The sequence below is a fragment of the Cygnus olor genome, chromosome 10 (genome assembly GCF_009769625.2).
Source record: "Cygnus olor isolate bCygOlo1 chromosome 10, bCygOlo1.pri.v2, whole genome shotgun sequence".
NCBI lineage: Eukaryota > Metazoa > Chordata > Aves > Anseriformes > Anatidae > Cygnus > Cygnus olor.
The window spans coordinates 17,586,224-17,656,351 of record NC_049178.1 but is presented as its reverse complement, the minus strand read 5'-3'; the positions used below and the strand labels follow the sequence as shown (position 1 = coordinate 17,656,351).

At 40.8% G+C, this 70,128-nt stretch overlaps 2 long non-coding RNA genes across 3 annotated transcripts in view; both read right to left on the bottom strand.

The window, feature by feature from the left end:
• The window catches only part of LOC121075361, a 31,662-nt gene extending 25,765 nt beyond the window's left edge, over positions 1 to 5,897 (bottom strand). Inside the window, exon 1 of one of the 2 annotated variants that reach the window (XR_005822926.1) lies at positions 5,698 to 5,897. This is a non-coding gene — a long non-coding RNA (uncharacterized LOC121075361). The remainder of the gene's footprint in view (positions 1 to 5,697) is intronic. The other variant, XR_005822925.1, reaches the window with a different exon arrangement.
• Positions 5,898 to 14,105: 8,208 nt separating this feature from the next.
• On the bottom strand, positions 14,106 to 49,083 carry LOC121075360. Its single transcript, XR_005822924.1, has 3 exons — positions 48,904 to 49,083; positions 15,500 to 15,589; positions 14,106 to 14,301 (listed from the first exon to the last, which is right to left on the bottom strand). It is a non-coding gene; the product is annotated as an uncharacterized LOC121075360 (long non-coding RNA).
• Between the last annotated feature and the right edge of the window lie 21,045 nt (positions 49,084 to 70,128).

The window sequence follows — 70,128 nt, the reverse complement described above, 5'->3', positions numbered from 1 at the left end:
TGGGCTGATCCATCCCTTCCCCTTGTTAAGGGATTTCACTCACTTCAGTTTATCCATCCCATTTCTGCCAAAAACCTAACCACATCCCTTCACTCCAGTTCCCCTGAATTCTGGCCTTGCAGTGGGCTGCCAGTCTCACCTTGCACATCTGATGGCATATCGATATCAGACCCAACGCCTAACTCTTTCCTCTCAAACCATCAGCACTCAGCCCTGGAGCAAGAACACAAGCACAATGCCCTCTGAACCAGGTCTCCACTTCACCCCTCTTCCTCTTTCACTACCTCACCTTGTCAAACGCACAAGTTTTTAAAATCCTGCTCCAATCCCAATGTCTAACACTTCACACTCCTGGGACCACAAATCCCCAAACAAAAATAGCCTTCCCTCACAAGCTCCAAATAAAGATGCAGGTGAGGGAGCAAACACCATGAAGCAGGGCAATGTGAAGATTTCATAGCAAGACTTCAGGCAAGTGAACATGAGTTGTATTCAGCTGAAATGTCAGATCTAAAAACCATCCCAGCGTGCTGCAAATGGCCTGGTTTTTCTTTTTGATTCTTATTGCTTTAGTTTTGTTTATTCTTATGTAACCTGTCAGCAAAACTTACTCTGCCCCTGAACCGTTTGTGGTACCCTGATATCGAGAAGGACAGCTTTGCTTCTGCTCCTGCCTGGCACAGTTATTGTATCAGCCTTCATTTGCCAGCCTATAATCCTGTGGCTGTCTGTGTGAGTGGCACTAGTCACATTCAATAACACTTTGCTTTTGCAGTTAGCCCTCGGTTCTGCACAGCCTTTACATACATGTTTACACATCTCTGACTGGAGGGATTTAGGCGGGTGTCATTAAATCTGCACCTAACGTGTTCGTGCAGCAGATAAGGAAGAGTTACAGTGGTGAGGGATCTGCGAATGGCTGTGGCTGTAACCCACACCAAAGGCTACAAATCTTTGGAGAACATTAATTAAGAAGTTACATCAAATGTGTAGCAGGTGGCTGCGACCACAGAGGTAAAAAAAATCATCTCAGTCAGGGGCTAGTGAACTAACTGCACAGCTGCCACTTTGGAAATGGGGGTCACCGCAGGGTGGTTACAGAGTCACTGGATTAGGGTCTTGTAAGGCTGTGGGTGGGAGATGGGGACTGGGTGGTTGTCCTGACAGAACTGTGCTTGGAGGCAACTCGCTACCTCTGCCTTTTCATCATCTAATCTTTGTTTGTCAAGATAAAAGGGCTGTGGAGGGAATGGAAGGGTGGCCACACATACCAAGGGGTTTGACATGATTCAGTGCTGTGGTTGACCTCAGGGTGTGTTCCTCCTACAATCAAAATTGCAAAGTAGCCTCCTTGCAGAAAGCAATCTCAGAGTCCCTCCCCATTGCACATCAGCTAGATCTACTGCCACTGCTCCATTTTTCTTCCTGTAGCTTTCCTTCCTCCATTCATAAGATATTTATTTACTTTTTAAATAAAAATAAGCCTTGTAAGCATACATTGAGCACATCAGAAATAAGACCTTTCCTATGCTTTTATGCACATATACACACACTTTCCTTTACAGTGTCTCATTAGTTGGGCACAATTTGATCTTGTGGCTTTTACCTTTCTCTCCTCTATGTTCCCCTATTTCTCAACACAAAGATACCAGTTTTCGCAAGGACAGTGCAAATTTATGGAATTCAAGTACTGTGAGATTCTCTGAAACTGAAACCACCTCAATATGGAATAGAGGAAATTAGTCAGAAACATGCCATGGCCTTTTTCCTCCCTTTCCGTGCAGCTTTCCTAATAAGGCAGATGAGACAGGTTTTGCTTATAGCATTCATAGACAGCACTGTACTCCTCACCCTCTCCCTATCCAGGTGCTCTAAGCAAGAGCATACAAGCCACACTTCACAGGCCAACAACATTTTACCCGATATTGCACTTCCAGCTCTTTCTGTGCCTTCCTAAAGCGTTACTTTCCTGCTAGAAGTATCTGTAAACAAAGCTGAAGGAAACACCTAGCTTTGCCTCGAGTCCTGCACTGTGGATATTGCAGTCATGAACTGAACGTCCCTAGGAGGAACACCAATGTGGTGGGTAACCTACCCCATGGCACTGAGCTGCACAGAGCAGGGGGAGCAGCTGCTCCATGTGTGCACACACTGTGCTTTACTTTCTCTTTATCTGTGTCTCATTAAATTTCCATCAACCTGAACAAGAAGGTCTTTACCTCTTGTAGGTAGTAAATAAGGGTGTGTTGTAAAATGGGTATGTGAGTTTTAGTCCTAAGTTGATGAATACATGCAGAGTAACTGAGTTATCAGAAAACTTAAGTGCCATATGATGGCAAACCTTTTAAATAACAATGCTTAAAATTAAAGACCATAGAGGTGACATCAAGATGTCATTTTCCAACACAAAGTTAGTCCAATAGCAGCGTTAAACTTTCAAAAAAGCATGGATGACTTTAGAAGTGTTCTTTTCTAGCCTGCAAATTCTCCAGAAATATATACATATGGGAAGGTATCCATTCTTGATAAGAAACCAATTCAACTTTGATTGGAAATACATGTAGGAAAGCAATACTCACTTCATAAACATGATCATTATATCAAATAACTGTGCCTCTTGCATCCACTACTCCAGTACATTTCTGTCTTTGCAATATTGGGCTAGCTACACTGCACTTTTAATCAGCTTGATTATAACTAGGCATGTAACTTAAATACAAAACAGAAAAGGTTTTCATCACTGTCTTGATGTTCTCAGTATTATCCTGCTCAGGATGAATAACTTCTAATTTTGGGGAATGCAAAGTTACATTACTCAGTAGAGCATAATGGGGTGCCTGAAGCTACAGATAACAGGATTTTCCAAGTACTTTATGGGCTCTACCATCCTTTTAGAGCTACTTCCCTACAACAGCATGAGCCTATCTCACCTCCTTGTTGTCCCTAGGAGGAAGGGCGCTGAGCTCCCAGGTTCGCAGCAAGGGGTCGAGGGTGGACACAGCTCCCTTGCATGTGCTCCCTGTGGCCACCCACTGGGTAATGGCCTTGGCTGGGCAATTCAGAACACGGCCCCAGGACCTCGCACACTTATCCCTGCCACCAGAAGTGCCCGTAGAGAGTAGTAAGTGTTATAGTGCAGCACATTCCATCTTCACCTCAGCAAGCATGGCAGGATCAGACTGCCACTTTCAGATAATAACCATTTCACATACGCAGTTACAAGACCTATTTATAGGGATTATTTTAGCTGCCATCTTTACACTTAAGTGGAAAGGACTGGTGCTCTGGACAGGTGGCAATTTTACACTACTCACCCACATCCGTATCTTCCTATTTGGATGCGCACTATGTGGTTACATTTCCATTTGGATGACTTTAATGTTCTTTAGACAGTGAAAGTTCTTGAAAAAACGATGAAGCAAAAGAAAAAGTTCAGGTAGGCACTGAAGTAAAGCCAAGTTGGGAACATTTGACTAATGACCCACCCAAGCCTTCTTTGCCTGGAAGTTTGGAAGAGGTGTTTACGATTAGCCGTTTGTGTAACCAAGCTATGCAAACTAGTAAAAACAAGTCACATGAGAGGGAGAGAAGGAACATTGACTGCTTTGACAACTGCTTTGCCATTGCTAAGGAAACTGCTCCCTTGGTAACCATGGTCAGTACATCTGTCTTATTTTATCTCCAATCCTCACATAGACACCATCATGGAAAGAATATTAACACATCAAAAAAAACACCAAACATTTCAGAAAAGGAAAAGCTAACAAAAGCACAAGGTTTCTATTAATTTGTTTACTAAAAAGTTTAGGGAGATTCTGCTTTGGTGTCAGTTATGGCTTTGCCTTGCCTACCTGAGATGTGCTCCTTAAATATTAGTTTACGCACAGAAGCGATTTATGGTTTTGTTCTGCTTTGTACTTTAAAATATGCGATACTTATTTTCTGTTAACAATCCTAATTTACCTAATGCAATTGGACTTGACAACAGGAAAGCCTGAAGGCTGAGAAAGCTTTTACTGCTGCCAGAATGAAAGTTTATGTTCTTTTTGTCAGGAACAAGCTCTCACAGATTTGAGCAGCGTAGTAAAAAATGGAAGTCCTAATCTGAAGGACAACAACTAACTTCTGAGATTTCTCTGAACCTTTTGGGTCAGGGACATGCAGCATCAGAAAGAGCTTTCTTGACAGTCCTGCTCAAACTCATTAGCAAGTAAGAGAATCAAAAAAGTACAGAGGGAAATCCACAGGGAAATCCTAGATGCAGTTTTTACCCCTCTTGAGTGGGATCAGGATATCTACCCACATCTACCAATAAACCAGATATTACAAGACCATTTTCCTATTCCCGTAAAGTGATGGGGGAGAACTTGAGTAATGGTGAAAGATGAAAAAGACATCATAGGTAGATCTGAGAGCATCTGTTCTCAAGGTGGGCCACAGTAATAGCATGATGCAGGGGCTTCAGGTCATACAACCACATGAAAACACATTCCTCCAAAAATGACAAATCTGACATTATAACCGCCAGGGCTCTGTTTTGTGGATTTACAGTGACTGCACATGTAACAACAACACACACCTGTTTGATATGAAAAAACACTGTATCAGCTCAGACCAAGCCTTATGTCCCTTCTCTGATAGCAGATGCCAGCATATGCCTAGAGAAGAGCTCAGTAACAGGGCAATCATGGTGGTACCTCTCTGTGAAGCTATCCCTTGTCCTGCTAACAGGGAAGGAAGGGATGTCTCTAGCAGAGACCATTAGGGATTATAGGAATGCTCAGGCATTTCAGCAAGTGACTGACAGACAATTTTAGACTGATGGGCTGGCATCAAGTCAAGTGCAGAGGCAGTAAAGTGTGGCTTTTCGGGGTGGTGTGAGAAGGTGTGCATCCCACTGGGAGCATGCTGCATGATTCGTGGTGGGAATGAACTGAGAGCGAGGAGTTGCTCATGGAAGCTACTCATAGCTCCTTCCTCTTGAGTTCTCATATTGACAGAAACATCACATAGCAATGACTCATCTTCAACTGACACAAGCAACCCTGCATCCATTTCTATAGCATAAATGCTGCAGTTGCATCAGCAGCAAACCTTACCTTCCCACCAGGATGCATCAAGCATCCTTCCTTCATACCTAGCCTGTTAAGGAAACATAATGCAACGAGAGCTATTCTCACTGGTACTTGCATTCCCACTGCAAAAGTTTTGAGACACTACCAACATAAACACCCTTTTACTGCTCTATCATGGAGCCTGGCCCTTCATTTTTATGGGTAGTCTTTGTAATTAGCACTCACTGGACATTCATTTAAACTTTATCCAGAAGTCAGAAATGACCACACCAATGCCACTGGTGTAAGAAATTAATTATTCCTTCTAATCCTTTCCCTCTCACTTGTGTAGATCCAGTGGCATACCTGTATCATTAGCCCACACTGCCTGTACCACAGGCCAACAGCTCAATTATATTGATAAGCAGGAGTAGCACCTGGCTCCAGTTGCCCTGCAGGGCTCAGTAAGAAGCTGTACTTCACTTTCCCTTAATGCCAAACAAGGATGACAGCAATCTCATCCTTCCCAGGAGACAAGTGTGACTACAGAGACTACCAAATCCTCAGATATTGTCATGGAGCAGCAGGGCCTGGCTGCTCCCTGAGGGACATGAGAGACATGGACATCCCCATCCCACAGTACCTGAGCATAGTAGGCAGTCCTGGAGATGGTGGCTAGGTCCAGCCAGGAACCCAGGTCATAAAGCCATGGTGATGTCAAGTTGAGAAATCAGTCCGTGGGCTGGGATCAACAGGGTCTATAGCCAAGCTGTGAGCTGGTAGGCCCCCAACACAGCTCAGGAGAGGGAATAATACCCACCAGGAAGGCTTAAATGGGCTCCTGGGCCCATTGGTGTGGGGTAGAGGCACCAGGTGAGGTTGGTCAAGGCTATTAAGGTTAATTACTGCTCGCTATCTGGACAAATACCACATTAGCAGGAGACAGGCTAAATAATAGGTATTTACTAAGCTACTAAAATCTTGACATCCAGCCTAAATATTAAGGAAACTCTGCTAACAACTTTTTTTTCAAGTATATCAAAAAGTAGGGGTAAGGTACTACTATGAGGAAAGGAAGGGTTTTTTGTTTGTTTGTTTTTGTTTTCCCCTCATATTATGTTTAAAATAATACACTTCAGAGAAAAATAGAGAAGTAATTACCACTGAAAACTAGAGTGTCCAGGTACATAAATATATTAAAGATTTTGCAGAAGACCACCCGTGCTCTCAGACTGTCTTTATAGCCTGGCATGTGCATGAACCATTTCAAGTTTTGATCCAAGTAGTGTAAAACAGACAAGCAAAACACTTAGTTTAGCAGCATGTGCTTTGAAGTGTACTACCTATGGCCGCTGCATGATGTTGAATCTTCTCGCCAGTCACTAGCTGTGGAATAACAGCTAAGATTAGGAATGGAATAACTGCCTAAGATTAGGCAGGCTAAGGCCAACACGTGAAATCTGTGCCACTTACTTAACCACTCTGTCAAAATGAATTGGGCTGCTCTTGTTGCACTAGCCTTGAGAAAAAAGCATTGGGCCTCGGCTGGCATACGCCAGTGGAGCAATGAGTGAGGCTGTCCCTCCACGTGGCAGGATGACAAAGCTGCCTGGGGGAGGCAGGGGGCTCTGCTGTGGTCTTTGTGTCAGTCAAGGACCTTCTCAATCTGGCCTCTGCAGGATGATGCTTCCACTTGTGTGCAGGAGCCCTTGGGTAGTGTAGCATCAAGGCTGCTTTGAAGCCAGCTGGCCTGGTTTTGAGGTTGCCTGAAAGATGACTGAGAGGACAAGTTGGCTGGACAAGGGCTAGCAAGAAAGTAGGCCACCAAAAGTTTCCGATTAAGATAAAAATGTCTTTGTAGTCTTTGTAGTGATTGAGAGCACTGGTACTCAAAATCTGAATAGCTCTGTTCAAAGAATTTGCAAGAAAGAGCTTTCCTAAATCCTTTACTTTTGCTTAAAAATGACAAGAGATCATCTGACAGCGGGTTCATTAGGGTCACCTTCCAATAATGAGGCTGTCCTAGGAGCTGCCTGGACTCTCACAGCTGAGCCTGTTGCCTGCAGAGCCTGCAGCAGGATGCCAACGAGCCCCTGCACACCTAAAACCACTGCACGCCCCTGGAGGCCAAGCACCTTCCTGAGCTGGCTGGGAAAGGAGAGGTTAAGCATGGTGGAGAGTAGGTGTGGTCTGATCAACTTCTAAAGATGTACAAAAAAGAGCACACAACAAATTTGGAAGGGCCATGAAGATCATGCTTAATTTGGAGGGGCTTGCCCTTGAGACCCAGGGAGAGCACATCAGCTGGCTCCAGCTAATGTGTTTTCTCCAGCACTCTAGAAAAAAAAGAGCCGAAGTACAGTATGTACTCATCTGCTGAGACATTTAGATTGGCTACTGATACTCCGCAAATGTTTATAAAGAAAACAAAATGTGGATGATAGCCATTTTAATTAAAATGTGCGGATTCGGTTCACCCCGAGTCACATGGCCCCCGAGCCACGTTCTCGCCCCTTTGGAGACATCTGCTCCACAGCAGCACCAAGGCTCTGTGTCTTTTGCTCTCTTGCTGCTGTTTCCTTGCTTGACAGGTCTGGTACAAGCAGCTATGGGTGGAGGCATTGCCAGGGCCGGGTGTCTGAGCAGCATCTACAAGGTGAAGGTTAATATCCCTTGGCCCTGCCACCTCAGTTTGATTTTAATCAAGTCAAAGCCAAGAGGAGGAAAAAGACAGAATTAAAACTTCAAGACTTACCTGCCCAGGGCAGAGTTCCCTCCTGTGTACCATGTAAACTGTCAACAAATTTGGTGGCTGGTTCTTCAGGTGAGAGATGCTCGTGAGCTTCCTCTGGGCCATGCAGCACATCCTCTCCCAAAATCAGGAGCGCAGATATTTTTGTGATGTTCTGGGGATGTTTCCTAGACACTGTCACTTGCTGCACAACATCACCCAGATACATATATGCCTGTAAAGCATGAGACTCCCATACTGAGTTATATATACCATGCCCACACCGAGCCTTCAAAAACATGGGAACTACAGTTCTTGAACCATTGTTCTCTGTCACTGTCCCCCACCTCCAGCACGGGTGACTTTGCTAACCTTGCAGTGAAGGAACTGACAACCCTGATGAGAGCAGAGACATAATTTCATGTCCAGCCCAGTGAATTTATTTACTCAACCACTGTAACCCCAGGGACTAATGTGGCTCATTGTGGGAGGGTGCTGTCTAAGTCTTCCCACTCAGCTCTCGCTGAGGCTGAGAACCACTAGCCTGCAAAGCCTGATGCACTCTGGCACCTGGGTCATAATGTTCTAGCGAACTGTGAGACAGAAGCAGGTGCCCATTGGAGTGGCTGGAGCAGTGGCCATATCAGGGCACCTTTAGGAGACCTTCAGCCATCAACAGCATCCTTTCTCTGGGGTCCAGAAATCATGCTGGGCCTTGGTTTTAGCCACAAAGGGCTCGATTCTCCCATGCCACCTTCGTGCTTTGGTGACACTGTTGCCCAAAATGTCCATTGAGGTGTCAAGAAATCCCAACTCAGCCTCCATGGCATGAAATTTTATATCTATTGTGTGCTGATGAGACAAATCAGGTACCTCCTCTTCCCACCAGACTTTCACAGGCTTCTGACAGCTAATCCCATTTTCCTTCTGCATCCTTGCCATTTCCTTATCTTCATCCATTTATGTGATGTGTGTGTGTATGTTCTGCATGCTGAAAGCCTAACACAGAGCCCAAACGGGTGCTGCCTACATCTCATGGTGCCCAGAGCTGTTGCATGCCCCGGCTTCTTTGCAGAAGGCCAGCCAAAAAAGTTTGCTTCCCTTTCCCTGCCTCAGTGCTTTTGGATGTCAGGACCAGCGTCAGCTCTCTTCAGAGACTGGAGCAACTGCTGTGAATTTAAAACAAATATTTTTCATCTCAAATGCCACGGCAGGTCAGCTAAACAGAAAAGAATAGCTGGTAACAGGCTAGAAACGATGGCGGGGTGGAGTGTTTACAGCTCCATCAACAGCTCGGTGTTAATGAGCTGAGTCCGAAAATTACCTCTCTATTGATGAAGGCTTGGATGGAGCGCACAGATGAGAAAGATAGTGATTGCCTCTGGCTGCAGGCAGAACTTGAAGAGCCTTTATTTTTCACTTTCAATTTAACTATTTTTTTGGAGAGGGCAGTAAATTTCTGCAAACTGCACTCCTGCATTTGCCTGCAGCCTGGCACGTGAGCAGGGGTGCAGGATTCATCCTGTCCTGGAGCACGTCTGTCTGTGCACAGAAAAGAAAAATACCTCAGCTGTAGAGTCGGTCCTTTGGTGTGTTTTTGTGTACTTGTGTGTTTTTAACAAAAAATGCCAGGCAGCAAAAATGTACCTGCTATATTAGTGGATGTATAAGGGCTGCAAATATATCAGACAAAAAAAAATTCTCATGTGTTGCAACTGCTGTAATTAATGGGAATGTTCTCATAGAAGTAGTTACTTCTGTCCCCGAGTTTTCCCTTTTCTTTGTTTTCTGTATGAGGTATTGGTATTGCTATGGCTGAGCAAAACAGGAAAGGGTAGAGCGATGTCCCTGGAGGATGTTCCATTTGAACTTCCAATTTATCAGTGATGGAGACAGGTTTTTCAGGATACCTTTCTTTTTGTGAATTCCATTTTTTGGGGAATTTTTCTAGGAAAGCTTCTCCTGTTCAGGGCAGCCACTATTTCTGAGCGACTTTTAGCACAGCATGTCTCTATACAAGAGTTTTAATTGTGTTGAACTGTGCTGCAAGTAAGGGCTGATGTGTTCAAGTTGAATGGCACAGTGCCACACGAACAGTTCAAGCACATCAGCACTCAGCACTGCCCTTTAGGTCCCTGCTTATGATTTCTGAGGGTAATTTTCTGTGGTGGAGGCATTTCCATAGGTCAAGAGAGGGGACACCTCAAGAAATACCACTCTTCAGCTATTAGTGAAATTCATTTATAATTTCAGCCATAAATTTGGATTAGTAAATGAATGATTTTGTTAGTGTTTGTGTATCTGAGGGAGAAGAGCTCCAGCAACCACGAGTATTTTTCCCTGAAGGAAAAGTATTTATTATTTTAAATGGCACTTTCTGCTTATATGAGAAAATTTAAAGTTTTTTTTTTTTTAATACAAACAACAGAAATGGTCCTAAATGTCCAAAACAGATGCTTTTAAACAATTTAGCAATACAGAGAAAGTATACCCTGTTGAAGGCAGGCTACAGGAATGTTAACATCCTCTCAAGGTAAATCAAGTAATGGACTGTTGGCCTATTTTTCAAACCGCTTCTCCTCAGTAACTTGACATTTGATAGGATTATCTATTACTGTTGGATTTTGGTTGACTCTCTGGTATGCCTGAGAAGATTGTCATCTTGTGATTTAAAGATAATAGAGCCAAGCATGTGAAACTGCACACAGAGAATAAACCTTTGACTCAGAACTGACTATTTTGTTAAAAAAAAGACGGCGACTTTGACTTGAGCTCCGTTTGATACACTCACGGTTAATGAAATTATCCAGCGACAACTTTCCATTCTAAATATTGCTGGGCTATTTTTGAAAGGTTCCTATGGCATTCTGCACAGAGCGGCCCGAGTGCTGCAAACGCAGTAACAATACGAAAAATCTGAAGAGGGTGAGCTTGATTAAAGACTTGTGACAATAGCTAATGTAAGCTTTAACTAAAAATGTCAACTCCGTTTGTTTTCAGCTTGAAGAGTTTCTAGATCAGAACGTGCAGGTAGGAGTTACAACAATTTCAAGATTACACTTGACCTACTAGAAAAGATGATTGTGTAAAAAGTGACATAAACTGGGGACTTGGTGCGTGTGTGTGCATGTCCACTTCCCTGTGTATAAATACGTAAACACTGACAAAGGACTGCACTATCACAGTTTTCCAAGATATGCAATATCTATTTTTACTTCTAAGCCTCACAATCGGCAATTTGAAAAAAAAAAAAAAAAGAAAGAAAAGAAAGAAAGAAAAAAGAAACGAGTTAGAGTGGGCTTTTTATTATGCATGGTTTTATTTCTTTGAATTTCAAAATTACCTAGCATGCATTTTAAACTTTGGTACAATTTGCAGGCTGTTTTCATTTCTATTTAAAAAGGCTAAACACTAAGAATGTGCCTCTTCTTTGCATTCTAATTGCATGTAACTGATTTGCACAGCAGAACAAAAACCTAATTTTCAGATTATGAATCATGCGCTAAGAAATAATTATTGTTTTACGAGGTAAAAAATGTTTTCCACATTTTCCCCCCTTGCCCAATTTATGAGAATTGTTTGCCAGTTTGCAGGTTGCCAGCCTTCCCAGAACAGCATCTATTACTCTTTAGGGACTCGAAAAAAGGTAGACAGAAAAACGAGGCATGCAACTGTTTTGACTCCATTCTTTTGCTTGCAACGTAACACTTGCCTTTTATTATTTTATCTTCAACAATCAAGGGGTGACTAAATGGTTGCAGGTGGTGATGAAAATAAAAGCCATCCATCATTATTTATTAGGCATGAAAAAGATACACAATAATGTAATTTAATCCCGGAGCAGACAATTATTTCCACATATTGATAATACAATGTGAAAACTGTCATGAATCCTAATGTGATGTTCGCCTTTATTGGTGAACCACTAGTAGCAATGCAAATAATGAAATTGTATCAAAAAAGAAAAAAAAGTAATTATTTGCATATACCAATAGTGTTGTAGAAAAACACATCATTACTAACTTCGGAAAATATAATAATCATGGTTCGTGTGTTATTTTGGTTTTGAAGTTTGCAAATGCAGAGGCAAAGTGTTCCTCTAAGTAAGTATTTTATTGATTTCTGTATCACCAAAATAATTCCACAAGTTTTGATAAGGGAACTTTAAAGCCAAGAGCGTACAGCTGTATAATCAGCACCAGTTTATAGAGGTTCGCAGCTCTCTCTGCTAATCTATTCACGTATTTGTGCACAACACTTCCTTCATTAAAAATAATTTAAGAAATGTCTTTGCTCCATCTGGGCCTGATTCGAAGCCCATTTAACTCATCAGAAAGACTTGCATTGATTTTGGTGGGCGTTAGACAGAAACCCTTTGTTGCAGCTTTCTATAAATAAAGTTGAGCTCCAGTTTGGGCAGAGCAGTTCACAAATCTGTATTCATACAGATGACATTCACCCCTGGGCAGATGCAAGCATGTGCCACTTAAGGTCCACTTATGTCTCATTTTGAGGGGGGTAAAAGGGCCTTTCGGCTGGACAAAAATATACATTTTTATAAATAGGCAACTGTACATGCAAAGTATATCTGCAACTGCACAGCTAATTTACATTTGAATTACCATGTCTGGGCATGCAAATCAGGTAATTACTTGCTCACATATAACCGGCCATTTGCATGCACAAATACCTATTATATGCATTCAGTCACAGTGATGTGTCTGCAGCATTTAGCTGTATCTCAAGAGGAACTACAGCAAGGAAGAGGTTTACATTATCTCTTATGGACTTGCTGTCTTCTACAGTAATGGAAGTGATACTGAACTCATTAGGAGATCTGTAAAGTTGCTGTGTATGTTGTCCCCTAAGCTGAAGTCCCTTAGACTCAGGTCTATAAGGGGTCATTCCTGGAGCACTTGTGTCAGCAAAACATTGAAAATCAGTTACAAACGGGGAGTCCCTTTCCCACTGTAAGGGCATGGACCATGAAATGGTAAAATGCATCCTGAAAATGTTTCTGAACATATGATGCCATTCCCAGTGACGTCTCTGGGGAAGCTGCTGAGCATTTTGGGCAAGTCTCAAGGGCTGGGGCTGGACACAGAGGTACTGTGCTCATGGGGGCATCCCTGCTCAGCTTCTCCTAGCCTTGGCAGCAGCTGTTTTATATCACCACCATACTTCCCAGCCATCTCAGCTCCTAACGCTTTATTTTCAGGGAGGAGCAGAGATGTCAAGTGAGGTTTGCCAAAAAGCCAGACATTATCCATCTCTCTGTGAGCATGTGGTGGGCACAAGGTGGTCTGAGCATCACCTGAGATGCAACAGCAGCAGCTGCTGTGCTGGAAAGCACATGAACCGGAGGCAGTGGTGACAGCCAGGCTGGAGGCACAGCCACATCAGAGCAGAAAGGACCCAAATGTGGCTCCACCACCCTGGGGGGCAGGCAGGGTGCTGCCAGGAGGGAAGGAGCAGAGGAGTGGTTGCACTTTCACTTTTGCCTTGTGTTTAGGCTGTTGGTAGAAGGACAAGTGGGCCTGAAAAAAAAAAACCACATGATTTAAGTTGTTTTTCTCCATTAATCAGTGCATTTTTTTTTCAGCTGCCTGGCTTCATTACATTTGTTTGTCTTTCCCTCTCCAACTGAGCAGGGGAATCTGATTTTTTTCTGAATTTGGCTTAAGAGACAAATTAAAGTTTTCTTTGTTTATAATCAAAGCAGGAATGATTATTTGAACATTTTGAAGGAATCATATAGTATTTTAAGAGTCTGTAAAAAGACAAGAAAGGTGATGGGAAGTCATTAGATGCTATTTTCTTTAAAACTGTACAGGGATGCTTTTCACAAAGTGACTCCATGACGTCTGTAGAGTTTCACCAAATGGCCTGGGAACTGATGGCAAATTTGTGAAAACATGCTGGAAATGTTTTGTTGATATTCCTGCTGACATTAGGGGCAGATCCTGCATGTCACCACAAATATTTGGCAGTGGAGAAAACCAGAGATTTTGTTCAGCTCTGTTTGGAATCAGATAGCAAATTGATCTTGGAGGCTCTCCCTGGAACTCTTCATATTTTTGGAAAACAAAAGATTTTCAGAGGAAGCCCTGTTTTTATTATTCATGAGATTGTTATGGGAGGAGAAAGGGGAGTCTGTGACTTACACAAAAGAAGAGGGGAATTGGAGCTTTTGCTGGAATTGAACAGATTATTTCTGGCCTTCGTTTTGTGTACTTTCCCCGGGAACATGGATTTTTATGTGAGAAAAGATTATTTCTGAATTATTTATTATTTATTTATTTATTATTCCATCTCCAGGCCTCATACAATGGGAGATCAGTTACCTGTGGGGTCAGTCAACGATCCCAGTGTGAGTTGAGGGAAGGGAGGATGCCCGGAGCACGCCGCAGTGCTGGGCAGAACTGCTGCTGTGGCATGGGGCTCACGGTCAGCTAGGGCAGCACACACGGTCCTTCCTGGCAGTGCTCAGCCACCCTCGTCTCCCTCACGCTGCTCCTGCTCCAAGTGGATGATTAGGCACAGAGAGTCCTGACTGCTCCTTTTCATCTACCATCTACAAGGCCTGGATGGAATCCCAGACCTGAGAGTTTTTCCCTTAACTCCAGCCAATGTTTCACCTCATCTTCCAGTAAGTGACAGGGTTTCCTCCACAGCAGCAAGGGTAGTGCCCTTGCTCACCATGGCAGCAGCATCTCTCAACCTTCTAGGCTTCTTCCATCATTTGTTGGGAAGAGACCAGGAGAGATGGCTGGAAATAACTCACCATCATTTTCCCTCCCTAGCCTAGAGAAACCCAGAAAAGCTGGGAGCCCAGAGCTCAGCAACGTGACCTGCCTTTCCCCACAGGCACTGAATGGCTCCATGTAGGGAACCTCAACTCTAAAGTAGCAGAATTTCCCAGAGGTGACAAGGGAGGACCTTTTGGGAGACCACTTGTATGGGTTGGTGGATTCCAGACGAAGCAAAGAATAACTCTCCCTGGGAAGCTTCTGACTTCACAGATTGCTTAAACACTAACCATGTTTGGCACAGGGCTGGATGTGATAAACTAGATTCAAACAGTGACCCAAGGAAAAAACAACAGGGGAATGTGGCAGTCAGTCAGTTTTGTGGTCTGAACCTCACAGGAAGGACATGTTTTTAGATCAGACTCTGGCTGTAACAGCTAGGCTGAAGTAGAAAGAGAAGCAGGAGAGGCTTCTTCTCGCACTGTCTTTGAGCTATTTCAAAACTGCCACTTTTGATCTCAGACAGAAGTCTGGCCACAAGGAAAGCCTGATCTGATGGTCCCAGCTTTATGTTACTGCATACAACTCCTCCATGCATTCAGCCACAATGCCTTCATGACACCTAGATTCTGTTCTGTGGTGACCGGTCTTGCTTTGCTAGTTACCAGCAACGTTATCATCATTAATGACTTGGATGGTGGAATAAAGGGTATACTGGATTTGTGGGCAAGACCAACTTGAGTGTGGATATGTTCATGGGGCAGGCAGGAACAGAAACAAAACAGAGCGCGATGCAGTAAGGTACCTCCAAAGCAGTACAGGGGACAGATGAGAGGTAGAAATGCAAGGTGGGGAATGAATAATTGATAAGAAACAGGGGGAAGGCATGGAGGGGTCACAAGGCAGGTGTGAGACAAATCACGCTGTTATGAGAAAGGAGCAGTCATGCTCAGGGGGAAGCTCACCTTGAGAGCCATTGTCTGGTCTTCAGCACTGTGCTCAAGCAAGTAAGTAGAGGAAGGAATCCAGTGGAGACCAGCACCAGGGCTGAAAATCTGGGGAAAAAGAGATGGAGAATTGGTGTTGGTCAGGGTATAAACAGGAGATGTCAAACATGTACAAGGCTGTTGCAGAGAGGCAGAGAATAAACTTCTCTCTGTCCATGGGGGATATAAGAAGTCATTGAGGGCTTAATTTTCTATAAGAGAGACTAAGTAAAAACTTTCTAATTATAAAAAAATTTCATAGTGGAAATGGCAACAGATTGTTTATGGGCACTGGAATAATCTACTAGTATAAGTAAACTTGTTGTTTACTCCCAGAAAGATGTTGGAAAGTATTCTTTTAAAAAGTTTTATTTATTTATTTATTATTATTATTTTTTAATAACTCACAGCAAATCTCCCTCAAGTAAACATCCCTTCCAATCTTCATATAGCTGCTGTATCTTCTACCTCTCCTCCCAGGCAGTGATGAATGTAACAAAGTAGTGGGTGGGAGGAAACACGGATAAATATTTTGTAAGTAGTGTACTATATATATTGAGCACAGATAGAAATAGTATTGTGCTCATTCTGTTTTCTTTCTCACCAGCACTAATCAGGAATAAATCCAGTCGCCAAACTCTTGCAAGATGTAAAAATGGAGAAAGTGAGTGGTGAATGAATGTGTCACTAACAGTTCGATGTGAATCTTTTGGTAAGCTAGCATCTTTGTTTTATTATCTGGTCATGCTTCTGTGCAAGAAGACTAAGGAGACCGAGTCTGGTCATTATATGCATTTTTCTCAAAAGCCAACACTGTTATGGGATATACTGGAGACAGTGTGGGTGGAGCACAACATTATTAAAAAATAAAGAAATGTCTCCCTTTTTTGTTTTTCTGTATAAGAACAAATCATTTATTCCCCGCTGGATTTTATGAGTGTGTTATTTACCACTGTTTACTGTAACTAGCTTCCTATTATTACAAAAGTTGGCAAAGTGAGTGTGGGTCTGTAGCTTGCCCAGTTGCATTCCAATTCCTTTCTGCCAAAAATTTAAAAATTGGTTTTCCATGCACCTATCACATGTAGGAATATGTTTAACCACGTTTCTTACTTCTACTGATGCCAGCGTCTTTGTCAGAAAGCCACCAAGAGCATGCCTAGCCCTCTCTGTCCATCAAAGCACATTACTAACAGCATCCTATGAGCACGCAGAGGAGGGATTCATCACTGGGCTGCAATACTGGTGAGCAATGCCCAGCCTGATTTTAACCTGGTTAGTTTGACTAGTACACACGACAGCACTTGGCCTGAGCTAATTCAACCCAAGGAGAAGGTAACCAGATATGTCTGTGTGGCACTTGAGCACAGCTGCCATAAACACCCTCTACAAAGTGTCAGTACTAGGAAGACAAGCCCAGCCTTCCCCTGCTATGCAGGTGTGCTGAGCAGTGTGAAAAGCATCATGCAGATGTTTTTACTTCCCCAAGTATGCAAGGACAGGCATTATGCCCAGTCATGGCATGCCCAAGTGTGGCCATGGAGGAAAATGTGAAAGACAAAGCAGATTTGGGGAAACGGCCCCAAAGGAACAGCATTAGCCCCAGGGCAGCCCCTTGCTGCAATCAGGATGAGTTTGGTGCCAAGGGCTTCTCCAGACACTGCTGGAGCTACAGGAGCACACTGCAGAAAGGGACTTGGGGGAGAGGTCAGGCCGTTCCCGTGAAGGATGCGTAACGTGGTGCTCAGCAGAGTTTAGCTGCATGTGTTTGCATAGGAGAAGCTGCTCTGGGTTTCTGTTTTACATTTCCATGGGGCCTGTACCCTTTGTAAACAGAGGGGCCGAGAGACACAGGAAGAGCTGTGAGAGTACTGGCCCAACAAACAATAACTGGAGATATATTTGACTCTCTGCTTGGTGTTATTTTCTCTTTGCTTGGGCAAACAGTATTCTGACTGCTGCCTAGTTCTAATCAAACTGCAGGGTACTAATAAAACAAATCCAAACTAATAAAGCACCTTTCGTCAGCATTAATCCTCTTAAAGTTATCAGGTTTTCACATCCCTGGGTAGGAGTAGTACTGTCTGACATAAAGTTGAGAGATAAAAGTAGGATAAAAGAACCATTACCGTACAACAGCACTAAGACAAAAATATAATTGCAAAGGCTGAACTTGATTATTATTTAAAACATGTGTTGGGTGGAGGCACCAGCCGGCAGGAAGCATCTGATGCTGATGAACCCGCACAACCTCAGCGTGAGTGACTTCTGAGTATGAATGTAAAAGATTTATTAATTTCAGTTTTTAAGATGTTCTATTTGTTTTGAAAACATTTGGGGTTGCAAAACACATGAATCCTGTAACTATTTCCATAAAGCCTGGAACAGTGGAACAACATTAGAGGTGGGGGTGGGGAACATTGATATATTTTTTTTTTTTCTGGGAAGAATTTCCATTAAAATTAAATCTAGTTTAATTATAGCTCCTCAGCAGTGAGTATGTGATTTCTGATTATGTCCCTGGTGGATGCTCAGGTTGGTACTGCTGTGGTTGGATTGAGGTCTGCTCCATTTCATTACTTTTTCCTTGAAGAGAAACCTCACTGGTATTCGTGGAAACCATGTGTCAGTGTGCGCAGTGTGTCATTATGTATTATCATATCATACAGTTTAAAAAACATTGCATTGTTGCTTCTGGTTGGAGTCTCTTTATGTGGAATATAGATGGCATTATTCTAGGTAATTCTCTTTCTTAATTCCAGCCCTCAAGCCAATCAAACAAAGAGAAAATTGTAGATGGATATGAACTAATTTCTTGGTATCTATCCAAAACCCACAAATAATTAGAGATGGGAGAAGCTCAAATGCTCTGTAGATTTGGTTTGGACACACTCAAGTTTGACTCTTGTGCAAAGCTGTAGGGGAACCTCCATAATTAGGGCTGTGCTCCATTACCCTGGTGTAAACAAAGCCAGTGCTTACACCAGGGAAAGAGAGAGTTCAGAAAATGACCCCGATGGCTGAAGATCTCAGGAGAAAAGATTTTTTTTTTTTTTTTGTGAGATTTCTATTACTTCCTGTTTCTGGTCAGGTTCAGGTCAAGAATAGCTTTTCTCACAGTGCTGGGGCACTGGTGTTCCCATCCTCAGCGGACTGGGAAGCACTGGGGAGCATGGAAATAAAGCTGAGACAGAGTTTCACAGTGCAGGAAAACTTTGCTTTGGGCTAGGTCAGAGCAATGGGCAAAGGTCAACTTTTATTTTGTCTGAACTGATTCCTCTGTCCAAAGTGGCAGCCTGGAAATACCAGTGTGGGATGTGAGAACACAGGAATGGGTCTGAGGCACCTCACCTGTATGGGATGACTCAAAGATCAGAAAATTATCTCATATGCAAATCACAGTAACAATTCTTTCCTCTTTGTAGGCAGAGGATATCCCTGAAAGTAAGGACAGTAATTTGGTGACCCATGGCTTGTGCAAGTCTCACTGGTGCTTACCCATAGCACCACCATGTGATATCACAGGATGGCTAAACTCAACAAAAACACCACAAGCACCCACCATGACTACAATTCTTGGTGCTCCAGGCTCAGCGCTCACCCTAGGACAACCCCGTGGAAGGCCCTCTCTTTCTACTGAAAGGCTCTAGGTGTGGGCAGAGCATGGCTCAGAACACCAAAATTAAATTGCAAGCTACACCGTGCTGTGTTGCACTGACTTATCCAGAGCTCTGTACCGTTACTCCAACACAAGAGTATCAGCAGAGCTTAACTAACAACCTGGTCTCCCCTCGCTTTTGAGACATGCCCCATCCAGCTGATGCCAAAGGATAGAGTCACTGTTCGGGATACCCAATGCTTCACAGCCAAAGCAGGGAACATGAGCTGTATAGAAGTGCAGAAAAAGTATAGCTTTTATATACACGAGCTGTATAGAAGTGCAAAAAACCTTTAGCAGGAGGCCCAGAGCTTACTAAAAGTCTTCTTTCAAAAGTGGCATTCCACATCTTCCTGCACTTTTCAGAAGCATTGTCACTAGTGCTGCAGCCCCATGCCATAAAGGATAAAAACAGCTGAAATTTGTATATTAGCAGGAATATTTTACTGCTTGCAAGGTGAGAATGCAGTATGAGTGTTTTTTTTATATGCATCCAACTGCTCTGCTCAGACTCACAGTCAGGATAACTTGGCAAGGAACGGTTTTCTGTTGAGCATTGCAGAAGCCTGGAAGAAATACTGTTAGAAAGGGTTTCTTTCATCTAAGGAAATAACCTAAACCACTGCTGATCAGCCTGTATGAATCTCTCTTATGTCTGAGTAAGATACAGCATCAGCCCCTGACATTGATGTGGTAGCTGCCCTAGAAAAAAAAAAAAAAAGAAAAAAAGAAAAAAAAAAACACAACAGCATTTTAAAACAAAGACAGCTGGATTGACAGCAACCTAGACAGATGGCTGTGGCCAGCAGTGACACTGATTGAGGAAGACTTCTCTAAACTGGCGACAGATTCTGAATGCCAGATCCCACAATCAGTCCTAAATGACACAAGGTAGAGTTTTATGTAGCTGCTGTGATTAGGGTGCTCTCTCCTACAGTAGGAACAGATACAAATGTTTTGCATTGTTGGACTCAGAATATTTTTCCTTCTTGATAAGTCTTCAGATAGAGATTTTCTGAACGGATATCTATTTGTAAATGGGAAACACCTTCATGAAGCTTTCCAGGGAAAATCTGCTCTTAAACAAGGAGCAGCCATCCAGCTGCAAACACTGGGGAAAATGCACCCAGTGCCCAAAGAGCAGCCCCAGCAGAGGTTGACTTCGGAAGGCTTCATAGCTCCACGTTTGCTGTGTTTGTTCAGCTTTCATTTTCTTCATGTTCATAGCTCATTGCTTTAATCTTTTTTAACCCCTTTTCAACAGAAGGGCAGAAAACCAGACCTCTAATGACATCGGGGTTTCCACCACAGAAGTGGTTATGCAGATGGTACTAGAGCTTTCTGCTGGCTGGAAAGCCATCAGACCCCCAGGTTTCAGAAGGTCTTGGGGACCGCTGTGGTAATGGAAAGTCCATGACTTTGGGCTCATTTCTAACTCCCCAGTTCAGGGTAGTCACTGGGTGTGGTGCAGTTGCTCTTTGAGCAACTCCCAGTGCTGCCCAATGCTGTGAGGTGGACCTGGGTGTTGGTCACTAGTAATTGTCCCCTTTTTTTCCCAAAAACCTCATACAAGCAACCTGGAATGGGGTGGTAAAAAGTGTAACTATGGGAATTTTCCTCTCTGAAAACATCCCATAGTCCCCCAGGAAGGCTATAAAAGATCTACTATTTAAGGAAGCTGTATTGATGGGGCCTTCCTGGCCTGGAAGAGTCTTGAGCAATCAGAAGCTACAACCACATTAGAACCAGTGATTTCAGCCACAGTGCCATTGGGAGCAATGCGCATCCAGCTCTCTGAGGATGAATTTGAGATGCCAAAAATGTCTTTCTTCTATTTCTCTCACAACTCTCTCACAGCTTGAGCAGTCTGCCAGCAAACAGTTTTGCTGAGGGTGTCAGCGCTGGAGGGGACAATGCATGGAAAACTTTGTGCCAGCCTGCCTTCACCCCGAGCCCTTTCCTTTATGAGCTTGCTTGAGTGGCATGTGTGCTGCCTGGGGCCTTCAAGACTATTCCCATCCTGCTCCCACTGGGCATCTCTCCCAAAGACCTCTTTTTCTTGAGATACTTCTGAGGTAGGAGGAAAACTCCTTTCTTCGGGTATTGAGAAAGAAGTAATCTAATACTCCAAAGGAAAGGCTGCTTCCTATTTTCGAAGGAGAAAGGGCAACTGGAAGCTCATTTTTGACTGCAGAGGCCAAATGCATACATTTTTTGTTTTTAATACTATGTCATCATCCTGTTTTCCACAATTTGTTTCAGGATTGCATAAAATGTCTTCTAATTCTTACTAAGAAGCTTAAGTCACGCCCTAAGCCAACCTACTCACAAAATGGTCATGGTTTCCAGTGGACATTACTCACGCAGCACCCTCCTCTTCAGTTTTGCTGTGGCTTCAGAAATTTTTAGCAAATCACTGACCACAGTGCTTTTCTGCTTATTCTGACTGAGGTCACAGGTTCAATTTGGATTCATTATGAATTCACATGGAGACTATCGGCTGATCTGAAGTCAGGTAATTGACAGAGTACATACAATTATTCAACTTGTTATTTGAAAGGTCTCTGGATCAACAAAACAGCCTCCATTATGAGCCCTACATAGATCCCACCATTTACTGGGACAATGTCAGATTATATACTGCTTCCTCCATCCTTCCCCTTCTACAGAGTCTGATTTATCAGTTCAGATAGGGCTGGTTGGCACACCGAGTAATATAAGTAATACATATAGATTTCTTACCCCTTCCTAAATCTTTCTTTTTTCTTTATTTTTTATTATTATTATTTCCTCTCCCAGAAACCCCATTCCAACCACTTGGATCTGCCACAGGACAGAGCTCCTTAAATTTGTAGTGACACAGCTCAGCTCACTCTATAGAGTCAAGACACAATGCTACATAACGGGCAAAAGGATGAGCATTCTTAAATGCATGAGCAATATTGCCAGCACTTCAAGGAAGTTGTATACACAGATCTACTTAGTTAATAATGAGTCGTGCACACCTTCTGTGCACCTCAGTGAGCACACATTTAAACATATGGCTGCTGAGATAGAATATATCCTGCCAGCCTTTTTTCTTAATTAAAGTTAAGCAAGTTATGAAATACTTTCCTTTATATTAAGCTCTTATTCCTGTGGAGAAATTTCTATTTGTTTTTATCTCATTTGAGCTTCAAGGTTAATCTTAGTTTAAGAATCTCACTCGCTGTGATAGCAACCTCACCGTGCTTCAGTCTGATCTGTGTGCGTGGGTGTGTGTGCATCCTTTTGTTTCATGCTGAGGCTGGATGCCGCTAGCTGAGTATCTTCCCTGTACTGGCTTGTCCTACAGGCATTAGCAATAGGTGGAGGTGACTGTGAAAATGGTACATGAAGGCTATTTACCAGATACAATACAGGGCCATAAAAATAAAACCAAAGGGTCAGATGCAGAGTTTGTATCTTGTTTTGCAAGACAAGGCAAAGGTGAGATATTTCACCCTCTAATCTACTGGAGATGGGAATTTAATTCTGGAATCATTGATATGTATTTACTTATTTTGTTGTATGACAGCAGTGAGTTATAACTTATTCCAGCATGAAAACAGAAATTAATAAAGGAGAAAGAAAAAAGGGCAAAGCATTTAGATTAAATTAACATACAAGAAATAAAACAATAAAGATCCCTGCTTTGTCCACAAATAAACTTTTTGTTTCCTGTATACTTCATGGTGATTCTTAAGTTATATTTTAGGTATGTGTTGGACATATATAGTAGCAATACTAAAAAACGTTGATCACAGTTATAGGCACTAAAATGAATGTCTGAATTATTTACACAAGTCCGTCTTTCCTTGAACCTTTAGATCTGCAGTAATTCGGGATAATGGTTCATCTCTTTCCTCTAGTTCATCAGTATTATATTATTGCAATCAGCTTTTCTCTTTCCTCTTCAGGATATGTAACAAATAATATTTTAAGTAAGGATAAAAAATCCTTTTTTTTTTCTTTTTTTTTTTTCCCTGCAACCAATGGTGGCTGCCACCACTACCTTCTTTTTCTCTGTTCTTTAAAGGTACCATGTTATTTCATATTCTCTATATCTGTTCTCAAATTCTTCTTTCCTTTCTGTGAGTATTCCTCCTGACTCCCATCTCAACCTCTCAATTGGCTTTTACTTTTTCTTCTCTAATCCCTTTGCTGTCTCTCATGATAATCCCTCGCCTACACATATTTGCTTCAGCTCTCTCCTCATTTATTCCATTAGGTCTTAAATGGTTAGCCACCAAGTACTTTTTATATAGTTCAATTCCACGCTGAAATCATATTCATATAATGTTCTGGGTAGGAAAAGAAGTCCTGATATGTTATATGCTCTCATAAGGGAGCTGTCTTAAAAAATCACCTCTCATGGAATAGGCTCAAAGACAAACCCACCGAAATTCTTGTAAAATTCCTCTGGACTTCCATGTACGCACAGGTGGACCCAACATGACATTTCCTTTCTATTTGTAACATAGAGGGGGATAAGGGACTGCTGAAGAAAGCGTCTGCATGGTAAGACCACAACATCTAAACATTAACAGTTTCAGCAGCCTTTAATGAACGTGTTTCACAGCAGAGCTTGGTTGAATGGCTTGGGCTGCATGAAGGGACAACCTCTAGCACCAGAAAATTTCAGCACTTAAGAGACCCCAAGTCTGCACTGCAGCACTTCCTCCACCCCTGCAAACCTGTGTTGGAGAACAAACTGTCTTAAAACTGGGGTGCTATTTAGAAAGACTTTTTCCTGAAGAAGACTACCTTTGGGGGCCAAAATGTGAGCTATTTATTATACAGTAAAGGGCTCTTTCCGCCTTTATAGCAAGGGCGTGATTCAGTGTGTCCATCGTATAACCCCACTTAACCAACAAAAATGTTGCTGAGAACTAAAAGATGAAATATAGATCTACCGTTCGTTTTTTCCCCTACTTGATCTTTTGTGTTTGATCATAAATGCACATTGTGAAAAGATGTCTTATACCTCCAAGCTAAACACTGTTTGCTACTCATTAGTGATTTATAAATGATATTTTCTCCCTGGTGACATATCTTTTGATATGATTCTGTAATAATAACATCCACCAATATTAAAATAAGAACATTCCCATGTATTGTGATCACCTTCAACCACATTTTCTCACTAAAATTAAATTTTAGCACACCAACTGATATTGTATGCATATATTTGTCTACCATCATTATAAATCTCCTAAGGGTCTCTATAAAATGATAGTTTTGCCTCTTTGCAGTAATTCTACCTAATGCTCCAAAGCAAGAAACTAATTACATGCTGACTTTTCGCTAACTTTGATCTTTCAAAACCCATACTCTGAAGTTTCTATAGGTAATCATATAATTACAATACACTAAGTGGGATGAAATTAGCCATCAACTTTTTTTTCCCCCTCTAAATAGCATTAACTCTTTTTACAAACAAGCATTTAATTAAAAAATATTAATCATCCAGTAGCTTGTTATTTAGGATATCCCAATATATGTTTGTTTCTGTAAGATTTCAAAATAAAATATAATTATATGCACTGATATATGTAGCAAATGTCTTATTCTAACACAAAGAGTTTCAGTGGAAGAGGCCATGCTAAGAATTCTTGAAAAATATGTCTAAGGAAGGCCGAGCATAAAGGATAGTGGTGTTAGGAAATTACTGAGATTTCTCAAGGGAATCTTTGAGTCTGTTGAAAAAATGACCTCATTTGTATTTTCCCAATGAATTGGTATGATATTTCCTGTAAGAAAAATTGAAAACAATTGTTGCTTTCAGTTGAACCCTATTGCTACAGAAAAAAAAATAAAAATCTTGGATTTCCTCTTTGAAAAATATAAGTTTAGCTTACTTTTATTTTCAAGCACATTCATAAGAAAGTTTGATTTTTAGAGAAAACAAACCATCACAGCCTTCTTAGACAACAAAGAAATAACTGTGCGGTTCAATGTTTTCTCCCTTTATACTTTCAACCTGCTATTTTAGCTCAGCGGTAAAACCATAAAGTCCTCCCATCCAAAATGCCGTGGCCTCCTCCCTGCACTTCTTGCACATAAATGAAGACAAATACAAATTCAAACATGCACAGTGACAACATGCCTCTGCCTCCCGTCAGGGTCCGCGCTTACATTTCCTCCCGTGTAGGTGTCCCACTGGCTGTGGCGAGGTCAGGCTTACACCCCAGAGGAGGCAATGTGGAGCTGAATTAACTGGCTTTCCTGCCTCCATCCATTTTATATGCTAGTGCAAGGAAGGGACTAAACAACACGAGAAAGGGTGGCAAAACACAGCCCTGTGTGAAAACACCTCTCCCGGTGCACTCAGAATTGAAGCTCCAAAATGATGCTCAGGCAGCGTTTGTATGCTGGGAGGGGAAGGATGCTGTATGGTAAATATAAAATCATGATAGCAGGTCGTGGTTCAAGTGGTGGCCATAGAGCCACGCTGTGGGTTGCAGTAGGTGGCTGGTGGCTGCTGACCTGCACCAGTGGAGCTGCAACGCTGCTCAGCGCTGCCGCACTCAGCGCGGCGAGGTGAGCGAGTAAGAGGTGCAACGCTTTCCCTGCTGCCTGCTGCTTGGGAAGTGGGACTGTGGGCACCTCCCTGTGCCCAGCCCCGAGGCTGAAATCCCTCCTGCCCGGTGCGTGCCCCTCTTTGCAGCCAAAGTCCCGGTTCAGACTTCGGAGCCCCCGCGGTGGCAAGGGCTGCGGTGCAGCACAGCGCCTGCCCGGGGTGGCTTTGCAGATGACTCAGCAGTGCAGAAAGGAAGTGCGTGGCTTGTGAAACAGGCCTCTACCTTTACTACATCCCATATGTGCACCTTGTTTGTCTAATAACATTCAAAACCACGGAAAAATCTGAACAGCACATTCACTTTAAAGCTGAATAAACAAAATTTGTTTTGACTTATCATCAATCATGCCATGTGATCAGAGGGCATATTGTGTGCAAACGGCAGTTGTTTTATCTGGAGCTTCAACCTTTAAAAAATTCAAAACAGTAAAGTTGTTTATTTGACACTGGTCCTGACCCCCAGACTTTAGCACTGCATTCTGACAAAGTGAAAGAAAGAAAACACATTTTGCTTCTTCACTGCTGTGGCATAAAGGAAACCCGACTTCTCGGGAGACTTTTGACACATTCCTTGCATTTGAAGTGTACCACTAGGAACTTTATCTCATTCTTTTTTATTTTTCTAGAAACCAGAGGAAGAAAGGTGTTTACATGGTATAGCACATGGTAGCAACTCTCATTATGAGGATCTGCAGACACACAGTATGTGCATTTAGCTTTGGGAATTGCATTACTTAAGAGCCCTGTGGTTAGAAAGATGAATTCAGACAGACAATAAGGAATAACAGTTTGAAAGCCATGCTCATAAGCCATTTGCACACATCCAGTTAACAAGTGATAGGCTTGCAAATATCTTTTCGTGAACCAACTTGAAAACTCATCCCAAAGTATTTTTGAAAAACATAAAACAAACAAAAAAACCCCACCACAATCTTTTCTCTCCCTTTGTTTCTTATATCAATAAATAGATGTTCTGAAGAGATTGTAATGTACCTGTATCTCACTTTGTGTTTGCATGTGTATCTGTGTCTCTTGTGTCTCTCTGGAAGAGAGAGAGTGTATTTTTGTCTTCAAACATCAGGGATGACAGTGCACCTAGAAAGGCTGCATATCACTGAACAATACGTGGCCATTAGGCATGATAATTAAAGTTTCTTTCTTTTTTTAAACCTCTAAAATTAACATCATAATTTTCATCTAAGAATAAAAAGCAATTATACATCAGGAACACCTAAAGCTTTCACTCCATTCTGTACATGCATTTTTCTGCTATTTTAACTTCACCATGCTGAGGACAAACTTTAAAATTCATCTTATGCCCCTGAAAAAACTAAATGCATTCTGCTGCTTAACTTCCATGGCAAAAAGGAAAACTGACTTGTGGAGAGACATTTGACTTACCCTTTCCATAAGACAGAGCTGTGGCTAAGGAGAAGGACCAGGACTGATTTAATCTCCAGACTTCCTATTTTATCTTGGATAAGTCTATTCATATCTGTTTCCTCACATTTTAAAGATGATAAAAAATTAATAATTAACTTCCAAATAAAGATGGTGTGATACTATCTAGAGTAATGTTTTTAAAGTGGCTTGAAGTCCCCAGTAACAGGAATATAAGAGCTACCATAAATGTTCTCAAGGAAAGGCTTGCTGGGATAAGTAATGTCTTTTATTAGATCAACAGATATATTTGGAAAAAAAATGGACCTGCTTTTGGGCACACGCAGATTTGCTGCTTCCGTTTCAGCTCTGAAGAAGAACCCATATAACTGCATCTGTTGGTCTAATAAGGGATATTACATATGAACCTTACTCTGTTCCAAGTCTGGACCACGTAAACTTCAAGAAAGCTGTTTCTGCCACATAAATAATCTGCACCAGGACCTGGGCAATCTCATAGACCGTCTCCGAGAGCAACCAGTGCTGGACAATTTAAAGGTTGGTGGAAGAGTGCTTATATTGCAGTCAGTGTAGAACAGTTGGCTCAGCCATGATTTCTACTTCATATCCCCAGTGAGTGGTCTATCCAGTTCCTTTCTACTTGATCCTTCCCCTCAACTTTTTTTCAAAGTTGATGCCCACTTGCATTTCAAATTCTTGTGTGTGTTTCCATCTCAGATTTCATTTACCATGGTTTACATGCAGTCCTTGGGGATTAACCCTTAACATCAACCAGTTGGCACAAATAATTTCTTGAACTCAGTCAATCCCACTGAGTTGTTTTTGTCTTCCTGCTTACTTTCTCTTCAGTACATCACCCTGTTACTGTATTGAGTGACTGCCACAGAAACAAATTCTGTGATTCTGTGACCATGTGCAGCACATGTATTGATGGCACTTTATCCAGTTGGGTAAGGAATGAAGTCACTTAGAACAGGGGGGAAAAAGGAAGGAAAAAGAGAGCAGACCTCATTCCCTCAAGACTAAGAGTTTTAATGTCCTCTTTCCTTGGGAGGAGATGGAGAAGGGAGGCTGTGGAAGACAGCATATTTCTGCAAGTTGTAGGCATTCATGAAAATGGCACAGTTGTGGTGTAAGCTGAGTGCCTCCATTCCTCCCCCTCATAGATTAGTGTGTAGCTAATTGTATTTGGATGAATAATTCTAATAAAGTCGTGACCTTTAATGCCAATTGGTAGTTTTAATTCTGATTCATCATCAGTCACCTCAGTGTGATCCCTTCTCATGTATGAGCAGCAGTAAGGCCACTGTGCATATTTACACACAAAAAAACAAATATGGGCACAGGGAGGCATCCCATGGGGTGAATGCATACATCGCAGATCTTAAAAAGAGATTTGTATATTACTGGATTCTGAAGTGAATAAAAGTGCATAAATTCCTAGGAATCAAAGATAAGTCAAAGGGAAAAAAGGCATTCACAAGTAGAAAGCAACCCCCATAGCTCATGAATAGCCTAATTATGAGAGAGCCCCACAGGCAAATGCAAAGTTACCAACACAATTGCCTTTGGAGCTCACAGAGGGGTCAGATGCTACCCTCAGAATATTATCTTCTGTAACACAGCACCTGGGTCCTGTACTTTACAGTGCCATTTAAAAATCACACCAAGGGACAGTCCGAGGAGGTAAAAGCTGACAGAAACTCAACATGGACATTACAGTAATGTTTGTACATTTGAGAAAAAGTTGCCTTTTTTCATTAAGTTTCTCCTCTTCAACACACTCAGAACTGACACAACTTCTCTTCCTGAAATTCTCTATTATATTTATATGTAAAAGGCTACTTGAGGCCTTCAACCATGGCAATGGGGATACAGATATATATATAATATAGATAGCATTGTATGGCAAAAAAATTTGGGGATGCTGGAGGTATCACCTTCCTGCCAAGATATAAAATCCTGGTGTTCGCAGTTTTGCGAAAGTGAAAACAACTTTTCTCCCCAGCTACCACACAGCAGAAGGCAGTCATTCATCCTGGAGTTAAGAGCATTCAATTGGAAAAGTAATGGCAATTTCATGTCTTGGCCAAGCATGCTTCAACAAAGTTTGTGATATACTCCTGAACTGCCTGGAGTCAATGATATCAAGAAATGGCCACAGAAGTGAAGCATTCTGAAGAAGAGTGCTCAGACACAGAGACTTTGGTTCAGAAGGAAAAGGACAAGAAATAAGCTTTGCTTGATATTCGTGGACCTGAACTTCATTGTCATATATGATCCAATCTAATAATGGCTGCTCTTTACCTTCCTCGTTCACTGCAGCCAATGTGAATTTTGCTCTCATTCCCCCTCATCTCTCTTCTTAAACCTCCCTTTCCACAGGTTCTTACAATGAGTTTGCTTTGGTGAATTTGGTCCTTGCTTTATTTCCACAGCTGTACCAACCAACCTGGCCCCACTGGCACTGCTGACTATGCAGAGTAAATCTGACTGTATGAAGAGTTTTGCTGTTTTGTACTACTCCCCTCTTCATAGAAAAGGCCTTCATAACCTCAGTGTTAAAGGCATTATGCTCATCTCCAGATCACTTAAGAGGACTTTTCTCTTCCACAATGTTAAGAAGTACCAGCCTGCTAATTAATGGTACAATATGGTACTTCTTTAAATACTTCTTACATTTAATATCACATGTATATTCATGTGCTTAAAGGATATATGAACACTTGCATTTCTGTATATTTCTACCTTTCTTTAGACTCTGTAGACTCTGTTTTCCATCCGAGCCTATGAACATCTGATGCCCTGTACTACATTTGTGAATGCAAGGAAAGGAGAAAAATCATATCTACACCTGTTTCCCCTGCATGTCTTGTGTACAGGGACACCTCTGACACAAGAGTGGATAGATCAACAAAAGTTTTTTGATGTGCCTTAATAGTATATAACATACCAATCAGTTTTGAGCCTGCTGCAAGTGGCAGTAACTTCTTGTAGCTAAAGAGACCTAAGGTTACCTTTAGCAAAATGCTCAGTTCATTCTGTTGTACTCTGGGGGCAAGGAGTAGTGCACTGACATTACTCTGTGATTAGTGAAAAAACACAAGGCTGTGCATGCTTGTCTGGGATCCAGTGCTGTGCTATCAGGTCTTTTGTATACTACAGTAGAAATGTCATTCTGGATTAGTGGTTCATTAGGAGGAGTTCAGGATGGGAGGAGGTGAAAAGGCAGACGAAAAAACAGTTGAAAACCAGTTAACAGTCAAAAATGGAGTTTGCTAAGCTTATGAGCACACTAATGTAATATATTTTTCTGCAGTAGCAGGCTGGAGATCTCTGCTCCATAGTCCTAGAGCTCCTAAACATAGGTACAAGGTTATGTCTCTATTTTTACTTAACAAAGAAGACCCATTTAGAAGACCTATTTATCTCATTAAACTACAGCCTGTTTTCATATTTGCTGCACTGAGATCCAGAAGCATCATATGTTTTCAAAACAGGCAGTTTAACTGGATTTGGAATTCTTTTCTCTCAGAGAGAATCTAGACTGAGTCAGCATATGTGGTTTTAACTAAAATAATATTTTGTTAGACTCTAATATGATGTTAATGCCCATATGAGACAGGGTAATACCATTCAGTGTTCATCTTAATTAACTAACATTAACTATCATTAGACTTTTATATGGTACAATGCACATTACTCCATAACTTCAACACAGATCACATACAGCCAGATTATAATGCATAATATCAATCATGGTTTTCTCCAGGCTTTCCTAGCACCTAGCTTTGATTTTAAAAGTTAAGGTCAATGTTAAGTGTTACACTTCAGCTGAAAAAGTTAAAATCAATGTTAATTAACAATGTTAATTAAATGTTAATCAGTTAAATGAAAGCATTTTTTCATCCATTTCCCCTATAAATTGTGGTCAGGTAATCTTGCATACATTGTTTCAGATGTCATATGAATATGTCATCCCCCTGGGGATGAGTAGGAGGGAAGTCCAACACAGCCATTCTTGCAAAGATAAAACAAATTGCTTATCTCAGTACAAAGGCAACTAAATTGCACTAGAAATCCAGACTCATGAATAGGAAATTAAAGGCACAGCAAGACAATACCACCATTGCTAGTCTTGACGGTGACCACAGCAGTATCCTAAATCTGAAGGGTTATAAGTGTTTTGGGCAGCTCTGAGCCTTCAGCTCCTCAACCAGCCATAAGGCAGTGGGGTCTCCATCCCTGGCTGTATCAGAGGCAAGAACTGGTAGAGTAATCTTCATGGGCACTGAGGCCATGCCTGGATGCATCAGCAGCCACGCACACATCAGCAGTCAAAGACTTGCATGGCTCAAGTAAGCTTATATAGCAATGCGAGGACATGGGGAAAAGCTCTTCAGGGTCCTGGGTAGTGGGTGGGAGCTGAGCAAGGGTTGCTGGTTTGCTCCAGGGAACTGTGCTTTACAGGGGAACAGGAGGGTTGGTAGGATGGCCTAGGTTTCAGTCTCACTGCTGACCTTAGTGGTGTGCAATGCAGCAGAAAGAATCCTACGTGCCCTCGGTGCCAGAAATGCTCCATAATCAACAACAATAGAGTTCAAGACATCCTGGATTATACCCCGGGAAGAAGCTAGTAAGAAATAACTTCTGTGCCACAAAAGGGATGGACAGAAAACTTGCTATTTGGACCAATTGAAATCATGACCTTCTGACATGCCCACTTGGTCCGGTCTCGCATACAGACTGCCACACCAGCACCTCCATGCAGTACTTGTTTTGCAAGCCTATAAATCATCCATGTGCCACTCGTTAAAAAGATGAGCCCTTTTCTCTCAATCTAGTCATAAATCTAACTGTCAAATTTCTAGAGCACTTGATGTCTACACATTAAACCATAACATAGATAATGAATAATAGCAATTCAGTTTGTCTTGTTCTAGCATTCTCCTCATGTTTCTAGGGGGTGGGCATTCATTTTCTGTGTTTTAGTTCTCAGTGCAGTGAACGTGTCCTGGGAAAACAGGAATTTGGAGTTTAGTTTAGTAAAAGAAACAACAGTTAATTTTTTTGTTAATGCAGGCCTTATCTCCGATTCTGTGGAATTCACAACAGCATGATGTGACTATCAGCAGCTTATGGGCCAGTGTGCATGGGTAGCCCTAAATTATCCCAGTTTAGAAATTAATCCAACGCTATAACAACATGTTTTATGTTAGTTATTATAAAACATTAAATGAGTCTCTGAGTCACAGAATACTTGTAGGATACAAGGCTGCATCATGAGTTTATCATGTGAATGTATGCAGTCTAGCACACGCTACTAAAGCTCACAATTATTTTCATTCAAGTTCAAAAATATTGTATATAGTATTGTACCTGGTGTGTATATATACACATTTATGTGTATATAGTGTGTATATATAAATACTCACTATTGTATATAATGTATATGTATTACAGACTGGGAAATTTTAAACAAGACAGTTCTTCAAATGCCTTAAAGATATTGCTTACAATTACTTGCATTTGAAATTTATGCTCCAGCTGGATTTCAGTCAAACCCACAGTTCTTTGCATGTTACTGAGATGGTTCTTTTGGCTGAGAATGAGGGACCTACCCTGTCATGTAGAAAATCTATTTTAAAAATAAAATAATAAAGCAGTGACATAATTGACTGTGAGTATCAGCATTTTGCATGCCAGTGGAAATCAATTTTTAAAGTGCGGTTCCACTCTGAAAAAGGTTTGTATAAATATGCTCTGCCCTCCTCTTCAGATCTGTCTGGCTTTGTTTTCAGGGAGACAACTCCCGTTTCTGCTGACCAAGTGTTATTGCTTCGCTTGTCTTTCCTTCAGTTAGTATTGAAAAACAAATACAAGAAAGGGAAATCTAGAACTTGTACCATTCACCTGTGGGTACAGGCTCTCTGGTAAGTCCCTCCCCATGGTTCAGTCGGGCCTGGTGTGAGCAGCGAGCGAAACTTTGGCTCTGCCTCTTTGTGCTGGCCAGTGGAAATGCTTGATGCAAGAGCAAAAGAGAGCTATGTTGCACCCATAAAGAGCTTTCCATTGTCAGCTTTCTGTGCAGAATCTCTTTCATCCCAGAGACCCAAATCTCCCTACAGAGGGGCCGTCAGGTGCTTACTGTTGCAGGGGTGTAGGTGCTCTGCCACGTAGCAGAACCTACAACACTGAAACTAGGCCGCTAGTCCCTTACAAAAACCATCCAGACTGAGCTCAACAGATGCCAGCAATGAGCCAGCTAATGGGAAGTGTTTTTTAAATATTACCACTTTGGGGAGGACAGACAACTTAATTTGGACTGCAAAGTGAGCTCTACACAGGAGTCACAGCAACGAAGTGAAACATCCAAGCACTTCCTTTCAAGATGGGGGAAGAGGACAAACATTCATTCCTCTCCCCACAAAACTAGATGGTTAAAACTATACGGTTAAAGCCCTGGTATTTGTCCTGGCAGCCTAGAGGCTAGAACCATATCTGGGACACAAATCACCCCACACAGGTGAATTCACCACTCCCTAAAACATGTCGCATGTTTCAGCACAAAGATTGCTTTAAGGTGTACAGGCTCCTCCTGCAGCGACTGACTTTTCACGGACTACCTAAATATTTCTTGAAGCTTGGGGTCAGCAGGGGCAAGGAAGATTTGAACACCAGTGTAAGCATGAAGCCACGTTTTAATGGTCGTATCTCCCACTGGAATAAGTTAGACTTGTACTCCAGTCCACTTTCTACTAAGTATCTCACATTTTTAGGTTATGTTTTCAAGGGATCAGATGATCTTCACAACACAGCAGTGCAACTAGAGTTTAAGCTTTAGATTTGTGTTCATCTTCGTTCTCTTTCTGTGCTCAACAGATATTCAATTAACCCCAGCAGCAGCTTCACAAGGGCAAAAAAGCTCTCTGTAATCTCAGAAGCCTTCTACAATGCCAGCAGATACTCTCCTGGGAGTAAGGAGATAAAGGTTCAGCTATATAATAAATTAAAGCTGAGAACAAAGTCTTCTGATGGACAAGGTTATGATCATTATCTCCCTTCCCTTTACCTGTCTCCATCTGCCATGGTCTCAGAATTCATACTTGCCCCACAGGCCAGATGAGAAGGAGAAATGTGACTTGTGGAAACCAGCAAGGCTTGGCACAAGATACATTCTGGACTGCCAAACACTGTGAAAACTAACAAGCACCTGGGTATGCCAAACTTTGAGAGTCTTAACGTAGTACCCTCTGAATTTCAGTGCTTCCACTGTTAGGCAACAGTTTACTGGGATCTTAGAGAATGAAGTGTTAGACTAAGTGATGAGAAAGGTGGGTGTAAGTGTAAATCCTGGCTGAATTCACTGTTTTGCAACCCCAGTGAAAAACAAACAAAAAACCCTAACAAACAAACAACACCACCACCTATATCTCTTCCTCCCCATCTGCCTAGTGTCAGAGCTGGACTGTTCATTTCTCCTCCCACTTTTCCACCCAGGACATGGTGCCTCCTTTCCTGTGGCTCTGAGAGGTAGGAGATGTGTCTGTCCTTATTCCTTCCCCTCCTAAATGCTGAAGCTACCAAGTAGGCTGTTCCCATAGCCATGCATCTAATGGAGAGTTCAAGGTATGACCCTGGGATGTTTTTCCTTTTCTTTAGCTAAACTATTCAGGGGAGATCGCAGTTCCTAGCAGGCTAGAGAGTTTGTTCCATGCTGCTTCAGCTGAGTAAGGTCATTCTCGGAAGAGATCTTTGGCAGGCTCTGCCTGGGACAAAGACAGCAGAGCCATCATTCCAGTGTGATCATAGAAGTGTGTGACTGAAAACCTTAAACATGTAAGAAAAAACATCTAGAAAGACTTTAATATACCAGCTGAATACGAACAGTTGGCTGACCACCATGGAAGAATGTAAGAAAGCACTTATAACACGTTTAATTATTTCTAAACAGCTGACATGTGACTGAGCACTAGGAGGTACAAAGCAAGAGGTACAAACTTATGCAACAGCTTGGTTTACAATGCTGTAACTGGGTTAGCTCTGTTATGCCATCAGGCTAAGCAGATTTCACGAGACACAGTGGAAATGGGGACACTCTCTTGTCAATGCAGGCCATCTCCTTTTGGGCAAAGAGAGGCAAGCAGAGCCACAACACCTCTGATTCGTCACCCTCGCTGGACATGCGTAGGAGACATCCACATAGGGACACCAGCACAAGGGCAGCAGCTCCACCCAGCCTTTGGAAAGAGTTCTCATTCCCAGCAGCTCAGTGCCTGGGAACTGTGACAAGATTTTGCTCTGAGAAGAAAGTAGAGGTGAGGACAAACAGGAGTGGTATTTTTAAATAGCTTTGCTACCCAGAGATTTGATTCTGGAAGAGTAAGGCATAGGCTAGCAGCAGAGCTTTTGGGGTTGAAATGAGTGTATCAGGGCCCATGTGGGATCAGGCAGCAAAGGAAATAGGAAGTCAAATGGAGAAAATCCTGGAATCCTCATTTTTGATGTGCCCATTTCCAGGACTCCTATGGTACTTGTTGAGAGTATTTTTTAAATTGAGCATGTCATGCTGCTGTTGTACTTGGGAACTAATCACTGCTTTAAGGACTAAAGGACAAATTAAAAGAAAAGGCTGTCCAGGATGTGGTCTGGAGGGGCAGGAATAGGGCAGTTGGCAGGAAGGAGGAAGAGGGTTCACACCATTGCAGCTCGGCTTCATGCCTCTCAAAACTGATGGGACATATAAGGATGTGTTAAAATTGCCATTTTTATTGTGCTAGAAAATCTCCATTCTATCATGTATTTATTTATTTTTTTTTTAATACAAGAGGATACTGTAGTACCAAACTGCCAAGAAAAGAAACTGGGGTGAGTCACCGAGAGGAAATTTAGTAGAAATGATAACACTTCACAAAAATAAAAATTATTACATTTACTGTACATGGGAACAGTAAAAAGTCCTTTTTTATTGCACTTGGACTTGAATAGGAAAGGACTGACATTTCCACACTGGTATATAATGTAATTTGTTTGCCAGCAGTTGTTTTTTTCCTTTTTTTTTTTTAATGCAAGTTGTTTTGACAAATTTCTTAGCAATACAATACTCTTGTCAGAACCTGTGCATGGCCGCTGCAACTATGTAGGAGTCTATTTTTCTGTCCTTTTTAATTTTAGTAATCCAATATCTTATTTCTCAAATGAAACTCTTAATGTTTCTGCCCAGCAGCATCTGGCAGTTTCTGTTTTGCAATAACAATAACAACGACAACAACAACAACAACAAAAACACAGACAAAACCCATGGAAAATACACGCAAAGTGTATCTAACATCTTTTATGGCTGAGGATAAACAAAGAGATTTTTTTTCCATTCATCTCTTCAAGCAAACATATCTGAATAATATCCCTGTAGAAGACATCAAAGTTTAGTATGTTAAATATAGGATTTCCCAACCCTATTCTCAGTGGAACATAAGAGGATGATGCATTGAGTAAAAAATTTTGTTACCTTATTTTTCATCTGTGGATTTGGTTTGCTTTCCTGTTTTTGCTATTTATTGCCTGTGCGTTATAATGAAAGCTGTTTTTCAGCTACAATGAATAGGACTTTCTGCTGCTGACCCAGGGCTTTTCAACTTGGTATCATAAAGTTAATTAAATAATAGTAATTTTCTAATACTTTCGGTCAGTGATCTGAAGATTTGCTTTTAGGTAGAATAAACTTATAGAGGAACAGTGCAGACTGTATGGAGGACTGAGTCCTCCAGATAAAGTAATAATTTCAAGAATTCAAAGACAAAAAGTTTCCTCTCCATGGCATTTGGGCTAATAAGCTTGGTAAGGCATAAGCAACACTTAAGCAGGTTTTAGGCCTTGTGTAGACACTCTGTGTAGGTGAGAAATTCATATTCAGTCTTGGACTGAAGCATGGATAAATGCAAACTAACTTGTCTTGGATGGAGAGAGAAACTCCTCTATATGCAGCACAGAAATACCTTCCTTTGATCAACATAAACTACAAGTCCAAGCTGGTAAGTTCGTTAAAATAGGGTTACGGAAAAGTTTAGCTCTGTAAAACAAATTAGTACATCTCAACAGACGCTTTTTTCCTCATCTGTGCCCAGATGGGGTCCTTCTCTTTTAATTTTCAGAGGTGGCTTCCAATAGCCAAGCTCCTAGAGACAGCGTACTCTGAGCAGGGGCTGAGGGACATGGGGTGTTGGGGCTCAAAGAGATAAGAAAAGCTCCAAATAATACATGCAGAGTTTCTTTTGGACTCAAAACTTACACCATGAGGAACATTTGGAGAAGTGGACTTCTTCCTGAATAAATACAGCTCTAAGAAAGGCCCATTGACGGTGCTTTGCTAGTCAGACATGTTTAAGTTACACTGCCTGACTTCAGAAAGAAGAGAAACCAAGAAGGGCAGGGAGATCTGATACAAGGTATTAGTTAATCAAGCCCAAATATACATCTAAGCTTCTCATTCCTCCATTTGTTTTTCCTTTGCAAAGTTTTAACAGCATTTTCTTTCCCATAACTGACTTCCCCAAACTTTAATTTTCTAACGACAGAAACCAAATACACAAGTTAGTTTTACTGCAAAGAAGAACTACCTCTAGTGCACAAGATACATTACAACATGTGAGAGAGGAGTGTTTGTTTTTGTAAGGTTTAAAATATTGTTTCTTTATTTTCCTCCCTAACTCTGAGAACTTTGGCATTTGACTAATTTACCGTGCGTTTAAGGCTGGTAGCAATATTGGAAAAGAAATATGATAATCACATGCTGCCACAAAGCATTCTATACCTCGCTCTCTTTTCCAGCTCTAGTTTCACATGTGTTGGTTCAATGGAATATTCAATAGACATTTATAGGAAATAAATTGAGAGATGAATGTAAACCATATGGCATCTGGAGGTTTATTTGTAAAGCCCCTGCATCAAAGCTTTCTCCAGATCACACCATATTAGCTATGTTTTTCCAGTCCAGCAGAATCAGGAAGGTAACCACAGACTTCCTTGATGGAAAACACATGAAAAACAGAACAAATCTTAATATGTAGCTACAGCAACTGTTCAAGTAGCATCATTTAGAATAATTTTATTACTAATGTGTAAGGAGTATTGTTTAGTGATGGATTCCAAACCAGAAACCAAATAGAAGTTCATTTGCTAAGCTCCCTGACCTTTAATTTGTAGAAATCACAGACCATTAAAATGTATCAAACCATACATAATTGGTGTTTGTACTTTTAAAGCACTTAGGACAATTAGATACTTTCTTGAAACAGAAATGCTGCACTGGATTTCTATAAAGAGACTTTCCCCAGAGAAAGCATTTTATAGCCAATAGCATCCTTGTAAGTAATAAAAATTATTGATTGGACTGAGTGAGAAGTTAGTTCTCGATCTTATTTATTTTTGTAGCAAAAAAAATTAAGCCCCTCTCAATCTGAAATGCTTACTGTTTGCTGGAGTTTGGCAACAGCTGGCATTACATCTGAAATCAAATTAAATTGTATTCTCATGCAGTATGTTATATAAATCATTAGGAAATGTCAAGAGCTTGTATATAGTTGTTTCTTTCTTTCTTTTTTTAAGTTTCCACTTACTTTCCAAAATAGTTTTCATTTTTCAATGTCAACCCCCTTTTCAGCCACTTAGACCAGCTATAATGATTTGTGTGTAAAACTTGCTTGTCACATGAATATTTTTAATAACCCATTTAATATTTAATAAGCTGCACACATATTTGCTGGGCAAGGAAGTTACAAGGTGCAATGCCAACTCCATGCTAGTACTCCCAGCGGTGCCAGTGATCACCTGGTGGACTAGAATAACACACACAGAAGGTGAAGAACACAGAGTAGTTTGCATGATGGTTGATTTATGTTGCCTTACGAAGCCTCATTCAGAAAGCATTTTTGTCTAGGATGAGACAAAGGACTAGGGCCTGTTTCAGCACTTAACTTCTGGTAGACACTTAAGTCTCTTTGACTTTAATATTAAGCATGTGCTTAAAAACAGACATAAAATGCACTAGCATCTGTAGGAATCTTTCCACTGACTTTAATGGGCTTTGGATTACACCCTGATATCTCAGCTCAAAATAGCTGTTATTACAGTAATAAATGATTTGTAAAGCCATTCTTTTGAATAGGTACATTTATACTATGAAATCATAATGACTTTAAAAACTCTTACACTGCAAATTCATACATTTGGGATAATTGCTCTCCTCTTCATTAGGGCTTCACACTTCTGTAGAGCTTTCCAGTCCAATAGTTTGAAATCTCATTATAAATTTAGATAAGTATTTCTACTCCCATTTTACAGATGGGCTAAAGGAGGTGGAGAGAGACAATGGGTTTCATCCAACATGGAAAGCTTCCTATTGACTCAAGTGGGTGCTGGACCATAAGGTACAGCCTTCCAGAAGATATATAGGCACTTATTTCACACCAAAACTTATAGAATTAAGTATCTAAAATCTTTAGTATATTTAGCCCCCCAAAAATGCATACTCCATCAAAGAACAAGTTAGAGAAAGGTTTTATTCAGAAATATTAATCTGCAGTGCTCTATGAACAAGCTAATTTTTCTGTAATAGTTTAGCAATTCTGGCAAAGGAAAGTGAGAATGGTGTTTTAAGATCCTAGTTAATGTCAAACATGATTCAATGAATGGCATCCAGCTTCCAATCTGAAATGCTCCCTAGTCTGGGAAGAACAAGGACATTTGTTGGATCAGAGGCCTTTGAGGAAAGAACGATGTCTTAAGTGGGGTCCCCTGATGTGGTGTGATTAGCTACTTTCAACGTAAATTTTAATGGGGAGAATTTCTAATTGGAGAAAAATGGCAATCTAAAACACTCGGCTGAAGGTATTAGACTTTCTACCTACATATTTTAATTCTTGCATAGTGCCTAAAGTTTTGGGTAAACAGCGGTAAAGTCAGAAATGAAATAAACCGTTGTGAAATCCAGCTTTGGTTGTTTGAATTTCAAATACCTTCAGAGTTCAGGTAATATGTGGATCTAACATTTTAGCGGAGCACATCTCTAGCTAAAACTCTCTTCTCCTCATCAATCTCATTCATTCATCAACATACAGGTTAGCCTTCAAACATATGGCAGTCAATGAATGCCACTCACAAACCTTAGCAAATAAGTATGCAAGCAACATCAGTTTAAAAATATGCAGCTAACTGCTGGAAGCTATTAAAACCCAAATAAACAAAAGAGATTATACTTCAAAGAAATGTCAACAGTTTTTCCTCTCCTAGAACAGAGCAGTTTTCTTTGCTTCCATCCCCAGCCACATCTGGAAAGTGCTTACTGCTTTACACATCTCTAACTATAAAATTAGTTTATTGATTTTTCAGAATTTCCTGATAGATTTATGCAATTTCCAAAACAAAGGTAAATTCACATCCCAGATTAAAAAAAAAAAAAAATCTGGTGGTGACTACAAAGAATGAATTAAATCATAAAAATACATATTATGCAAAGAAACAAAGAAACAAAAATACTCACTTGCTAAATAATGTTGTACCTTTGAGACTACCATTAGATAGCAGAAATTGTAATTTAAATGACTTCTATATAAATGCAACAAAAATGTATCTTACAGTTAATTATGGCTGATGCAAAATTGAAGTGAATTCATTTCCAAATAAATGGAAATAAATTTTAAAATGAAACCTGCATATTTCATGGAAAGAATTAAGAAGAAAAAGGAATCATAAATCATGACTACGAATTCCAAGAACTATACAAAAATTAGTTATATTAAAGGTGTCTGCAACTCTAACTAACTGAAAATTAGATCTCTAATTTCCATGAGAGTAAATTGTGTCAATTTAGGTGGTCCAAATGTTGGATTTTTAATTTGCTTGAAATTCTACATTTGTAGCAGCCAAAATCTGCAAAGACTGTTAATTTGATTTTGGTTTACAATTAACTAAGCAGTAGCAACTTAGCCTATACAGAAGACTGCCAAGAAAAATGATATCTTTGGTAAATTACCAAGGATCAAAATGTGGACAACAGATTTTCCTCCCCTCTGCTACAGACTATTTTTAACTAACAATGATGTTTTTGATAGAGTAGAAGTATTTAAAAAAAAAAATAAAATGACAAGGTGCAAATTTTGCAAAACAGTCCAGAATTTCAAAAGTAGCAGTATATGCATAAAAGAGACAAAAAGAAACCCAAAACAATTTAAGCATTAAGCATACAGTAAGTGCTCTGTAGTCAAATAAAAAGAAAATAAACTCTAACATGACTGCTGCAGAATGGGAAAAAGCAGGTCTAGTTTGTTTATTTATAATTTGGTAACAAGTAGATTCTTTCGCACTAACTAAACCAGACAGTAATTATAAACACAGATTGGTTAAATTCCCTGCACCCTATCAAAGGAAATGAGTTCCTCTCTTTTCCAAACATTGTCATTTGTTTATTGAGCCTCTTTTGGGCTTGATTTCATTAAAAACGATGTAAAGTCCACATCTGCGACCCCCCAAACAATGTTAACCTTGTTAAGCTGATCCAGAGTCCTCATTACAAAAAACTTTGCAGACAACATAACCAAGCATTTTAAAAGGGAGCCACTGGAATACAGAGCAAAGAATTTGGATTATTTTTGTTCCATTACAGAAAACTTATATTACTATGCAATAGAACAGGAAGCAAACAGTAACCGCCTCAGTAGTTCTGTATAATTAGTTACCTAAATTCTCTGAGGTGAACAAAATGTACTTAGATGGGAGAACATTACTGCTTGTATGCTGAAATAACAGAGTAATCTTGGTTAAAATGAAAATCACAAATACAGGAGGAAGAAGTCATGTTTAAAATCATTAGTCTTTATCAGTAAAGTACAACTGAGTTCCTCATTAAAGTAACAGTTTTATTAAAAAGGGGATGATACTGCTTATATTAGCTAGTGTCAGATATCAGATTTCAACAAACTTCAACACTGTAGACACTATTAAAACATCATTATTAGAGTTGCCATGCTTGAATGATTTGAACTAAAGTGAATTTCATGTATTTGTTGGAAGACAGCAATAATAAATCCTGGAACTCAAGCTGGTAAGAACTGACCTGGACTTTGCAGGCACGAAGTTGAGTTTTATCTCTGGCATTGGTGGGAGCAGGGTTGGTGAAACTCAGCCTTAAGCTCACTGCCACTAAGACCCTGTGTGAAAGAGCTGAAGTAGAATTGAGGTAGCCCATGGGTTTGCATTCAGGAGCCCCTAAGCACTTGGGCCATATACTCTCCAACACATTTCAAGCCTGATTTACTGGGGAAATGCTGCTACACCTGGTAAATGTTCCTTATGGGATATTTGCATCGTGGCAGCACGGCCAAAGCAGAAGTGAACTACTGGGAGTTACCCCTTCTTGGGGCAGTCCCCCTGCTCCATGGATTGGGTGTCACCACTGTGGTGTCCTAACAGGTGTGTGTGATTAAGGCTTGCTCCAGTTACTTAAGAGAAAAATATACTCTAAGGCAGTGGGATCAAAGACAGAGGAACGTGCATCACCTAATGCTCCCAGATTAGACTGACAAAATGCTCCCAATTAGACTGACAAAGTACAGATGTCTTTGCAGAACACATTATATTTATTTACTGATTTGTGGCAGTGCTGAGCAATTTGCTACCACACGGCTGCATCCTCAGGTCAAGTAAATTCTGGGCTTCTCTCACCTATGGCGAAGGCCAATCAAGAGAAAACCATCAGGTTCCCAAAAGGCAAATCAACTCTCTGTCACTGTTCCTGCCCTGCTAATGTTACCAGGGCCTGGGATATCCATGCAACTCTTTCACATGCAATCTACCTAAAAATCACACTTATGGCAGGTTTTCTCCTAGTCTTATCCAGTTTCTCAAATGTGGCAAGTTTTTTGAGAAATGAAGATGGTGTTTGCTGTTCTCACACTCTTCACATTTTACTAATGCTAATTAAATTTCTTTTGATTTTTCAATATTAAAATAGAATAAAAATATATTTGAAATTTATATTTAAAATAAATAAATAAATAAATCAAGAAGAGGGGAGAATATTAACAACTCATCTTGATTTCTTTGGTATATCATTCACTCTCAGTCCTTATGTATAACTTTAAGCCTGGCCCCATCTTGAGTTTTCCAGCTCAGCTTGTCACAGGGAATTTGAGGCAATTAATGTCTTGAAAGACTGTGCTTTTAGAATGATCAGGTCAGGAACTTTGTCTTTCTAAATGCTCTGCTGTTTCTCTGGAATATCTGTGGATCCTTAAAATAATAAGTTACAGTAACACTGGGCCAGATCCTCAGCTGGTGCAAAGTTAGCTTTTCTTCATTAACTTCAAAGGAAATATGCTGATTTACACCAGCTGAGGGAAGATGTGGCCCACAGTGTCCAGGTGGATTTAAATCATACACATGAGAAATACCTCAGTACATCCAGGTTTGTACTGAGGTTGAACATAAAAGGCCTGGGTAGCGGGAAATCCATCCCTTTTTATTTTTAAATGCTCAAATGTTTACCAGCTGACCTTCCCCTTTACTGCAGATCTGGGAATCAAGGTGCATACAATAAAGTTCAAACCAATCAACTGCTTTCAGCTGTTCTTGTGCAATGAATTTTTAAACATTTGATCATTAAGACCAATCTATATGCAGGTCAGTTTTCTGAACAGGATGGGAACAGTTTGGGAGCAGATGCCAGGGCATTTACTCATGAAGAGGGACTGGTAAAGAAACACAGAGTGCATTTATCTTGGCCCACCCATGAGGCGAATGCTACCACGACCATCTCTTTGCTGGATGGATGCATAGATAAAACAGTTAATCTCTAGTATAGCACCTTCATTAATTGAACGGTGACACAATGACAGTGCCACCAGCAGTGTTAAGATGATTATCTTATATGTTGCACACATACTTCTCTGCAGTTATTCATCTTCCTTCAATTTGTAAATTCTCTAGAAATAGCACTCTGTGCCGCTATTTACTTATTTATTCTGCAAAATTGCCTGGCAATTGCTCATAAAGGTGCGGGAAAACTTCAGCTTGTGATATATGCACTTCCAGCGTGTAGTAGTCTGAATTCACAGAATTTGTGGCTGAACACCTCAGCCCCAGGCCATCAACCCCACTCTCTGAATCACTTTAGTTTTATTAGTGAGTCACTGGCTTGACTCTAAACTCCACGTTTGCCATTCCAGCCTTGCATTTGGGTACCTGGGCTATGCACTGCCCTTTCCAAGCAGACAAAGCTTGAGGCCTTTCTTTCCTCAAGATACATGTGCAGTATATTTGATCTTTATTTAAAAGCCTCCTACCCTTGAAGTAGGGCAATCCTGGGAAAACTAGTGTTATTGTCTTGGTTGTACCTGTAGAGAGGGTGATCGCTGAAGCTTGCCTGGTTTTATCTCAGAAGGCCAGTTATCTCAGGCCTTCAGAAGTGGAGCTGCTGGGCTAAGAGCCATTCCTAATGCTACACAGGAATATTTTGCAATTTGCATAATCTATGCATTCATAGATTGAATTCCATTTTCTTCTAGTTCAGTGCTCATGACTGTAACACACATGGTTGTTTTTGTACAGGCATCTTTGCCTATGTACCTTGTTGCATCTAAACCAAAGCATTTAAACACATCCAAAGTTGCCACATGGGTGTCCCTGGAAACACCAACAAAAACATCAGAAGGTGAAAATTGACACATTTGATTTAAAAATGGAAGTGATAAATCATAAATTTTTGTTGTTGTTCATCATTAGCCATTTCTACATGTACTTTAGTCAAGACTTATAGAAAATTAATTGCTTAAATTCCTAGGCAACCAGCTCTTGGTGGCCCTGCTTGAGCAGGGGGGTTGGACCAGATGACCTCCTGAAGTCCCTTCTGACCTCAACCATCCTGTGAAATGTATCCCCAAACCTCACTTATTTGCACATGGTGCTAGACCTGAGCCTTTGGAAATGTCAGCACTGGAGTTGGACTACTTGGAAAAATTTTAATGAAGACTTTTTTGAGAATATTTGCAGGTGCTGAAATCTGCCAAGGTTTTTGTACTGTATCCAGGCATGATATTCTGGTAGCCAAACTGGAGAATATTTGTTTGACCCAAATGCTAGTATTTGGGTCAAAGAACAGGTTGAAGGATATGATGTGTTACCACAGGCTGACTGAAAGCACACTTGCAACTGTATGAAGCAATGAGGAATAAGAAACAGAAAGTTGAAGGTGCAAGTCTAATTCTAACACTCACCAAACAGATCACCTTGGCAAGTCACCCAACTTGTCTGTGCCTCAGTTACACTGAGATAATAATAATACTTAATCATCTTTGAAAAGAAGTGAGAGATCCTCAAACAAAAGCAGCGATAAGTGTGAAGTATCCATTATAATATTAAAGAACAGATGGCCAAAGCAGAGATCCAGTTAAAAGGACTGCGCAGAGTTATAAGAAACCTCTTGCTGTGACGTATGCGCTTTACGATGTGCATTCCCTCAGACAATACATGATGAGTCGGCTGCAGCAGTTTATGTTCTGGATTAGAGCATATGCATAAATAAAGCTACGTTTTTATGTGATCCCAACAAATAAATGGGAAGCATGGACAGGAATGTCTAGCTGATGGAAAAATGAGACACCACAAACAAACCACAGCTTGATGATAAAAAAAAAAAATCTAAGATTTATACGGCACAGCTGGCTATGTGTAGTGCTTTTGTAAGCCTGCAGCATCTGGTCACTTGTTTTAAATGTCTGAATAGATAGAGGCCTGAACCTTACACAACTGTGGAAAAAGAGGCAATGTTTCATAGTAAACCACACAGCTATACATTGCACAATACCCTTGCGCACATGGAGGCCTGCCTGACTTCAAACACCCAGGTGAGAAGGGGGAGGAGGCCTCCTGTCCTGCTGAGCACTGTCTGGCTGCCCGACTGTGGGGCTGGCTGCAGCCTCCTGCATGTCTGTAAGCTACACAAACTGGGCACAGGTGGAAATGGTGGCAAGTTTCCTGGCATTTAATATCTCCCGTGCATGTTTCCTGTGAACTTCTAAGGTTTCTTCTGTGCTGCAGTTGCAAAGATGGTCTTGAAATTAAGTCAAAAACAATTCAGAAGAAGAACCATGTATTTAGACATGGGGCCAGCTGCAATCAGCTTTTGCTCAGGGCCAGTGGCTCTGCCCATCGACTCTGTCCTCTGTTAGGATACCACAGACATCCAAGTACCTACATCTTTCTTAACAAGCTGTGCTGGAATTGGAGAATTGTGTTCGAGAGGGACACCCAAGCACAACTACAACTGATAATAATTTTACCATCTCATTTCTATAGCTCCACTGATTCCCATGGAGATATGCTAACATATGTTACCAGTGAACCTGTCTCACTGTCCTTCTGCAGCTCTAAGAAACTACCCCTAAACATCCCAGATAACACTTTGTGAGCTAGCCCAAATAGCAGTTGTTCATATGTAAAAAATAAGGCCAAATGATAAAAGCCTGTTATGAAGAGAGGAGGAACAGGACTATCTTCATGATTTAATTGCAGACTACTTGAGCTTTCCATTTCTAACAGATGATATTTTTACCCAAATGTTCAAAAGAGGCATTGCACAATGAGCTGTGGGAAAGGCAGATTCCTCGGCATGGCGTGAGTCACTCAGCAGAAGAGAGCAGAGCCTGTCCAGCCACAGAGCGGCACCATGGCAGGGTGGGGATGGCCAGAGAGGTACCTTTAAGTATTTGAAAAAAAGTCAATGGAAATCCAAGACGCTGAGCAACAAGAAGATGAAATAACACTCCTCATTGCTCCAGAGCAAAGATCAGTACTTTCCAACAGCAGGAACGTTCCTGAAAACAACTAGCTAAATCCCAAATTTGTGCAGGCTGTTGCAGTCAAGAGAAGTAGTTTTTAAGAATCTAGATATTTCTATAGTTTTAAACCCACCATGCTCTCACTGGGAAGGTTAAGATGTTGTAGATGCAAAAAACCCAAAGGTTTGTGCTCCCTCTGTTGGTTTTAGGGAAGAGGTTGTCCCTGTCCCCTCCTCCCTCCCCCCACAAATATCATCCCTCATTTTGTTCTGACATCAGTAGAAGGACAAAAATGCATTTGTGTGACGAGATGTTATTTACACTGAAGTTTCTCTTGTTTAAACAAGAAAATGGACGTGCTAATTTCAGCTCCATCGCAAATGCAAAGAAAATGAATAAACATTTAATAAACCAACTGACAAACTGGAGGAAGATTAAAGTATTTCAGTTCTGCTGAAGGAAATATCACAGGCAAATGGGTGATAACACCACATACACACACAGTTATGTCACAAGTATCCATCTGAGCTGGCATCTGTGCCATTTTTCACCAGAATACAGATGCCTATATACCCCAAACTGTGCATTGTTCATATTGCTTGCTATTGCACCTACTTTTCCTTTACCAGTGGCGAAAGAAAAATAATTAGGTAAAGATGAAGAAGTCGAGTTACAAAAATGAACTAGATGAGCATGAGTCTGTAAGGATACAGAAGACGGGTGAGAAAAAAAGCACGACAGAAGGATGGATCAAATTACTGCTTTTTTTTGCCTTTGGTGTTAATTATTTACAATATATGTTTCTTATCTACAATCTGTTTTTTCACTGTATCTTTATTCAGTGCAAGGGAGCCCTGATCTTGGTGGGGTTTTTAGCTGCTACTGCAACACAAATACTAAAATATAATATCAGACACACTCATTTAATTACTAATTATTAGGAACAGAACGTGAAGTCCTTATTTGTGGAATATGAAACCTTCAGGCTTAAATGGGGCTAATGACTTAGGAGATGCTTATTGGAACAACATGTCTACACCCTGGCCCTGAGAGGGAGCTGAACCCAAGGCCTCTGTGGACTAACCCATGGCTTTACCCAACACTCACTATTTAAAAGGGTGAAAACTGATAGGTGCAGGCAAGGTATGAGGCAAGTCACTATTTGCTTTGGTAGCACTGAAAGTAAAAGATGGCTTCCCAGCCCACCTCCATACCACAGACTCTGAGGCAATGTATTAAGGACAAACTACCAGGTTTTGTAGCCAATATTTAATGCAGCTGTGGAGAGGGTGGCTGGCTGACCCACAGCTCTAACGTTTCTGACAGCAGTGCTGGATTGGCATATGCTCTTCTAACTGCTGGCTTTGCATACATCCCCTCCCTGCCTGGCTGAACTTGTTTGTTTCTGGCTCCCGGCCTGAAACTTGTGACATTGCAATTATGCCGGGGTGACTTGCGGAGTCTGTAGATATTTTAGCCACTCTGTCAAAGCTAGAAAAATCCTGACTGAACTGGAGCAGGAAAACAATTTGCTGAAACATCACCTGGAGCAGGAAGTTATTAGATGCTTGAGTGACTTCTAGAACAGAAAACTATGTATGAATATGTACACGAGGCAAAACAGATGTTGTCTTGACCTCTGCACACTGGAATCTTATAGCTGCTCTGTTTACTCTCTGCTGTCCATAATGCATCTTTAAGCCAGGTGCTGCCACTTATCAGGTATCTACATCTCTTGTTTAAACAAATGTTAACTGAACTTGACAGCAAAGGGGATCCCTGCAGCAAAAATGGCAGAAAACAGCCTTAAAGCTACTTTCAGTTCTTACTCCTGAAATAACTGAAGTTTTGTGTGACTAGGTAAAGAGTGAGGGTAGAAAGTTAAACTCCTGACCTCATCTCCATGGGATTTCATACGCTCTGTCTGCATCTCTACTGGGGTGGAAGGCTCAGCTCTGCAGGCAGGAGGAGAGCTGGTCTTCAGGAGCTGGTGGGATCCATGCCATGGGCTGTACCCCCTGCCCACCTGCCTCTCCAAGGTCTCCTTGAACCAGTAGGTTCCCTTCTATGGCCACTGTTATAACTACCGCTAGCATCATAAACTACTCCTTGCATCACAGTGGCTGCTTGCACCATGGCTACGGCTACCACCCTGAATCAGGGCCACGTCTTGGGAGAGAGCTGCAAGTTTGGAAGCAGAACTCTTGACTCCTCGCTTTCCCAACTTGGCAGCAGGGTGTCTCCACTTATTTATATGTCTTTATTTTTATTTTTGTATTTTGTTATATCAGTGACAACTTACGGAAAAGCCCTAGGGCAAGATAAGGCCAGAGAACTCTAGTGCCTGTTGAGGCCCTGTTGAGGCCTTACTCCATGCCTGTCATCATCACCATGGCAGCCGAGCAGCTCCACCAAAGGCTGCAGGTTTCAGCAGTCCACATGCTCCTTTGGGAAATCATATGGCTGCTTATGATAGGTGTGAAATTAAACTCTGTCACCTCTTTGTTAAGGGCAGCCCTATAACTGTTCATCCATGAAGCAAAGACAACAGGAGCTTAACGGAAGTTTTACAGAAAGCTTTGAGCCTTGCTCCTCTCCTTCCCTCTCTCCTCCCAAGTCCTGGTGTACACAGCTGAGATAAGGGGTCTGCAGACCCACACAAACTCCTGCAAGGGAATTAATTGCTGAGAAGCTGAGGAAACTCCACCACATGCGAGGAGGTTGGTGTGAGGAGTTTGCTACCAGCAGAGAGCCAGACAGCATGATCGAGACAGAATCAACCCATGTTCATTGTAACATACCTCACAAAAGGGGCCCTGGTTTCAGGGGTGTTTTAGAGCCTTTTTGGTGCCCAGGAGAAGATAGTTTACAGGATTCAAGCACAACTATTTCACCATCCAAATAGTGGTGGAGAAATAAACACTCTTCTTATCAAAGCTAACTTTGGATTGAAATTTGATTGATTGGATCCAGTTTTTCTTGTGTCTAACATTAACTCCTCATAACTGCCTCAGGAACGCAGAGACAATCTGGCATGTGTTACATAAATACCTATATTTTTGTCTACTGATCAACCTGTTTGTGTTTATTTTAATCAAACATGGATAAAGGCCACAGCAAACAGGTATTGGTAGCATTGACAACTGTGAGATTGAATGATGAAACTCTGCCAGGATCCTCCTAATCAGGTGCTCATACAGAGTTTAGGAAATCCTACAGATTTGGGAGCGAGGAACTGTATTCACCATTACAGATTAAATCTGAAGTTAATTTCAGAAGACTGAGATGAGTGTTCTTGTAATACCACAGGAAGACATTTTTCTAGAGTTTACAAAATGGGAAATAATTTTAGCTTTTTTTACCCTAAAAAAAGAATAGGTCTAATAAAAAGCATGTAACTGTTGTTGTCCACCCCACGGCCCCCCCAGAAAAAAAGAAAAAAAAAGTTTTTTGGATATCAAAAATGGTTGTGGGATGATATTTCTGTGCTTTCTGCAGTCTAGATCACTGCTGGTTCAGAGCTGGAGCTCGATGCCCAAGAGCTATCTTTTGCAGCTTCCCTGAGCTGTGTCTGTAAGTGATTCCAAGTGGAAAGTTAAAGGTCATTAAAAAAAATAAAACTTTTTGCCCCTGCAGAGGCTCAGGGTGTGTACATGCTGAAATAATCACCTGGAGAAAAATATTCAATTAAACTATAGTTTTCTGTCTTACATCCTTCACTCAAAGCCAGCCCTTTACACCCTCGTCACTTCATCAGCAAACAGAAAGGGAAAAAAGATCAGGTCAAATATTTCCACTTTCACGTGGAAGACAATTTCTAGAATTTATTCATTCCCAAGGTTCCTTTCTTAATGCCTTGCAGAAAGAAGGTCTGTTATAGTGAGACCCTGCAACTTCTTTCATGTAAGGTAGAGACATACAAAGCAAAATCACATTCAGAGTACGTTACCTGATCTCAAACAGTAGTGTCAGACTCAGCACATTGTCCTAAACTTACTCAATTACTGCTGAAGCTGTATAGTCTGGATATATACTATATACATATACTGCCTTTAGCTTAATAAGCACCCTTTTGTACTGGTGCAGCTGACTTATGCTGGGAGTTTCTACTGATGTATGCTTAGAGATTTGTTGCATACTGGGGTAAATGTTCCTATTTAGGTTGGACTACATGAGCTTTTTCTTGTTCTTCAAAGAGGAAAGTAGGGCACCAAATTGCTTGGGGAAAAAAAAAATCCCTTTTAGTGGCATTGGGATGACCGGGAATTTCCAAAAATATTTAACGTTCCTCCCAAAATGTTTGGGAGTACACACAGCCATAATGGACAGCAAGTGTGCCTGTTATCACAGTTCTGAAGTAATTGTGATCTCTCAGACTGCAAACTTTCAGCAAACACCTTTGCAGAAAGGTGATATTGCTCATCTCAGATGATCCTCAGGCTGTATAGAATTAGCAGCTGTGTATGTAGAAACCTGTAGCTAGTCTCTTCTGCTTTAGAACAATGGCAGTGAAGAGGAAGATATATGCCAGTCTGGATAACATTGGTCTAAATAACAGGTAGAGATGTCTTTTCCCACAGGTTGATATTAAGGAGAGCAGGGATGTGTTACAGAAAATCCATTGTGCTATGTGAACATCAGAGGTTTGCAATTTTCTGATGAAATGAAGTGTCATACAGTTCCCACTGTCACAGTGTCCATTTAATGCTGGCTGAGAAGCAGGGAGGGTGGTAAGAGCTTACTCACCCTCCGGCCACCAGATCAGATTGTGGGAGATGACTTGCATTGCCATCAAAGAGAACAAGAAAGTCTGGAATAGACAATATAGTGAGTAATGCCTCAAAAAAGAGGCCAGCTCTAGGCCAGAGAGGATAAAATACTAGGCAGCTGAAATGGGATGGTGTTGAGGATGCACAGACTTCAAACATGGCAGTCTAATTCCTTATGTGATAAACTCCACAGTTGACAGAACTACAGACTGCCAGAAAAACAGCGTCACTAACACTCAGGAGGATTTTAGAGCAGGACAGCTTGTTCCTGCTGCAAGATGTGGGAAGACTAAACGAGCTCAATAATTTCAGAGGCTCTAAACCTGTCGTTACCTGCCCTGCTGCTGATAGTGCTGTTATCTTGTTACTTTTGCATGCGTACTTCCTTCAAGGATTTTAGTGTTATGGTTCCGAAAGGATATCTGGTTTGCTTAAATATCAGGAGACTAAAAGCCAAGCTGAAACAGAAAACACACCTACAAGGAGATTAAAAGAACCATGCATTTCACTGAGAGGACATACACTCTGTGTAGAACTGAGTTTAGTTACAGTGCAGCTAAGACGAGACCTAAATCCACTGAAAGTGTGTAATTTACCAACCATTGAGGCTTTGTTAATATTCCCCTTTTACAGATTTTTTTTTTTTCCCACTAGCTGATTAGCTAATTAAAGATGTAGGCTGTTTCCTTTCAATCAGAACTGTGAGCGTGTACCAGATGCCAAGCATCATGACATGCAGAAAGTCAGATGAGCTCAGAGAGATGTCAGGGTACAAAAGAGGCCAGCTCAAGCAGATTACCCCACTGGCAAAGGTGTAACACATTGGGTTTGTGCATTCATCCCATCTTGGCATGAGTTTCACTATACCTCACTGTGAAAACAACCCAAACACCACAAAAAAACAGTGCAGTGTTGGGTGTGATGGTCAGGGGAAAAAAAAAAAAAAAGATACCACTGAAAAACTTGCACCAGCTTCATACAAGCAAGGTTGTGGTAGATAAAAGGAACAACCTCTAGATTAACATTCTTTGGAGTAAATCTGTCTCCAACAAACCTTTGTGGGATGTTCCGGCATGTGAGCAGACACCTGAGCCTCATCTAGCTCGGCAGAGTATCTTCTAACCCTCAATTCCATACTGACACCTTCACCTGGAGTTGTTCACAACATCCATTACAGAAAACTGGGTTTTCATTGTTAGCAAGAAGCAGTCAATAAAGAACTGATTCACCACTCTCCATAGAACAAAATGAGCACCAAAACCAGTATTGTTTCCTGAAGCTGTATGGCAGTGCCATCTGCACAAGAGAAGGAAAAAAACACATGGGAGATCTTTGGGACCACGTAAGTCAACACTTTCCTTGCTCTTTTACCAAGCAAATAAATGCAGTACCTCTCAAATAAGGTGAGACAAATCTTTGGTCTGAAAGATGATTAGAAGTTACTTGGATTGTCTATTATTTGGTTAAAATTTCAATTGAAAATGTGTTTTCAGAATCCTTGTTCTCCATGAAGAGTTTGAAGTCTCAGTTCTAAAAAAGGTTTATAGGCAAAGAAATAATAGCACCTCCAAGATGCATTTGGCTGACTTGCAGAATACAGCAGGGGCATGGTCTGTACAGGGTTAGCCGAGGTAAGTTTCCCACTCCTTCTAAAAACACTGGAAATTGTTGTTTAAATGGAAATTGGCTGAGTTACCAATTAAAACAATTTGGACTGAAAAAGGTAATGTGATATAAAACTTTTGATCCTCTGTAAGGTGACCAAAGTACAAGATAACAGAGAGTGAATGATCAAGGCAATCTGAAACTTCCCAATTTAAGGGAAAACTACAAGACGCTTTGCAGAGGGACAAAGGAGCCTTTAAATATTTAACTATGGTAGTTTTCAATGTAGATTGGACTATATTTTCTTGGCACTGCAGATTTGTTTTTTCTTATTCCATTTCAAGTCTACCAAACCTACTGGAATCTTACCAATAGCCATGAAAGACTCAAAAATTGAATAACTGTGGTAAGAACATGCATAGCTGATAAATAGGAAGAAAACATTCGGACTCTTGGTCTTAGTGGTTTACAAATTTCTTTATCTAAAATTATGGCAACTGGAAAACCTAAGCTAACATTAAAATGTTTAGCTAAGAGTTCAAATACACAGATTTTATACTGGGGTAGTAATATTTCTTTGGCCCAATGGAGCTCAAAATGTTAATTTGCTTACAGCCAGAGGAATCCAAAAAGAAATAATGCCAACACGCTAAGCATATTTCTAAAATATTTTTTCCACTAAAATGTGCTTCATTCCAAAAACATGTCTGAGTCGTTGTATTTTGGGTGGGAACAAAATCATTGTCGAAGTGTCAAATATAACTTTACATAACAATATTTTGTTGTCTGTTAGGTATGTAAAATGACTATTTACAGGAATGGAAGCTTAATATATACAAAAGGCAAGGGGGAAAAGGCTTGTACTTAGAGTTTGCCAGAGAAAGCCAGCAAAGCTGCAGGTAAACTAGGTTAAGCCATTTAGGCCAAAATGGGTCATCAGGCTGGCTAAATCCTGAAGCAGCATCACGGCAGAGCAAGTGTTCTCCTGTTTTTAACAAAGCCTTCCACCTCCATTTGACAGATATATTTAAGTTTGTGCACCAGTTGAGTTCATTGCTTCTAATTTTTAATCAAGGCATTGGACACACGCAATGCCGCTGCCCCCTTCACAGTTCCTGTAGGGTCTCTTCCTTTGATTGCATCAATCAAACCACAAAACTATTTGCTGCTCTCAGGTGGAGCCAGAGCCTGCACATCCCAGGGGGATCAATTTGCCCTCCCTGCCCCTCCTGAAGGTTGGTAAGCTTACGATGGGGCTGTGTGTGATAGGTCCCTCCAAGTCCTTGCGCTTCACCTTCAGGGAGGGAGGTTTTGCAGATCTATATCTACCTATAAGAGTGCTCAGCCTTCATCCCCTGCCCCAGGAAGGGTTCTCGGCCCGCTGACAGTTCCCTGGTTCCTAACTTGCCCCGGGAGCTGAGCAATTCCTGCTACCGGAACTTTCTGTGGCTGTAGGCTTGTTCCTTATATTAACTCAGCTCAATAGGTAACATGTGACTGCAGGAATTTTGGCAAGAGAATTAGGAGTTAACATAGGAGAGAGCATAGGGAAAAGGTTACAAAGGCTAATCTAAAGTGACGCTAAAGGTTTTACATGGCTCTGACTAAAAAGGGAACTTGTAAATAATGGTTTGATAGTCTTTTCTGAGGTTTATAAGTGACATTTCCTCTGCATCACCTCTCTGCAATAATAGCACAGATTTGATATGCTACATTTTTCTAGAAAACTTGCAGGACACCAAAAGCTGAGTATATCCTATTCATCTTTTCTGCTTGCAGAAAAAGTATGATCTTGAACTTTTCAAAGTTTTCCATTTGGGGGAGTAGAAATTTCTCCTCTAAGAATCAATTAATCATTGCATGCTGTGAGGCACCTCTAATGTACAGATTTAACGAGACAAGCCTTCCTGCTTTAGTTTTTTCCACCTTTGAATAAGTACTCCTTTGCACATAAAAATCAAATATAAACAGCACTAGGACCAAAACCCATGTTCTTGGAACTGCACCTAATTTAGAACTGTAAGAACTTGGGAATGTTTATATTTCATCCCTGAAGTCTTCATCTGTTTATATCTAAACTGCAATCTGAACTTAGACACAACTACAAGGCTCAGTGAAATAGGAGCGTGTTCCCTTGAGCCATAGTCCTGGAAATCCACCATCTTTTTTCTTCATTAATATCTAATCCCCATTTAGTAAGAATTTAGCTACTTTTATCCTGATGTGAAACTTCAGGGCTGCCTATTTCACTCTGCTGCCTGCTGCTTCTAAATACAGCAGTGCTGGTGGCGGAGGTGGTGACTGTGAGTCATAAACACTCTGTCATTGTAACATGTCAGATTTGTCCAAAAGAAACATATTTTTATATCTTAGATTATTTTATTATTAGTTTAAGAAGGTTCGTTTAGCTCCTAGCAAAGCCACGAGGAAGAATTATGCACTTAAGCAGTTCTATCTCTGATGTGTAATGCCTTGCAGACATTTAACATGCTGAGACAAACAAGAGAATCCCCAGAGTGCTCATCTACTACGGGACTTATTTCATACTGCATCAATAATGTAAATTGAGATGTGAAGATAGCTCCTTGTTTTTGTAAGGTATGATTACACTAGTGCAGACAACATCCACTCAGCTCCACTGGAAACACTGAAGTCAGCTCGCTGATAAAAACCTGGCCCACTCTTTATCTAGCAGAAGAAAAAACTACACTATCAACAGGAAACTGTTGGGAGCAGACTCGTGCTGGAAGATCAGTTGTTTGCTGTGACATTTGCCAAGGACCAGGTAAAGTGTTGAAAAGCCCAATGCAGGAGTTAATATTTCTAGCTAGAAATTTTCTATTTCTAGAAAATTACTTCTGATATGATTTTTTTTTGTAGGTCTAAGTGAACTACACTGGCCTGCATTTAATCACTGTGGCGAGTGTTTATCCTGATAAGTAGGCTTCTTACTACTTCAGCTGATTTTTTTGAGTCTATAAGGGCTCGCTCATTGAAGACTTGCACCATCTACTTTAATGTTTTTAGTGGACCACGGAAGTTACCAAAGAATTCTCTTTTTCTCAGTTTGACCTCTCATCCGCACTAGTAATACACACAGCATTATGCCAAGTTAACATACTGGTGCCGTGCCCGTATCTACTATTGTACAATACATAGAACAAACATAAAAGACATCAATCAAAATCCTCAAAATGTCTTTTTCTGCCAAGATGCATAAACGTTTCCTATCTCCCATCAAATTATTTTAATTACAGCTGCTGAGCTTCATAATTATTTTTAGCCAGGCTGCCTTTTCTGTTGTTATTGAACATATGATATGCAATGTATTGCACTTATACATCCTATTGGATTTGATTTTTTTATTTTATTTAATTTTTATGGCAGAGCGACTCCTGTAGCTGAGGCAGAGAACTTTTTCTGTTATTATAAAACCATTTACACTCTTGCTGGAAATTTTCCATCTTTGCTATCTGACTAAGATATGGTACAGGGAGGGGGACCCTTCTTCTCCCCAAGATGTTTCATACTGATGAGTTTATAAGAAGATTACTATGGCTCCAAAATAAACAAAATAGAAACACGATATGGACAGATTCTTGCTGACAAAAGAAGCCAAATAACATTTTTTTTTTCATGACTATAATCCAAGATCACAGAACCAGCACCTTTATCTTTCTATGATCTTTGTTTTCAACTATGCATCCTTAACTTTGCTTCAATTTAGGGTCTCTCCCTGCAGGTAACAAAACATAAGGTAATTACTAAAAGAAAAAAAAAAAGTGAGCTTGGCTTCGGCTGAGTAAAAACAATTGGGTTTCAAACATATATCAGCAAGAAGCCTGTATGTTTGAGTGCTACTGAAACCCATGCCATTTATAACACGACAATAGCGAGACTTTTCTGAAAGACACTGCTAAATGTGCAAGTCACTTATCCAGGAAGAATTTGTATTGCATTTCTGAAAGCAAAATTACAATAGCTGACAAAACATGAAAGTTTCATCATGGAGGATTAGAATGCGCACAAGGAATTCAAAGGAATTTATCGTTACTCAACATTTCAGCTAGCGCTCCCTTAACGTGTCTTTGGGGAGCAGATTTGTCTCTGCACTCTATAGAAAACCCATGCACATAAAAAGGTTAGATTACAGAAACCTAGTAAATAATATAACAAACAGCTAGTTAGGCTATACAGCCAGATGAGCAAATATGTGTTGCTCTTGTACTACTGATCCCCAAAGAAAACGTGCATTTCTTTACCTCTAATATAATTGTTTCTTTGCTCAGGACCTTCTATGACTTGAGGGACTGGCAGTTGATTTTAAGATGCCTCATCCCCCCTTGCTTGTCACAGACCATGCCTGAGCAGGTTTCTTTACATTTCAAGCAACAGAGTGCTTGCAGATATAAAACTTGATGCCACCTCTCACTGTCAAGTAAGAAATGCTCTCAGCATTTATGAACTCCATAGATTTGTCCAAAGAAAGGACAAGGAAGGTAGAGAGCTGACACAACAGGTTTAGGAAAATAAACAATGAAAAAAAATTCTATTGGCTGAAAGGAGAAAGAATGTTATTTGTTTTTGGATAAGATCAAAAAAATATTTAGTAACCTTAATTTATTATTAAGACTGCAGACAAAGAAGAGGAGAGGGAGATCATTCAGTTCTCAGTCAAGTAAATGCTAGTTAAGGGTACAGCAAAAAAATCCTTGTGATAGCTACAGAATTACAGGATACAAACATAAACTTGGGAAAACAAGTGGATGAACTGCTCAGAGCTCCAACCTGCTGTAGATGGCACCTTGTAGCAAGCTCAGAAATAGGTACACTTGAAACTGCAGTGCGGAAGTGTCATTGGTCATTAGACTTTTAATGTCGTTAGCTCTTATGTTATTACTTTATGAGATTTTGATTAATAAACCAGAAAAAACATGGCAGCACACTTAGTGTAGTCTTATGGGGAATAGTTCTTGGCTTTGTGCTGTGTAACATTTGTACACATCGTAGGAAAGCCAATGATTGCTGCGAAGTTCACAAGTGAAACAAAGTTTGGAAGAGTGGTTAATAAATTTGAGGAAGAGTTACTGAAATTGAAGAAGATTGACTATAAACTGTCTGAAGGCAAAACCAAGGAGACTTTACATGAAGTTACACATCCATTAATTAACACATGAAGACAACACTCTGAATGTGGTACTCTCTTTAGGGAGCAAATGTCTGAAGAAGATATGAGCATGATCCACTCAACATTATATCCAAATATTAAGCTGTGACATAAAGAACAGGCTCATTGTAAGATGTTTAAATGGGAGTATATTTAGCAGGAGGGTTTCTGTATTTCAGATCACTGATCCACTCTTCAAAAAATAGATTGAAAAACTAGGCAATAGTTTTGAGTTACATTGAAATACAAGAAATACATTGAAAAACTAGGTAGGAAGTCACAGGAACTATTAAAGAAACTGAGAAAAGACGCTGTATCACTGAAAAGCTCATTTAGCTGGACTCTGAGGAGATCACAGAACAACTTTATCACTGTCTGTAAGAATTAGACAGAGGATATGAAAGAAAGGATCTGGAAAGCTCCCTGACAGCCCAACCACTCGCCTGCTTCACCTCTGGTTGCGGTCACTGGAACTGTTGAAATTGTGATTTCAAAACTGAAATCTCGCTAAAAAAAAACTATTCCTATTTTTGGTCCTTTTGGGGCACAGGTTGCACAGGTGGGCACAGGGGTGCTCATGGTGTTGCCCTCTGCCCTTACCAGTGATTTACTGCCAGCGCCTGAAAATCTCACTGGTGATCCTGAGCATTGCATTGATTTTCAAAAACCCCATTTAAAGGCGATGAGGTACTGAAGCAACTCAGAAGTGTCAGCTGGGGTGGGTAACTGTCCCCAGCATCTGCAAATTCTGCATGGTGACATTATTTTAGGGTCAATCTTACCTTCTGCACACAGTCACCTTATTCAGCTCCAAAAGGCAGGTGCCACTTTCACTGCCTGGGATGCCTTTGTGCTAAGACAGACCTCAAATGTTTCCTAGATCAGAGAAATCCTTCCACTGATCCCAAACTCTCCTGCTCTGTGGAGGATATCCTCTATGCCATCTTTGGGAAAGTTCCCTGCACACCCTCCCATTCACCTCCTGGGAAAGCAAATGAATGAGGACGTGGCCCCACACCCTAGTACAGTACATAACTCTTTTAATCATCTTACCTATGAAAACTGCAGTGTAAGCTTTTTTTTTTTTTTTTTTTGTCTCCTGGCTAGTTTTGTATTAATATATTATCTCCCTGCAACTTGTGACTACTTCCAGCTGGCGCCAGAGAAATAGGAAACTGTTTAGATGCTTTCTCCTGTTCCTATGGCAAAAAGCAAAGAAAGAAAAGGAGAAAGTATATTACAGAGAATTGAAAACAGGTACCTTTTATTAGTGTAGCTGATAGTGCTGTACAGTTCACTGTTCTTGTTTAATTGGGCTACATATTGATTTGATTGTGGCAATGAAAATAGATGAATGTTCCTTAATTACATTTTAAATTCAACTTTCTGAGGCTGAAGGTGCTTTTGAAAATCACACATTGCTGCCGGCCTCACTGCTACATGAGTTGACTTAAAGTTGCGCTAATGCTGAGCGGTTGTGCCCAATGCTGAACCAGTGCAAAGCCTTCGTTAAAATAAAAAGCAGCTCTATAATGATATTTACATGACATTCAAAGTGCTCTTTGTTCTTACAATAAAATACATTCCAGATAATTCCATGCTACCAACCATAGTTCCTATTATTCAATTTTGTGATTTTTCTTATGTAAGCAAATTTTTTTTGTAACATGTCCACTAATTATTACTTTTATAAAGAAAGGTTCAGAAGTATTTAGACTCCTAGGAGAGTGAAGACAAATACATTATAGAAATAATGCATTTAGCCTCCAGGAGTAACCCTCAACTCACTTATAAAAGCTCTTGCCAGTCAAATCTACAGAATACGATTTGAGTCAACTCTAGGGGAGGAAAGAGAAACACTTGCCTGCCTCCAAAGTTCAAGAAAAGATGCCCGAATCGCAGCTGCCAAGATGGGAGGTGGCAGAAAATGGAGGATTTGAATCTAGGGGGAGAATAAGTAAAAAAAATATTTATACGTTCTGTCGTTCAGCTCTAATTGCTTCAAAGATTATTTATTTTTCTTTTCTTTTTTTTTTTTTTTTGGAAAATAGCTTGCAGCTTCTTAACATATTTTTCAAAGAAGGAGCTGGAAGGCATAATAAAAAGCAAGCATGGATATGCTTTCTGAATAGACTGAAATAATTAATGTGAGAATGCTTCCGCTTGAACATTTTTTATGAACAAAAAATACATTATTTTTGCTTTTAAATTGGAGATAATTTGTTACACGGAAGTGGTGGTTTCTTTAATCTTGCAATAATGCTAATTACAATGGTATTTGGAATCTCAATTTTTGCAAGCTATTCCATTGTTTGTTGCTGACATACCAAAGCTACTGAAAGACTTCACAGGCTTGTGGCACAGTCCCACTTTGTCTGCCCGTTGTCCCTCCTTGGTTTCCCTGTCCCAGACCTCATTAGTTCCCTGGTTCAGCCGTGCGTGGGTTTCTTCTGCTCTGGTTTACAGCCTCTCCACACAGTTGGTTAAGACAATCCATGGTCTAAACATAATTGTCGTATGCTTCCTTCGTTAATACCATCTCTTTCCATAGACTGACCAAAGCCCATGGTCACAGCTAAGCCTTAAAAAAGAGGAAAGTCTCCCCACACTATACATCAACACAGTGCATTTTTAAGAGGGAGGTGGGAAGGTTTTATTCATTTATTTCCCTCTGAAATACACCTTTCATTTATTTTTATTCAGTGAACTCTAGTACTGTGAGGGAGCCTCGCCACGGAGTTGCATGAGATAACCTGTGCAAACGTAGACAAAAAGCAAAACCAACCCTTGTCGTAAAAGGCACAGAACCCAAGCACATCTGTGATCGGGTACGTGGATGTACCAGGACACTTGCTTAGCAGCAGTCTCATTTCAAATCAAAGTCAATTTGCCTTAGCAGAGAGCCAGGCCCTTGCACACGGTTACGACAGGCTCGAGGCCCTGCACGTTCCCTTCCCATCGCAGCCAGCATCACGGGGCTCTCCCAGAGGTGTCGGCAGCCTGGCAGGAATTCAGTGGGTGTGTTTACCTTCTGAAGAGCAAATGTGGACACTGTTTCTGCAGCCACAGAGTTTCATTTGGCAGAGGAACTGGTGCTTATCCACCAGGCAAGCCTGACACTCCCTTGTCTCTAATCAGGGTTGTGTACACAAACAGAAACAACACGCTGTAAGTACATGTACACGCCGTGTTCCTTTCTCCAGGCATCTTTCATTATTCAGCATGTTTTCACTGCTGAACAACAAATTGTTAGTGGTGTAACAAGACATGAACACGTGTTCAGGTACGGTGTGCTACCTGCAAAGTCTGGCTCTTGCTCTGCCGAGCTGCAGCTCCCTGGCCTGGCTCGGTTGGAGCAGCTTATGGTGGTATTGGGGATGGGTAGGTGAGAAAGCCTGCATCTGTCAAGCCTAGAAAATAAGATGACGATGATGAGAGGCTATATTTCTGAATCATCATTCTGAAATATTTCCTGTCCCCAACAAAATACAAACATAGTAAGGAACAGTGGGCCAGGTGAGGTACCAGGTAGAAATGACTTCCAGGTTCTAGACCCAAGTTATCAGTGTTACTCAACGTGATCAAAGGAAAAGTAGAAGACATACGGAATTGATTATGATGAGATTTTTTTTTAGCTGTGTTGAAGCTGGTGGAGAGCAAAACATCTGCAACGATACGTGAGGAAGTCTGACCAAGCTTTTATTTTGAAGTGTGAGAGCTAGGTCTGGAGTAGGAAGATGGATAGATCTGTGAATCATCAGCATAGAGGTAGCAGTTAAATCTGAGTTTTCAGATGAAAGTGGATAAGGACGAGTCTCTAAAAGAAAAGCAGAAATAGATTTGTGAGAGAGATGAACCAGTAGAAAACAGACATAAGACCAAGAAACAAGTTTTAAGAAGGATACGGATGAAGGGTATTCACAGTTCAAACCAAAATGTCATGGGGTTCTTGGGAGGTCACCTGGTGCATCCCTCTGCCCGAAGGCAGGATCAATTATCCTCTGTCTTTCCTTTCAGAAGTCTGTCTGCCCTGTTCTGGAAGGCCTCCAACGGTGGAGATCCCACAACCTCCGCAGGCGCCTACCTTAGTGCTTTATTATCCTGATTGTTATGAAAGTTTCCTGATGTCTAACTGGAATACTTTGCTGTAATTTAAGCCCATTATGTCATGTCCTTTCTATTATGCACAGATTGTTTCTGTCTTCTCTGCTGCTGTTTCTTCTGTAATTACTTTCATGTCCCCTCTCAAGCAAGTGCTTATTATTTAGGCTAAACAACCTCGTTCATCCAATCCATATTGCTAGGCCAGGATTTCTAGATTGTGTTCAGCCTGCTTACCCAACAAGACACTTTTTTTTTTTTTTTAAGGAACCTAACCCAGGAAAAAGTGCTCCAGCTGGGGTCTGTGGCAGTGTTGAGAGAAGGGATTACTTCCCACGTCTCACGGGTGACGGGTTGATCGGTCTGTTGGAACGCTGTGACTTGGCAACTGCCTTTAGCACAGCAGGATGCTGCCACTGACTCCCAGCCAGGTTGTGATCAGCAATGATCCCAAATCAGTCAGCTTGTCCTCTGTGTAATTGGGTTGCTTGTTGGGCTTAAATACTGTCAATTTGTACCCATAAGACTTTCTTTTTTGTGCCCAACTACATCCTGGACAGGCGCCTACTACTCAGAGGAATCACTTAGATGAGAATACAGTGTCTGTCCTCTATATTTCTTTTACATTGATTTTTGATCCTGCTCCTTTGGAGAAAATTACAAAAAGATATCAATCTGAAAAGAAATTTATTATTATCTTTTTTTTAATCAGACTTTAATGTCTATTGCATCAGGGCCCAAAGGACATTTAAAATTTCTGTTCTTTACCAGCTCCCAGTAATATGCTTTGTAAATAATATTTTTCTTTTTTTTTTTCTGTACGTTTCTTTTTTTTTTTTTTTTGAAATAGGAGGTTCCTCTATTTTATGTATTAAAATGTAGTCTGATCTATGTGCTTGAAAAGCTAAGCCTTGGTGTTTTAAATCTATCAGTCTTTGGAAAACATTCTTCATGACCAAAAAATGAATATTCATGCTTTCTTATATAAAACTTTTTTTCTCACAAAATATCTACTGAAAAGTAGGAATTTCTGACTCATGCAATAGCCCAGCATGACTTTATATCCTCCCCAAAGTACTTGTATGAGTGTCCCATCAGACGCACAGAATAGCAGCTTACTCTATTTGAGCAAAACAGCCCACATTTACAATTTCCTTTATTTTTTTTTTCCTAGCTATTAGCCCTAGAAGTCTACTTTTGTTGGCAACTCTTAGTGCTATGTAATAATTTACCAGCTACCAGCACCCCAGCATGCCTGCGATGGTTGCAGCAGCACAATCATTAGTTTCTATTCCGCAGTGGCAGGATATGACAGGGATTCTACAATTTCGGATGATTCTGGTGTCAACTAACTGTGACACTCCATCAAACCCTGCATCCTTAATGTCATGGAGAGTTACATCCTTTCATGGGTGATAAAGCGTGGGCATTCTGACAACCCCGGTTTAACTGTCCTCGTTGGCCTCGCTAGGCTCATGTCACTTCATTGCTTTATAACTTAAATTGTCTCATATTGAAAATGAGGATTCAATTTGAGATTTTTATTGTTAACCTTTAAGGGCCTTGGAGCTCAAAGTCTGCTCTATCTACAAGAAGTAAGTGAAGTTTATGCTCCAGTTCTTCATCTACCTTCAGTTACAGATTTCTGCACACGTACCCCATGGCTTCCTGATGGCTGTCTGAAAACTTTTCATTTTTTAGTAACAAAAAAGGAATGAATGTAGCTTTTCAGCTGTTTCCAGGGCTGTTTTTAAAGATGGGCTCATTTTTCTTCTGTTTGTTTGAATCTCGCCACTTGTTTCACTTTAAAAATTTATGTTAAAGCTGGAAAGAATTGTTCTTCTTGCCCAGCCTCCTCTTTGAGGAAAATGCTGTTCAAAAACAAAAACCCAGTGAAGTTTCCAAAGGGCAAATGCTAACTTTTAAATTGGAAATGCTTTAAATTTTAGTTTATAACAGAATTCTTCTTTGTTCTTCAAGTGGTCACTTTTCTTTTTATTAAAACCAGTCATTATCACAGAAAGCATGCTCTTTGTGATACAGTATTTAAGTAGCCAAAACCCCAATTTTCCGCAAGGAGATATTTCAAGGGAAAACTTTTTACACGCCCTACTCAGCACCAAGTCTTCCCATTTAAACACCTCCACAAGTGGCCAAAGTTTCAAAAGAGATGCTCTTCCACTTAGGCTCCTGAAGGAAGTGTTTGAATTCTGAGCAGCTTTTGAAACATCAGGCCACCTTGTTTGAGGTGTGTAAGAGAAAGATGTGCCCTTTTCAAGCTGTAGCTCCAATGACAGGTCCTTAAGAACTTTTGAAAAACTCCCCTTCAGGAAGAAGATGATTAGATCAAGGTGTGAATATTCCAGGCATAAATAGAGATATAACTCTGAAATCCATCTCTATTGTATGTGTTTATATGCTATTACAGCTTGCTTTGTCTTTGTGCTTTCAGTGCAAGTATTTTACATATGGATTTGAATGGATTACAAATAAGCTGTCTTCAGAAGGACATGAAAATTATTGCTGTTGAGAAAGATGTTGTTTTTGTTGCACAGAAACACACCTAATTTCTGCTTGTGCAGTTGAGATTTCTTGAGGCCAGGGCTGACATCCAGCATGCCATTAGGTACGGAAAGAAGTCCATTGTGCTCCAAACTGGCAGAGAGCTTGCAAAAACTAAGCTTAAACAGAGGTGGATCCAAGCCAATCCCACTGTCAGCTCTCAGATCTACTCCCCTGTTCTTTCCCTGCAACAAGTAACCTTTTGCCCTTCCATTTTGTAAGGCATAAAGTAACTCTTCTTAATTAGGATTATTTTTTCCCCTGCTGGAAAATGTATTAACAAAGATTATTCTCAGAGCACAAAACTGCTTCCTCTTTATCTGGCACAATGCTGCTGTAGAACAACCAGGAGGTTCAGAGTCCTCTAAGTCAAGACGCTGTACAGTATTTGCAACAATAACTCAGACAAAACCATGAAATTTGGGGCTTTCAATCACATTAAAGGGTACTTCTCCTCCTTACTTTATATCGCCCCTCTCTGCCATATAAACTCGTCAAACACCATTATTTTTCCTAAAATAATTAGAACTGGCCACTTCACCACAAAGCAGCCTGTTGCTGAGAATATTTATTTGGATGCACTTCGTGGGATTCTAAGAAAATATTAAACTTGAGGAAGGTCTCCTACCATTTCCACAAGGCTCCACAGACAAGTCAACAAAACCTCATTGTCAATAACATCAAGGACTGTTGACAGATCTAATAAAATCAACATAGATTTATTTTCTGTGGCCATTGCCAAGTAGAGATCAGCAAGAGATAACTATCGTTATATTAAACACACATCTAAAGCCAACACAGTAGGGATGAAGGATGCTTGTGAAAGACACAAACAGCCTTCTTCTGCTTGCATCACCCAGAGATACTACAGAGATTAAAAATTCCTGTCAATATAAGGGCTAAAATCACCCACTGGGAACAAACTCATGAATTACAAAGGACCGGTCATAGCGTCAGCAAACGAGAAGATTTTATCATCAGAGTGCTCTGCTGTAAACTCTTGTCACACCAATCACGATGAAGGCAACAGCATCAAAACCAAATGCAGTAAGGCCATGTGTGAAACCGGGAGGGAGATTTTCCCATACACCCCCACTATGAAGACAAAGAAGTTGTTTTTGCGCTGCACATCAGAAGGCAGATCTGATAAAGTGCTTTGCTAAAAGCCCTTCTGGAAAGATAAGCCCATCTGCTCTGGTAACAACACACAAAGAAAAACAACAGCAAACCCCAAACAAACAAACAGCCCCTCACACATCACAATGCATCAAGCGAGGAACTTAACAGACTTTAACTATATTTATTCTGGCGACCAGAACTGCTTCCCCCATTTATATGTATATTAATACATATATGTACGTAATTATTTTCAGGTGGTCAGTGCAGATTAGATACTGGACACAAAGTGAAACTGATTTTCCCGGTGTTCCTGGGTGCTATATTTAAAGATGGCATCATGTTGGATACTTTCCAAACTTCATAGATCTTTCTGAACTAAGGGCTTACCCTAAGTGGAGAAGATAAGTCTGGTGATGAAAAGGAAGAGCCCTAACATGTCCTCTTTGATTTTGAGTAGGTCAGGTCAGACAGAATTCAGCTGACTCATTGGGATTGAGAAGGTAAAGGTGGAGATGCTCCTGGTACAGGCTGAGACATTTTTGTTGCAGGCAGAACACTCTCCTTTGAGAGTTGCAAAGAATCTGCTAGCAATACGCTGACTTCTCTCATCAACTAAACCACTGTTAGGCATTAATACCAACGAGCAGTGAATCCGAAATTATTTCCCCTATAGGGCAAACAGAACTGAACAGCACTCACATATTTCTTGATAGAAAATGAGGCAAACCCCATGGTTTTGTAGTTTGGCTGCTACAAAGCTCTGCATGAGAAGGGAGATAAGGGTCACCCCTGGAGATCCTCAGCTGATTTGGAGAAGTCACCAGGGTATCTCTAAACCAAATCACTAAGCACTCCACGGGGCTCTGCACACTGTCTTTTTGGCATTACGTCAAGCCCCAAAATGTTGGTGATTACTTCTATCCAGCTCATCAGCTCCTGGCAAACAACGTTCAAACAGCTGACATTAAAGGGCACACAACATTTTTTTTTCCCCTCTAAATGACAGAGCTGATTTAAAGTTGCAAATGGAATTTAAAAACAGCAAAACCAGACGTGTCGTAAGCAAGAACATAAGAAAGGCCATATGAGGTGGCAGCAAAGGTCTTTCTAGCCAGATATCTCATTGCCAGGGCTTAGAGGAGAGTCTTTCGTGAACAGTACATGAACAGAAAAAAACACATCGCTCCTACCTGAGATGCTCCTGCTGTAAACTACAGCAAAATGTAGAAGTGTTACTAGGAACAGCTTTCTTCTGGCAGTTCTGGCACTCGGATTTTTTTTTTTTTTTTAAATTATACCTCTTGTTGTCTTCCCCCCCCCCGAACTAAACATTGTCTTGAACCACCTCTTTCACTTAAAATTACTATCAGGAACTTATATAACACACATCATTTATACAATGACCTGGTTTGCTACACAGCATCATCTGCCTTCTAGTTAAAAGCACAAAAAAAAAATGCTTGGAGTCTCCACCTAACTAACACCTGATCTCCATTTCTTCTCTAGCCGCAGAAGAGCAGGAGATCACCTGGATGGCTCCACAGCAGGTGCTGACAACCTGTGTTCTTGAGGCCCATCAGCCACTGAAATGGAGTACTCCAGCTACCTCTGACCCCTTTCTCTCTCCTGTGCAGGCAGACGAAGCAGGGAGCAGTTCAAAAGCAGCTTTTATTTGAGAAAAGCCCTACCAAGCCAGTCTAAAATTGGAGAGTAAAAATTACAGTAAAGTACTTCTCCGAAAAAGCCAGACTCTTCACTTAAAATGGCTCACTCAAACGCACTGCAGGTGTAATAACACCAACGCCTTGCACAGTACCCTGCCTCGCCGGCACTACAGCTCTCTCCTATCCTGCCTATAGGATGTTTGTCGGGCCTGATCCTATGAGCTCCTTCAGAAAAGCAGAGAGATCTGATTGCAGAGCAGTTTTGCGAAGTGGCGAGGGCAGGGAGACCCTTCTTAAGGCTTGTAAACCCTTGAGCACTATCCAAACGGTAAATAAGTTACTGCAATAAATAATGATGCTAATACACTAGCTTTTTGCTCTGCAAGTTGTTTGCTACTATTTGTGTGTGCCTGTGACTTAAAAGCTGCAGCTTTTTTTGATGGACTGAGACTGGAAATAGCAGATGTGTTTTTCAGAGTAACTATCGTTTATCTGGAAAGGGTTTGCTGAGACAAACGGCAAAGTACAAGGATCACAGCCATCTCTAGTGACAGAAGGGGTCTTAAACACAGTAATAGCACATATAGATTGCACTGTAAGTAGATGTGATTCTCTTCCACCTTACACTTTTATTGCTACCAACAGAGCCAGGAAAGTATCATGAAAGCGCTTAGGTTGCTACTGCAGAAAGATGTTAAATAATCGAAGGGGAAAAATCTTTCTCCTCTTGGAACAAAAACAAGGCGTGAGGTAATTAAAAAACGTTTCGTGAGATCACAGATTTCTTTTCAGAACTTCCTATGGCTCCATGCTTCATGTCTGTGCTGTGCAGAAGTACCAGGCTGGTGTAAGATGCGTAGCTGATTGACTTAACCTATGCCACTCGTGAGCAGCAGACTGGTAAGCTGCTGTTGTCCCAGCAGTCAGTGATGTACCTAGAATGTGGTCAAAGTGGACTTCAGCTTCCAGTAAGCTTAACCCCTCTACGAGTGTAAATTGATCACTTAACATTAAAGAAAGAAAAAGTCAATTTTGCATCTGACCCGTTCACCTTCATATGACGACATGACATCTTAAAATCATAGTAAGTATTAGAAAAATTATGTTTTAAATATGGGCCTTTGTATCTTTTACCACATTCTCTCCTGCAGTGGTTATTACCTAATAATTTTTGACACTAGTGATTAAATATAAAAGTTTTACATTTTATGATTCTATTTCAAATACACAATTGCTAGCATATATATCAAGGCAAAAATTAAGCCCTTCCTAAAGCGTCTGTAATTATATTTATGCATTAAAGTGTCAACTGCTTAAAGTGAATGATTTCAAACAATATTTTTATGTAATTGTTTTAAAAATCAAACTATTAATCAGACTTTATTGTCAATCTCAACTAATGGCTTGCATTTCAATGTTTTAAACCATTCAGGACATTCTCTAATTTGAGAAATCCTTAGAAGCAATTTAAACAGCTACTTAACCAACAACCACAACTAAACTGGCGAGCACACCTGGTAAACAAAAACTCCTCTGCAGCAGAACTAGTGCTAGAGCTTCAGCAAAATCCATCACAGAGAAAGCATTCCATTGCATGCAGACCTCTGCAACGCTCGGAATATAAGAGGAAGGAAAAATGACTCCTTTCTTGAGGAGTTCAGGAGCAGGAAACTTTTAAAATTTTATTTCAACTATGATTTATTTTTCTGGCCTCTGTTTCGTAGATCTTTTTATACACTTGCTTAGGAAGCCAGATCTGCCAGTTAATAATACATATACAAAACAGTCTTCGAGTTCTGTTCTTCCCTAAAATGGTGTTGCTGTTCCCACTCAGTAAAACTTGTGCAGCAAAACTGGGTCCCTGAGTCACTGGTGCTGTTTACTCAAATGCCACCGGGTTTACAAATCACATCTCAAGTCACAGATATTTTTCATATTTATTTCCTAGATGATGAGCTCACATTGTGCAATAATTTCAGGCCACCAGAAAATCCCAAAGAATTTTGGTTGTGGCAGCCAGCGAGGATGTCTGGCTGGAACACCTCGAGAAGAATGATTTAAAAGAGAGGGAGTTAATTTATAAGTTTTTAAACAGCGTGCCAAGGGAAAAATAAGTCTTCCGTACATCTGCC